A 70,381-nucleotide genomic window follows, 5' to 3' on the forward strand; every position below is an offset into this window, starting at 1 on the left:
TACCCTTTGCACAGATCGATTGTGGTCAGATAACGTCCCCTGGCAATACGATCTAATAGCTCGTCTACTCGGGGCATGGGGTAGGCATCTGTCACGGTTTTGTCATTGAGGCGTCGGTAATCGACACAGAATCGGGTTGTTCCGTCCTTTTTGGGTACTAGGACAACGGGCGAGGCCCAGGGGCTGTCAGATGGTTCTATGATCCCCAGTCTTAACATTTCTTGTATTTCCTTCCTCATCTCCTCTTTTACTGCCTCCGGGATTCTGTAGGGAGTCTGTCTGAGCGGGTTTTGTCCTGGGGTCTCTACGTAGTGAGAGTGTACCCGGGCTCCTGGGAAAATGTCAGTCCTTTCTCAGTTATCAATTGTCGCATCTGTCCCTTTTCTGCGGGAGGTAACCGCTCCCCTAGCTGTATCGTATTGAGCAGAGTTTTAGGGTAAGCTGTCAGGGTCTTCAGTGGCTGGAATACATATGGCTGCTACATCCTCTGGTCTTTCCTGATACTCTTTTAATAAGTTTACATGAAAGGACTTCTGGACCCTTTCATCTTGGCTGCTGGCGATTACATATGTAGTATCGCAGACTTGCGCTACCACTTTGTAAGGGCCCTGCCATGAGGTCTGGACAGGCCTTTGACAGGCCTAAGCACCAGCACCTTCTGGCCCACTTGAAACGTTCTCTGACGGGCGCCCCGGTCGTACCAGTGTTTCTGTCGTCCCTGGGCCGTTTGGAGATGGTCCCGTGCCATCCGAGCTAACTGTTCCATGCGGTCCCGCATTTCCAGCACATATGGCACAATGGGGACACCTTCATGTTCTGTCTCGCCCTCCCAGTGCTCCCGGATGGGGTCGAGGGGGCCTCGCACTCTCCGTCCATAGAGCAGCTCGAAGGGGGAGAACCCTGTGGATTCCTGCGGGACCTCTCGATAGGCAAACAAGAGGTGCGTCAAAAATCGCTCCCAGTCTCTGTATTCCGCCGTAAAGGTCCGCAGCAATTGCTTGAGGGTACCATTAAAGCGTTCACAGAGACCGTTGGTCTGAGGGTGGTACGGTGAACTAAGCAGGGTCTTAATACCGCAGACCTTCCATAACTGTTGGGTTAGGTCTGCAGTAAACTGGGTCCCTCGGTCGGACAGGATTTCCTGAGGGAACCCGACTCGGGTGAATATCCCGACGAGCGCACTGGCAACAGTGTCCGCCTGAATATTCGTCAGAGCGACGGCCTCCGGGTAGCGGGTAGCATAGTCTACTACGATAAGAATGTATTTCTTACCTGAGGGACTGGGGTTAGGTAGAGGTCCCACTAGGTCGACTGCTACCCTGCTAAACGGTTCCTCGATCACGGGCATAGGTGACAGTCGAGCCTTAGGGTGGTCCCCTCTTTTTCCTACCCGTTGGCATACGTCACAGGTGCTGCAGTAACGTCGCACATCCTTCGAGATCCCCGGCCAAAAGAAAGTCTGGGTGATCCTGTAGGTGGTGCGGTTACCCCCTAGGTGCCCTGCCAACGGAATGTCGTGGCCGATTCGGAGAAGTTCCAACCGGTACTTTCTGGGTACCACTAGTTGGCGCTTTTGCGAAGGGACACCGCCTCTCTTTCTGCCTTCAGTCAATCTGTATAACCTGTCACCATCCCATATAAAACGTTCCCGCTCATCCCCTCTACTGTCTGCTAATTCTCGATACTTTTGAAGGGTGGAGTCCTCCCTAGTTTCCCTCCCAAATTCCTCTGGGGTGTCCCAAGCTATGGGTCTCTCTACCATAGTGGGGTTACATGTCGGTTCTTGGCTTACCTGGGTCTCCTGGCCTGTTGTAGGATCATCTGTGATACGGGTCTGTGAGCGGGTGGTCACGGGGCAAGCTGCATCAGGTGTAGGTAGATACGCCGAAGTCAGAGGGCCAATGTCATTGCCCAGCACAACCTCGGCCGGTAGGTTGTCCATGATACCAACGGTGGTCTTTCCTGACCCGACTCCCCAGTCTAAGTGCACCCGGGCGGTGGGTAAGCGGAATACAGCGCCCCCTGCGACCCGGACGGCAACTGTACGAGTGGAGACGTTCTCTGGCTTTACCAGATGTTTTTGAACCAGAGTGATAGTGGCCCCGGTATCTCTTAAGCCTTGTGCTACTTGTCCATTCACCCGTACCTCCTGACGGTGATGCTGACGGTTATCTGGAGAGGCAGCTTGTATTGGGTCTGCCTCATACAAAATTCCCAGACATTCCTCCGGGCCCCCCTCGGTCTCCAGGCAGTGGGCCGCAGAGGGACGTGATGGAGTGACTTCTGTGTTGGGTGTTGTACGTCTCCAGTTGTTATTTGTAGCTCTTAGAGGGCAATAACGAGCAATATGTCCCGTGTTGCTGCAGTGATGGCACGTCACCCTAGACGAATCCCGGGGGTAGTTGTTAGGCCCCTGAGGACGTGGTGGTCCTGGTGGGACTGGAGCCCGAAACTCTGGGCGTGGGGTGACGGTTGGAGTATGTGGTTCCACCTTATGAGCCAGCCGTGTAGTACTCTGGCTTACTTTCCTTGTCTCCGCGTACTCATCTGCTAGCCGAGCCGCCTCGTTTAAGTTAGCGGGACGGCGATCTCGTACCCAGTCTTGTATGTCTGCGGCCAGGTCTTGGAGAAATGTTCCATTAGGAACAGCTGCAATACTTCCTCCCCGGTGTTGGCCTTGCACCCTTGGACCCAATGGGATGCCACCCTTTGTAACTGGTTTGCCCATTCCATGTGGGAGTCCACAGCCTTCTTCTTGGACTCCCGGAAGCGACGGCGGTAGGCTTCTGGAGTTACGGCGTATCGGGTTAGCAGCGCCTTTTTAACTTGCTGGTATTGTAAAATATCCTCTGGAGCGAGAGCCCGAAAGGCTTCATTGGCTTTGCCCGACAATTTCCCCGACAAAATAGTGACCCATTGGTCTGGTGGTACCTGGTGTAGTGAGCACTGCCTCTCAAAGTCCGCCAAATATCCATCTATTTCCTCCTCACTTTCTACAAAAGCTTTAAATGCAGTGAACGGTATTTTCTTTCCTGTAGCAGCAGGTGGGGGGGTAGGAACTGCAGGTGTAATGGGCTGTCTCGCTCTTACCAGTTCCAGTTCTTGTCCCCTCTTCGTTTGTATCTCTTCCCTTGCTTCCCGGAACAGCTGGTTGATTAGTTCCACGGACGTTTCTGGATACAAGGATAATCTCCGCTGTACAATCCCAGTAATTACATCTTCCTCGCTGACCGGTGCAAGGGGCTCTGTTCCTTCCATGGATCCATCCATTTCGTCCAGCTCCAGCAGTTCAGCTATCAGCTCCCTCCGTGGTCTGTTGCTGGCGCTCCTACCACGAATCTCCAATAGATCTTTTAGTGTGGATCTTTTCAGCCTGGCGTACTGCGACTCCATTCAGAACTTGTTCTTTGGATAAAAGGACCATCCCACCGCTGCCAACCAATGTAACGGCTACCCCCTGGTAGTGAGGGGTATCGGCCGTTGGAGACGTCCTTTTTGCTGACAAGTTATGATATGCAGGTACCGCCGGTATATCCCATCGAACGCCCTTCCAAGAAACGAGACGAGCTACGTTTGAAGGGTCAAGCAGACTGACTTTATTTGGCATATTTCACCTGCTTATATCTGCTTACAACTGTTACAAGAACAATGACAGTTTCCGCCCCCCCCCCCTTCACCCAGTAGGGGGCTTCAACACAGACCCCCTGAAACAATGACATCTCCTTGAATTAATCACTTGACCAGTCTCTAGACGCTTCGGCACCGCAAACCACTTAACATTTTCTGGCCAGGCACATTCCTTTCTCAATAGAATTCAATTAACCTTTAAAACAATTATCACTCACACATAATCCCCATCAGCATACACCTCACAGGGGGCTGTTACCTACACAAGAGAGAGTTCATTAGCTATGCGAAGAGAACATTAGCATTCAGCAATGAAAGAGACTTGTCCAATTAACCCTTTGAGCTCAGAATACAATGTGGTACATCCAATTGTGACAAGCCATGCAGTTCCTTGTAGTCCTCCCTGCACGAAGATTATAACTGTCCCGGCAGCATGCATATGTCCGTTACACTCCACAATCCCACTTGTAGCTCGGGCCCGGGCTGTACCGCATGGATGATATGCCAAAACTCTGGAAACATTCCGAATAGATGCCAGCAGGAACAAACGTGATGTAGGTCCATGAGGACAAAAAAGGAACAGTCTCTGCCGGTGAGCTCAAACTTATAGGATAGGAGGTCCTATAGCATTGGAGAGGAGGCGGTGTTAACCCACACGTAGGCTGCCATGGAGTCTATCAGGAAAGTCCACTTGTCAACTTTTTTTTTTGTTTACAGTCGCCATTTTAGAAATTAAATAGAAGGGGAAGGGATCATGTGAGCGCAGAGTTAGAGGTTTTGGTCTAAGCGTGTTCGTCCAACACAAGTATACACTGTCCAACAAGTATTGTCCTATCTTTGTGGCTGTGTGTGGTGAATATGAACTGTTATTTGGATAAATACGGTATCTCCTCTTTGGCCCCTAACAAATCCCAGAGCCCCACTCAGGGTAAGGATGGGCTCAGTTTTTACAAATTATTAATTTTCTCTGGCTTTTCTCACTCGGGGCAAGGATGAGCTTTTCTCACTCAGGGCAAGGATGAACTTTTCTCACTCAGGGCAAGGATGAGCTTTTCTCACTCAGGGCAAGGATGAGCTTTTCTCACTCAGGGCAAGGATGAGCTTTTCTCACTCAGGGCAAGGGTGAGCTTTTCTTAGGGCAAGGATGAGCTTTTCTTAGGGCAAGGATGAGCTTTTTTCACGGCAAGGATGAGCTTTTTTCACGGCAAGGATGGGCTTTTCTCATTCTCAGGGCAAAGATGAGCTTTTCTCACAGCAAGGATGAGCTTTTCTCACTCAGGGCAAGGATGAGCTTTTCTCACTCAGGGCAAGGATGAGCTTTTCTCACTCAGGGCAAGGGTGAGCTTTTCTCACTCAGGGCAAGGGTGAGCTTTTCTCACTCAGGACAAGGGTGAGCTTTTCTCACTCAGGGCAAGGGTGAGCTTTTCTCAGAGCAAGGATGAGCTTTTCTCACGGCAAGGATGAGCTTTTCTCACGGCAAGGTTGAGCTTTTCTCACTCAGGGCAAGGATGAGCTTTTCTCACTCAGGGCAAGGATGAGCTTTTCTCACTCAAGGCAAGGGTGAGCTTTTCTCACTCAGGGCAAGGGTGAGCTTTTCTTAGGGCAAGGATGAGCTTTTCTCACTCAGGGCAAGGATGAGCTTTTTTCACGGCAAGGATGAGCTTTTTTCACGGCAAGGATGGGCTTTTCTCATTCTCAGGGCAAAGATGAGCTTTTCTCACAGCAAGGATGAGCTTTTCTCACTCAGGGCAAGGATGAGCTTTTCTCACTCAGGGCAAGGGTGAGCTTTTCTCACTCAGGGCAAGGGTGAGCTTTTCTCACTCAGGGCAAGGGTGAGTTTTTCTCACTCAGGGCAAGGGTGAGCTTTTCTCAGGGCAAGGGTGAGCTTTTCTCACTCAGGGCAAGGATGAGCTTTTCTCACTCAGGGCAAGGATGAGCTTTTCTCACTCAGGGCAAGGATGAGCTTTTCTCACTCAGGGCAAGGATGAGCTTTTCTCAGGGCAAGGATGAGCTTTTCTCACGGCAAGGATGAGCTTTTCTCACGGCAAGGATGAGCTTTTCTCACGGCAAGGATGAGCTTTTCTCACTCAGGGCAAGGATGAGCTTTTTCACTCAGGGCAAGGATGAGCTTTTCTCACGGCAAGGATGAGCTTTTCTCACGGCAAGGATAAGCTTTTCTCACGGCAAGGATGAGCTTTTCTCACAGCAAGGATGAGCTTTTCTCATGGCAAGGATGAGCTTTTCTCACTCAGGGCAAGGATGAGCTTTTCTCACGGCAAGGATGAGCTTTTCTCACGACAAGGATGAGCTTTTTTTTATATATATTCTTTCTGGCCCCCAGGCTCAAGGATGGGCTATTTTTCTTTTTTTATATATATATATATATATATATATATATATATATATATTGTAGATTTTGGCCCCCACTTGTAATCTGACCCCACTGTAATCAGATCAAGATGTGTTTGCTATATTATTTCCGTGTATTCTGTTACTTATCGTTATCCCTGAGTGCCTCTCACTGCAGGGATCAATACATGCACGAGCCCGCGCTGGGATGCTGACGGCGCACAGCGACGCAGCCAATCACCACCACCAATGACAGGCACAGAGAGCTCTGCAGCTGCCGCTATTGGCGCCGCGTGCTGTCAGCTTCCTGGAGGGTTTTGGAACACGCCCCACTGTTTACAGAACAGGCAGCCAATCACCGCTAACAATGATAAAATCCTCCTGGAAGATGACAGCAGGTGGCGCCAATAGCAGGCACTGAGCCATTTCCCTGCGGCAGCTACGGAGCTCTCAGTGCCTGCTATTGGCGCTGCCTGCTGTCATCTTCCTGGAGGATTTTGGAACACGCCGCAGCTTGGGGATACAGTACATATTGTATACATTTTTAAATGCGGTCTCGTCCTAGCAATGTGCGGAGCCAGGGGGGCCACAAAGGTGACAAAAGCTGGGGGCCGTATAAAACTTGGCCGCGGGCCGGCCTTTGGAAATGCCTGCCATAGGGGATAAAATGGTGGTCTTTGCAACTTTTTACATTACACAGTATTTGCGCAGTAATTTTTTAAATGCATTTCTTTTGGAAAGAAATTGTTTCATGAATAAGAATGAAAATACCCACTAAAGTTAGTTTTACAAGCACTTTAAGGCTGGGAAAACACGCAGTTGATGACAATCACTCTGGTCCTTCTACATTGCTACAGCCTCAATGCTGTGCAGTGCTGTAATTTAGGATACAGGTTAAATAGGTTCAGATTATCTATTAAACTTGAATTGTCTTTGTGCAGCTACATGGCATGCTTTCTGCATTTCTATGGGCAAATAAAACAGCCAGGCTTTCCCAGACTTTTATTACTTGGCTACACAGTAAGTGACGGTGGGGAGATGGCTGAACCCTGATGGATTTGACTCTGCCACAATGTTGGAAGCAGCGGTGGTCCAATCGGTGGAGGCACTTCAGGGATTGCTCTATAGGGGGTTAAAATCTAGACAACATAACAGTAAAAATTTGGAGAACTGCCATAGTAAAAGAGGGATATTTGAAAATGAATTTATCCCCAAATACTCCATTATGGAGAAATCCCGAGTTGCCACATTTAGACTCTATTCAATATCCAGGGGCATGGACTAAATTTGAAGAAACTTGAATTGTCATGTTTGGCAGGTAATGCCATTGAAGAGAATGGGATTGTCATGTTATTTCAATGTAAAATCCCCCTTGGGATCAGAAAACAAGCTTTTAGGAGGTAGCAGTGTTGCCTCCTCAACACCTGCAAAGAACTTCTGAAAAGCATTCCACTGCTGATCGCTTTTCAATGGGGTAGCAAAGTCTGCTACAAGTGTGAATGAGGCCAAATGGGTATCTATTTTAAAATTTAGGTATTCACATTATCAGTATCATACTTTCTGCCTTATGCACTCACCAGTCCTGCATTCTGTACATTAGGAACTCCAGAGACATACACTCTCTATGTCCTACTGTTGACCCCTGCACCCTCTGTGTTACGCACTTATAAGCCCTGTACTCTCTACATTATGCATTTCTGAGTCTTGCATTCTATGCGTTATGCACTCTTGAACCCTGCACTCTCTGTGTCATGGGCCTTACACTCCATTGATTATGCACTCCTGAGCCCTGTACTGTGTGCGTTACCCACTCCTGAGCCCTGTATTCTGTGCGTTACCCACTCCTGAGCCCTGTATTCTTTGTGTTACACAATCCTGAGCCCTACACTTTCTGCACAAGCACACCTAAGCTCTGCACTCTCTTTATAAAAAAAACTTGCAGTCTCTGCATATCCTCTTTTGGCCACTTCACTCTCTGCCTTATGCCACCCAGAGCCCTGCACTATAGACACTGTTAGCTAGATTCAGAGAGACTTAGGCTGGCTTATCAGTAGATACGCCAGTCTAAGTCAGAATTTGTGTTGGCGCTAATTTAAGCGTATTCTGGTAACCAGATACGCTTAAATTAGGCTCAGATACGAGCGGCGTAAGTGTCTTACACCCTCGTATCCTAAAGTGTAATTTTTAGGCTGACCGCTAGGTGGAGCTTCCATTGCGGTCGGCGTAGAATATGTAAATCAGTAGATATGCCTATTCACGAACGTACGCCCGGCCGACACAGTACAGATACGCCGTTTACGTAACGCATTAGCAGGCCTACAGTTATTCCATCAAATAGATGGAATAGTAATGTTAAGTATGGCCGCCGTTCCCACGTCGAAATTCGAAAATGTTACGTCGTTTGCGTAAGTCGTCCGTGAATAGGGATTTACGTCGTTTACGTCCACGTCGAAATCAATAGGCCCGTGCGGCGGACTTAGCCGCAATGCACACTGGGAAATGTAGGCACACGGCGCATGCGCAGTTCCAAAAAAACGTCAATCACGTCGGGTCAAGCCTAATTATCATAAAACACGCCCCCTCAGCCTAATTTGAATTAGGCGCACTTACGCCCGCCCGCTTTAGGCTACGCCGCCGTAACTTAGCAGGCAAGTACATTGTGAATCATGTACTTGACTCGCTAACTTACGGCGGCGTAGCCTAAATGCCATAAGCTACGCCGCCGCAAGTATGCGCTCGCCATCCTGAATCTAGCGAAGTGTTGTATATTTACCACTGCTGAACTCTGTATGCTGGGTTGTTAGGCTCGATTCACACTTGCAAATGGCGCCATTTGCAAATTACCTGCAGGAGACAAGGCAGGGATCTATGCTAATAGTTGTGACCAGAAGCCCCATTGAAAGCAGTGGGATCCTGTCAGCGCCCCTGTTCAGCGCCAATCGCATGTCATTGTTCATGCAGCAATGGTGGGTCCTGGACACAGTCTGCATGAGTCATTAATCACCACAAGGTCACTTTGACACGTGTTGTGCTCCTCATAGAGCACTTGACACAAGCACTCCCATTCAATTTACAGCTGGTATCATTCCTTCCATGGCCGCAAAGCAAAGGATCACAGCCACAGTATGTGTACACCGCTGAGTGCTGCATCTGCAGCTATAAGAGGTAGCGGCTGGGGGTTGTTAAAATCACAAGATGAAAAAACCTCACATGTGAACAAGCCCTAATAGTAAAACTAATCACCAGTCTCCAATCACCACTACACCAGTTATAGTGTTACCAGGCCATTGTAGCTAGCAACAGTGTTCGTGATTGCTGCCACACCAGACCATACAGCGATCAACAGTTTTTCTGATCATCCCAACACGAGTTCTGGTGACCCGCGACCAGTGTATGCCAGCAACAGTGTTCCTTATCATTGCCACACCTGTCACAGTGTCACCAAACCAGTGATCCCGATTGCTGTCACACTAGTCCCCAGTGTCACCAAACCAGTGTAAACTACCAACAGTGTTACTAAGCCTCTTCCTGGCCAGTGAACATGGTATTCCTGGGAGCAGCCAACACCAGTAGGCAGCGGTGTTACTATGGGGGTGCCACCTGCCAGAGGACGACACCAGGTTTAGACTGGCACCAGCGCCGCATTTAAAGGAGTGCAGCGGCTCCCTCATTCCCTTTCAGGATCTCCTCTGCTCCCCACGATGTGCGGGGAGAAGGGAGTGAGGCAGAGGCAGACTGGGTGCCCGGGTCGGACCATCCCACACACCGCGGCCACAATCACGTCTCAGTTCCCACCGGCTGCACTCACTGCAGACCGTACTATAGCCGCCTCCTCCTTGGCTCTGACAATCAAAGACACAGGATGAGAGAAAGAAACGAGGAGGAAGAGGGACACCGCGCTACAGCAACTGCCCAGAGCTATGGAATAAGAGAAAAATTAGCATTGCAGAGGAGGGGGTCAGGGGAGCATGGTGATTGGTGGGGTGAGAGCATTGTCAGGTAACAATTAGGCTGCCTGGAGTGATTTTTTCTGAGGGGGGGGGGGTAGAGAATAGGTGCTAGGGGGTGCTTTGTTTTGGGTTAGGAGGGGGGCAGATTTGAAGCTTGACCCCTTCCCCCGACACAATTTCCTCTCCCTTTCCAAAGCACCCCTCTAGCACATATCAAAGATCCCATCCTGGCTCAATTCACCCCCGATCCCATCCCGGCTCCACCCCCCCTCAATCCCATCCAGGCTCCATCCCCCCCCCCCCCCGCTCCCATCCACCCCCTCCCTGATCCTATTTTGGGTCCAGCCACCCCCCGATCCCAGCCTGGCTCCATCCACCACCCTGATCCCCTCCCGGCTCCATTCACCCCCCTCATCCCATCTCGACTCCATCTCCCCCAATCCCATCCTGGCTCCATCTATCACCCCGATCCCATCCCAACTCCATCTGCCACCCCAATACCATCCTGGCTCCATCCATTTCCCCAATCCCATCCCGACTCCATTCATCACCGTAAACTCATCCCGACTCCATCTACCACCCCAATTCCCTCCCGGCTCTATCCATCCCCTGATCCTATCCTAGCTCCATCCATCTCCACGATCTCATTCCAGCTCTATCTATTCCCCCAATCCTATCCAGGCTTCATCCACCCCGCCATCCCATTCCGGCTCCATTTATTGCCCCAATCCCATTCCGGCTCCATTCATTCCTCCAATCCCATCCCAGCTCCATCCATCCCCCCAATCCGATTAAGGATCCACCTATTCCCCCGATCCCATTCTGGCTTTATCCACCACCCTGATCCCATCCCAGCTCCATCCATTGTTCCAGGTTAAGGGGGAGATCCACACCGACGCATTAGCTTTCTTAGTCCCGGGGGGGACCATGTTTTACTGCACCAGGTGACACCAGCACTAGTGAATTCACTGCCAGTAGGCTAGGCTTGCTTGGCTTCTAGGAACAGGAACTAATACAGGTGATGCTACATTAAGCTATATTCCATGACCACAGAGGTGACCATTATGATTTTTGTGATACACAAGTTACAATGTCCCGTACACAATCAGTTTGTACTTTTAAAAAGTGTCACATGTGGTATCCCTATACGTGGGAGGAGTAGCATAATATGTTTTGGGATCTAATTCTAAGTATGCCCATACTGTTTGTGAAAAAAAAAAAATCATATTAAATTGGCAACTTCGAAAGATTCACAATGCCTCTAATGTGGTCGTTTCCACTGTCCTGGTGCTCCAGGACCTCCAAAAATGTTATAGGTAGTCAGGAGATTAGATGCCTAAGAGCCCTTTCACAATGGAGCGCGGGCTGCGTTAGCGGTAAAGCACCGCTAGTTTTAGCGGCGCTTTTTGGCCACTAGCAGAGCGCTTTTATCTCCACTTGCGGCAGAGGAAAGGGTTAAAACCGCCCACAGCAGCAATGGCATGGTCGGTTTAGGAGCGGTGTATACACCTCTACCACACTGCCCCAAAGACACTGCTTGTAAGACTTTTTTTATCAGTCCTGCACTCGGGCTTTCACACTGGGGAGGCTTGAAAGGTGCTTTTCAAGCACTATTTTTAGCGCTAAAATGTCTGAAAAGCACCTTCAGTGTGAAAAGGGTCTTAAGGTACATTTAACAGTTAAACACTAGATGGCAATAGACTCCTTTGGCAGACATCTGTGTAATACATGGAGTTTGATGTGTTATTTGTATTCACAGTTCATAGGAAAATGCTAACTTTGTAACATCATAACAGTAGTCCAACAATCCTCAAGGTCCTCCTTACATTCATAGCTGCATATTAAACCTTATAATGAATGTATCATATACAATAGTCAGTGTAGGAGTTGCTGGTATAGTAGAAACTACAATCTCCTCAAAAAATAAATCTGGCTATGACTGCTGAACCCCTCTCAATATGTGACAAAAAACCCATGGTGATTAAACACATATATAAAAATCTATTTTTATATTTATAAACTCCTATTAATGTGTGCGCAGCCTATTGCATTAGGGTGTGCACCACAAAGCTCAAACACGTGTGTGTAATATATATACATACACACACACTGTAGATACAGTAGATAGATATACATTGCTCTTCCCACAGGCGCAGTGAAAAAGAAGTACAGAAGCACTTCTCTTGTGGCAGAGCCAGTCAGTGGGAGATCTTTTCCACCTCCTCGCTGGCACACAGATTGATAATGCTAATGCACACTGGGTGATTGAAATGAAAAGCAAACAAAAGAAAATATTAGAATTCTTGGCAAAGAATGGTAAATCAAGGAAACACTGCTACAATTGGTAAGTAGATAAGCCCCTAATGTAATATAGTGTATATCATAAATATTGCAACAAAAATCAAAGTTCCAAAAATTAAAAAAACCTGACAGTCCACAAGATCAATAATATTAACCACTTGCCTACTGGGCACTTAAACCCCCTTCCTGCCCAGGCCAATTTTCTGATTTAATCGCTGTCGCACTTTGAATGACAATTGCGGTGTCATGCTACACTGTACCCAAATAAAATTTTTATCATTTTTTTTCACACAAAGAGATTTCTTTTAGTGGTATTTAATCACTGCAGGGTTTTTTCTCCTTCATTGATGTTCGCTGATGGGCACTGATGAGGTGGCACTGATAGTTGGCACTGGTAGGTGACACTAATAGGCAGCACTTATGGGCATTGATAGGTGGCACTGGTGGGCAAAGGTAGTGGCATTGTGGGCACTGGTAGGTGGCAAGGACTGATGTCCCCCTGACAAAAGACGGTGATCGGCTTTTTTTCCCCTCACGCTATTAGCATGAGTGGAAAATAAAAAAAGGATTACCGACCCTCCGTTTACATCATGTGATCTGCTGTCATTGGCTGACAGCTGATGACGTGGTAAGGACTCAGACTCAGTGATTACAAAGCACTCCGCGTGCACCCCGCAGGGACGTGCTGACAGCGCATGCTTGGGAGGGGGTCTATTGACACTCCCCCGGCAATTAAGGCCCACGCTGTAGCCGTCAATCAGCTATAGCACAGGCGCAAAGTGGTTGAGCAGTAAGTAAATAGTAAGCAATATTTTTCACAGTGAGTAGGAAAAGAAAATCCAGTTTTCTCTTACGTTCATTGAAGAACACCGACCGGCATCATTCTTGACCATAGGGACATTCCGAAACAGTGAATAATCAAGAGGTTGGTAACCTGAAGAAAAACAAGCAGCCCACAAAAGAAGCCCCAGATATAGGCAAGGTGGAATCATCCTCACTATCTGATGAATCAGGGAGCGTAGCTGCAAGCCCCGCAGGGTCCGCCACCCAAAGACCAACAGGACCACAGTCAGTGCATCAATGGAGGGCTGGGACCTCGAGGGACCTGCATGCTCTGAGAGGGGGGGGGGGTCCGGTGGGCAAACATGCTCCTGAGACTCCATAAGGAAAAAAGAGGGACCCACCACAAAACAAAGTCTACTGGCACTGCTATGGGACAGCCCCACCGTGCCAGTAGCACCACCGGGTTACCAGCAAGCAGAACACCCCACAACCTGCAGCAGAGAGAGGGAGGGACCCCACCAGAGTAGCACCGGTCTGCACCAGAGACAGCACTGCTCCACATGTGGTGCCCCAGGGAAAGGAAAACCCAAGAGTCAACACCAGGGAAAAAAGAGGGCTCCCACAGCCAAAATTGCTACCCAGAGGCTCCCCTGTCATGGCTGCCGCTCTATCAGCACGCCGGCCATTAAAAACACATCAGCTCCAAAGAAATGGTGCTGGCTATGGCAAAATGGGCACCGCACACAGCTCAACGAGGCTCCCAGGAGGGATGCCTGGAGCCCTGACACCATTCAGCATGGAGAGGGGGGAACCAGGCATAGGATCACCAGTAGCAGCCAGCGCCCCCACCCCCCAGTACAGTGCAGGACACCAGACCGTCACTATCTCAACTCACCACGCTATCCAAGATGGGGGGAGGGGCGGATTACCCAAGATGACCCACAGTGACCACCAAACCAAGGGGGGGGGGGTCCGAGGGGAACCTGCAGGTCTGACCGTCCCATGGAGGGGCCTGTGTCCACCCCAAACCCATCCAGGGGGAGAGGGAGTACAGCTTCTGACCATATCAGGAACCAGGCTGGCACAACTCCAGACAGAACCTCATCATCAAAATGGGGGGGCTGTCGGCCAGGAAGAACGCTGCGACTCAGGCCGAGACTCAGTCATATGCGACCTCACAAGGCATTTAACTTGTAGGCCAGACCCCATCCAGTGGGACTATGTGGCGGCTGACCTAGCGCGGAGCTGTGGTCTGCGTGCATTTGCTGGCCAGATTGGGGGGACCACTGGATCTAGATATCCAGCCTGTTGTCCAATCCAGCAGTTGATTGTAGATCACGCAGAAAAAAAAAACAGGAGGAACAAAAGCAGTTAAAAAAATTGCTAGGACCAGAGATCCTGGCAGGGAACTAGGTCCTCACTCCTGACTAGGCAGAATAGCAGAGGGGGATGTATACAACCTAGGACTGCCCTTAGGAGTAGCCAAATCTTTTTTTCCCTTCACTGCCAGGCAGAGATCTAATAGATGAAATGGCGAAAGACTGAGCTTGGATAGAAAAAATTTGTCTGCTGGATAGGAAAGAAACTATTTTTTTAGCCCAATGATATCAGTTTGCAAACCTGGTTGTCGGAGGCATGAGAAATCCATGGATCAGTGGACCAAAGACAATGACCTCACCTAACCAGGTGTGAACAGGTGGGGCAAACCTTCATGCCGTGTAAGACTTTTCTTCAGGCTTTTTGGTCTTGTGCTGCCAGGTACACTTTGGACCACCAGAGGGAGCCTTGAAGGGCTTGGAACCCTTGTCCAAGGTGCCTGGGGAGCAAAAACACCACTAATGCAAAGAGGACTGTCCTTGTTTGTGCTGACTTGCCTTTCCTAGATTGCACAAGAAAATAGCTTTTTCATCCGTAAGGTTCTTGATAATATTGTCCAGAGTGGCACCTTGGAAAGGCAACTCTTCTTAGAAGCCTGGACTGCCAACTAACATGCAAGCCATAGGACTAGAAGCAGAACCACTGCTGAGTTTTTAAATAAATGGGGCCACATCATACACACTTGAGGTCTGGACAAGTTAGTCCGCTAGCTCAACATAGACCAGGTAAACTTGCTCAATATCCAGGCCCTGGGGCAAGAACTTAGCCCATTCGGTGAGAATTTGGGATAAGAGTGCTTTTACCAGAATCGGGCAAAGGGCCGGAATAACAACCATGAGCATAGCATGTGCGACCATTTCTGTTTTATGGTAAGGATACCTGAAAGAAGCAGATTCCTTTGCTGAGATCATAGTTGCCTTATTCAGCCTAGAGATTGGCTGATCCACAACTTGGGGAGAGGTCCAATTTTTTAAAGGCACCTGTCAGGTCACCTGAGGCCAGATGCCCACCATTGGGGTCAGCAGTGCACTGCTAAGGGTAGTGAAGCCTATGACTGACTGCTGTGGATGGAGCTCTGGGTGGTTCAGGAAAACAGGTCCTCTGGAGCACCAACACGAGTCACACTGGGAGCTAGAGCATAAAATTCCCAAAGGCACGGAGTCAATTGTGCAAAATCTAAAATTCAGCTCGAGATGAAATTCAAGCATAAATATCAGTGCAGTAAATAAAAAAAGGTGTAGATCTCTGCAAATAATCATATGGGACTAAAGTCCATGTGTAAATTCCATTGCAACCGTGTTGAAATGATGATCAAACACCCAGTTGTGTGACATCCATCACCAAAGTAAACAATGGAAGCTTTCCAGAAAGCCTGAGACGTTTGGATTTATGTATCTATCTGCCTGAATTTTACTAATTGGGTATAAAAAGAGTATCTTACAGAATCAGAGTGTCTCAGAAGTATAGATGGGCTGAGGCGCCCCAATCTGTGAAAAGCTGCACCTACAAACTATTGAACAATTTCAAAAGAATGTTTCTTAACATAAAAAAAGCAAAGACCTTAACCACTTGACCTCTGGAAGATTTACCCCCCTTCTTGACCAGGCCATTTTTTTGCAATGTGGCACTGCATTAATTTAAATTGTCCTGCGACACTGTACCCAAATAAAAATGTTTCCCTTTCTTTCGGCAGTATTTGATCACCTCTGCAGTTTTTATTTTAAAAGACCGAAATTTTGAAAAAATAAACAATATTTTCAACTTTCTGCTATAAAACATACCCAACAGTTACAAAATGTCCCCAAATTGGTACTCATGACCTCTGCAACAGTGGAGCAGCAAGTGTAAACCACTATCAGCATGCCCTCAGAGATGTTGCCTGGTCAGCATCTAAATTCTGACGAGAAAGATGCAGGGCACACAAAGGCAGTAACCTCTTAGGAACAAGGTGGAGCATGCACAGAAAATGCTTCAGACCATACCCGCACAGTACAGTTACACAGTGAGCATGCCCCCCGCAGGGATGATTAGACACCAAAGCTCTGAACGTCTAAAGCCCCCTGTAGCTAACTCCATTCATTGCAGAATAAGCCAAGGGGAGCACTCAATGCAAAGCATCGCCACTGTCTTTTCTGGGAGAAAGATCATTTAAAATGGTCTGTTGCAAAGTGGAAACTGTTCTGTAGTCAGATTAATCAAAATGTGACATTTTAGCAACCATGGCACTGCATTCTCTGGACTAAGGAGCAGAGGGACCTGATGGTGAGGTGGAAGTTACATTTACAGCCACAGCAGCTGGTGATGAATGAATAGTCTTGGATAAAAATCATCAAGAGAGCAAAAAACCTCTATAGTAAAAGATGGGCTTCTCTGAGCAGAGAGTCCATCACCCAAAGACACTTGCAAAAAACTGAGGCTAGTTGGGAGTAGGAGGATGTTCCGTCAGCCTTCCTTTTTTGCCAATGTCCAGGCACCTGAAAGCAGCTGCATGACACACTTGCTCTTCTCTACACACAGAACCAGGCCTGGGAGTTGTGATAGTTCCCTTCACAGGACATCTACATGCCGACGGACTGATGTTAACCTCTCCTCATCTGGATTCAGCAGTGGTATTGTTGTACACATTTTTATACCAGTATCATACTTAGCTACATGTTTTTATGACTGCTTTTGCTAAAAGTAGTTGGATCTGTATGTGCGTTATTAATCGAAATTAGTCGATTACATTTTTTTTTAATCAGTAACAGCCCTATTTTTAATGCCTCACTTACCCCCCTACTGCTTCCATCCACTAACTTAGTTACTGCCCAGAAGATTGACAGTCATTTAAAAAAAAGAAGATCAACACAATCTGTGCCAATATCTCCAGTGTCCAGCTTTCCCCCGAACAACATACCAGGCCCAACACCACACACAATACTTTCCTCCTTCGGCCCTGCTGATGAAGCTGCCAAACTACTTTCCAAGGCCCACCTCACCACCTGTCCCCTTATAATTACTACGGCAACCCTCCTACTCTATAACTCACATCTTCAACCTTTCCCTCCCTGCTCAAATATGCACTGGTTATCCCCATACTTTGAAAACCCTCACCTGTTTGAATAACGTAAGACCCATATCCCTGCACCCATTTGCCTCCAAGCTTCTTGAATGCCTTTTTAACAACCATATGAGATGCTTCCTCACTGACTACAACCTTCTCGATCCCCTATAGTCTGGCTCCCACCCATAAAAATTCCACTAAAAAAAGCCCTATTAAAACTAACTGACCTACTAACTGCTAAAGCCGACAGCTATTACTCCATACTCCTACTTTTAGACCTTTCCACGGCCTTTGAAACAGTTGAGCACCCGCTCCACCCCTGCAAATTCCACTCCTTTGGCCTCCACAACCTTGCTTTTTCCTGGTTCTCCCCTTACCTATCTCAGCCCACTTTCAGAATCCCATACAATGCCATCGCCACCACTCCTCTTCCTGTTGGGGTACCTACCCCCATGGCTCCATACTTTATCCCCCCCCAGCTACATCACCAACAGATTGCCCAAATATTCCATTCCGTTCCTCCCAGGACATCTTGCTCTCTATCTTATCTCCCTTGTTACTTCATCCCATGCCCATCTCCAGGACTTCTCTAGAATCTCTACCATTCCCTGGAACTCCTTACCCCAGTATGTCCTGCAGACTTTAGGCGATCCCTGAAAAATCATTTATTCAGGGAAGATCACCCCACCTCCACCAAAAAGATTGCACTGGAGTCCCATCAGATCATCGTCTGCAGCACCTCCACCCCCTCCTTTATATTATAAGCTCCATAAGCAGGGCCCTCCTATTCCTTCTGTATTGAACTGTATTGTAATTTTACTGTCCCCTCTATAGTGTAAAACGCTGCGAAAACTGTTGGCACTGTATAAAGCCTGCATAACATAACTTTGCACAATATTTTTGGAGGTCCCATCAATTTAGACCTCAAAAGGAAATTCAAACCCAAGGTAATATAATGCAAGGTAGTACATGCATGTCCTTTGAGGATATGAAGGGGCATTTGATTGACCAAATTTCTACTGGTTTCAATATCTTCAGCTTTACCATGCCTTTTTGGCTCAGTTTGGTTTGCTCTACTGGGAGACTCAGCCATCTAAACTTGAACAGCTACCAAACAGATATGTCTATTTTGAAGCTTCTGTACAGAATTTCTAGAGCTTGTTACCAAGTTTACCACCGCCTGTGGAGAGGTATAAGGAGAAATGGAGAGATTGTTGCCTGGCACGCATGATACAAGAGCTCCTCACCCCATTGAAACAGCTGAGGAGCATGTCACATTGTTTGTATTACACGCTAGTGACGGATGGGCCTCTGCCTTCCCTCAAGCTGCGCTGAAACTCTGCTGTACCTGTTAGAAGCCTTGTAAGTGATTTTATGGATTAAAAAGACTGCATCACACCATCTCTGCCTCCTTGTGGCTCATTGTGCTGGAGCCAAACACAGCAGATTGAATGAAAAAAGGGGTCACATATGTCTAAGCCTATGCTGAGTAAAAAGTAAATACCATGTAAATAGATTGAAATGAAGTCCTGCTAATATCTGGGAACAGTGCTTATAGCCTGTGAGAGGCTTGAAGGAGGAAAGATTAAGAAAAAAATTCTCCTATATGCCTGGTGGTCATTTATGGCCTTGAATATCTGGTGAGCATAATTGTATGACACTTCGGGTACAGCACTTTGATTAATGCACGTTGCACTTTATAGGAAGCATGGTGTTGGAGCATTAGAAGACCCGAACTAATTATTGTTTTACATCTATACATTTATTGTCTAAATATCCCCATTTTCTATGGAGATTTGATTATTTGTTGACACTAATGCACTTTATTAAGTTGTAATTCACATTTCTTGTTGCACCCTTTCACTCTTGCATCAATTGTTTATTAGGAACACCAATTTTGGAGCTGCGCTTGATTATATAGACATTTGTTATAGATTGGCGCCGGTTCCTATTTATATATATTTTTTCATCATAAGGAGAAATGGGTTAGAGATGTCCCAGATTTCCAGGGTGAGGACTGAAGTGTTACCCATTTAGTCTCCAAGCAAGGATCACCTTATTCATTCTAGGAGCAACTACACAGAAATCGCCTTACTCCTGCAAAGCTTGTGGGTAGCTACCTATCAGTTACCCACAAATGTTGGCACTGCACCATCACCTGCTGACTTGTCTTTTAGAGGCACCCTGTGGTACAACGGTTCTCCAAATTCTAAGTGAAATTGCTGCATTGCCAGTCACTGTGTCCATCAGGGTTGTCCCAATACCACTTTTTTTAAGACCGAGTACAAGTACCGATACTTTTTTTCCAAGTACTCGCCGATACCTATTACCGATACTTTTTTTTAATCTCATGTGACAGTGGCATATGTTTTTTTTAAGGGGGGTGCACCGTGTCAGGGTGTTTTTTCCTTTAATTTTTTTTATTCTTTGGTGAGATATCAGGGGTCTTAACAGACCTCCGACATCTCCCCTTTGAGACAGAGAAAGGACTAGGGACACATGTTCCCAAGTCCCTTTCTCAGCAGCCTCAGCTGCGCTGAAAATGAAGAGAGATAAGACAGCGTCTTCTCTTCATTTATAAACTGAAACATTGTAAATTATGTGAATGGATAGAGTCAGTAATCACTGACTCTGTCCATTCGGAGCAGTAAGGAGCCAGATTTACTGGCTCCTACCGTCGCTCTCCATCCTGACAGTTCCAGGGGGTGGAGGAGGAGGAGCACAGAGGGAGGGAGGGAGAGGGAGAGGGAGAGGGAGAGGGAGAGGGAGAGAGAGAGAGAGAGAGAGAGAGAGAGAGAGAGAGAGAGAGAGAGAGAGAGAGAGAGAGAGAGAGAGAGAGAGAGAGAGAGAGAGAGAGAGAGAGAGAGAGAGAGAGAGAGAGAGAGAGAGAGAGAGAGAGAGCGCGAGAGAGAGAAAACACGGCGGGGGACAGAGAGGGAGAGAGAAGAGAAGAGAGAAACACGGCGGGGAACACGGAGGGAGGGAGACTGCAGCAAAAACGGAGGGGGGCTGGAGGACGACACGGGACAGTCAGCGGTGATCGTGTGTGGGGGAGTTACAAGCACCGATCACTGCTGATTTTAAAGCAGCTGAAAGCCACGTGGGGGGGGGGGGGGGGGGGGGGAGAGAGATAAGCAGAGAAATTACTTTTAAATCTATACAGCGGTGATTGGTGCTTTTAACTTCCCCACGCACTGATCACCGCTGACAGTACAAGAATCGGGTGAAGCATCGGGAGCATTTGCCCAAGTACAAGTACTCGGGCAAATGCTTAGTATCGGTACTGAAAATAGTATCGGGACAACCCTAGTGTCCATCCCTATTTGCCTACTGGGACCAGAAGTGGGAATAGCTCCAACAATGACCCTCAGGATTTCTATTTATTGTCCATAAGGCCATTATATACTGCACTAGGAGACATCCATTGCACCCATTTTTATTGTGCAGCATTACAACCTTGGGCACCACCTGGGTCAGCTGCTGGCATCCCAACAATCAGTGAGGTCATTGGTTGATAAGGAAAATATCTGGCGCTTGAATAATATCCTTATTTGCTCCTCTCCATTAGGACTGGGTTCACGTTAGCTGAGCTTGAGTGAAGGAGGAAAAACTGAGGGAGAAGAGAAATATTGGAATACTACTCAGTACGGTTGTATAAAGATCAATCCTTTACATTTTTGTACTTAAATTTATAGATAAAAAGGGGAATAATGGTTAAAAAACATTGTAATTGCATAGGGAGCTGGGTGGGAGTAGAGCTATGCGTTAGTTGTATGGTTGGTTCGTTTTTTTATCACTATAGGCCCTACACAGCCTAATTTTCTATCATTTTGTATTTCTGATAATTAGCTGAATTACTCTGTGTCCTGTCAAGTATGATTAGGAAACCATTTTCTCTTACAATGCAAGTACACAGCGATCTGGATGAGGGGGTGGAGATTTAAGTTTTGGGGTTTGTTAGTTTTGATTAATATAGGGCCCTGCACAGCTATATTTTTTGGAATTTTACTTTACAAGAGAAAAAAAAAAACACACAAACACTTTGACAGACCAGCGGCAGGAGTAGCTGTATTTGGTAAAGGTTAACTGTAATGCAAGTTACATATAGACTTCTTGCTGCAAAGTCTCAAACAATTACCTTAGTTGCTAGCTATAACTTTGCATTTCTGAGCTAGAATGTTGATTACTTAACCCAGGTAGTATAGATATTATTCACATAAGCACTGCCGACAAAAAAATAAAATCAATTCAAGACAACAGAAAAAGTTTATTCTTCTCGATCCCTTTTGCAAACCAAAAAAAAAAAACGTTGGAATCATGGAACAGCTTTTAATATATTTAGAATTTATCGCACATTAAATATGCAAGAAACGGATCCCAAAGTGGTGTTCTCAAATAACCAAAAAATAAAACACTGAAGCTAGGCAACTGACTGTCCACTGTGCTTCTTACCAGCATCCATATAACAACTAAAAATGGGATCATTGCACAATGTATAAACTACTGTATAAATCTAATATTTTATTTTTCACCAGCTTCTTTTCGCTGGTTTGAATTTTCAATATTCCAGCAGGAAGCCTCAAGTTGAAAGTCACATTCTCTGCATGAACTTAGGCACTTTAATGCAACAACAAAAAGGCTGGTTTGCAAAAGTTCAACCAACGTGCCAGGAATGGCGTTTTCCATCTTCAACAACATTAACTATTTTGTAGTACATGGAATAAATTTCCTGCTGAACTAGTAGTACCACTTATTTATTGTTTTACGCAGGTTACCACCTATGTATGCCTTTAGAAGGATTCCAGGCTGATAAAAATCAAGTCAGATGGGACGTGGAGAAATCATTCTTTGCTCTGCAAGAAAAAATAAATACTTAACATTAATATTCTTTCCATTACATCACAAGAGGGAAATGATCTATACAGCTGCAAGTGTGCAGTTCTGCAAAAGTCCAATCAGAAATTCTCAATATAAACCAAAATAACAGATCACTTTGCACTACTAATCCCAGGTCAAACTACATATATTAGTGCCTTGAAAAAGTATTTACACCCCTGGAATTAACATTTTCCAAATTTTGTCATGTTGCAACCAAAGACAAATATATTTTAGTGCCATTTTCTGTGGTAGACCAACACAAAGTGGCACATAATTGTGAAGTAGAAGGAAAAATTACGTTTTTTTAAAAAAAAAATTTTTTTTGAAAAGTGTGGCGTGCATTTGTATTCAGCCCCCTTTACTCTGATACCCCAACTAAAATCCAGTGAAACCAATTGCCTTCAGAAGTTACCCAATTCGTAAATAGAGTCCACCTGTGTGTAATTTAATCTCTGTATAAATACAGCCGTTCTGTGAAGTCCTCACGAGGTTTGTTAGAGAACCTTAAATAGAAGCAAAAAAAGGTATGGACAGCCGCACTCCTATAAATGTAAAAAACAATAAAAGCCTTTAATCCAGTAAAAAAAAAAAATGCACAAACAGAGAAACAGCAAATGGTGGGATAATATAGCTGACGCGTTTCACATTGTTATACAATGCTTAGTCATAGCTAGTGACAACATAAAAAGCAATCTCATTTATAGTACTCCAAAGAAAAAAAGTCAAAAAGTCATGTGGTAAGTCCAGTCTATGATTGGTCCGAACTGGGATTACTGCAATCAGTTCGGACCAATCATAGACTGGACTTACCACATGACTTTTTGACTTTTTTTCTTTGGATTACTATAAATTAGATTTTTTTTTTATGTTGTCACTAGCTATGACTAAGCATTGTATAACAATGTGAAACGCGTCAGCTATATTATCCCACCGTTTGCTGTTTCTCTGTTTGTGCAGTGTTTTTTTACTGGATTAAAGGCTTTTATTGTTTTTTACATTTATCGCAGTGCGGCTGTCCATACCTTTTTGCTTCCATTTATGCTTTCTGCATTGCCTGCACCCATTGGATCTCTGAGTTCAGACTCACCACCGAAGTGCACTCATCTGGAGCGGCGGTTTCTTTCCCCTATTGTTAGAGAACCTTAGTGAACAAACAACATCATGAAGACCAAGGAACACACCAGACAGGTAATGGATAAAGTTGAGAAGTTTAAAGTAGGATTAGGTTATTAAAAAAATATCCCAATCTTTGAACATCTCACGGAGCACTGTTCAATTCATCATCCCAAAATCGAAAGAGTATGGTACAACTGCAAAATAGGGTTGCGCCAATACTAGTATCAGTATCGATACAGAGTATTTGCCTAAGTACTTGTACTCTGGCAAATGTTCCCAATGCCAAATCTGATACCTTTGCATGAAGAGGCAGCCACGCTTAGTCCTGGAAGTCAGTGGGCAGAAAGGGCTAAGCAGAGAGCGAGTCCTGGCATCAGCGGAAGGAAAGCTGACCGGGGCAGGGGTGTGGGCCGCAGCCACATGTGCCGTCAAAATTGGTGACTCGGGCAGTCACATTCGTTAACAGAAGTGACAGCTGAGTCTCCGTCAAAGATTGAACACCGACGCCCATCTTGGTACATCCTGCACTCAGCCACAGTAAGCCTGCAGTCACAAAGCGGCAGCAGACATCTTGTTACACCCAGCCCATATAGTGCACCAACTATATTGGGCTGGGTGTAACAATGTCCGCTGCTTCTTTCTGACTGTAGGCTTTCTGCGGCCGAGTGCAGGGTGTACCGAGATGAGCATCTCAGCACTTGCATACTTGAGTTGCAAAATCCTCCAAGTTTGAACCGTTATTGTCTCTCATCATTCATTGAGTGAGTGAGAAACTTATATAGCGCAACACCTGCGAACTGAATCGCCTCTGGGCGCTTAAATTCATTTATCATGCTAGCAATTGCCAATGCAATCAGTGATGTATATCAGTACAAGCCATCGGTGCTGCAAATCAGTGTGCCTGTTAGGTGGCACTGATCAGTGCCACTGTCACAAGACATAAAAAAAAGTATGGGTAATCGGTATCAGCGAGTACTTGGGGGGGGGGGGGGGGAATAATGTATCGGACCTGTACTCGGTCTTAAAAAAGTGGTATCGGTGCAACCCTACTGCAAACCTACCAAGACACGACCGTCCACCTAAACCGACAGGCCGGGCAAGGAGAGCATTAATCAGAGAAGAAGCCAAGAGGCCCATGGTAATCCTGGAGGAGCAGCAGAGATCCACAGCTCAGGTGGGAGAATCTGTCTACAGGACAACTATTAGCAAAGCACTCCACAAATCTGGCCTTTATGGAGGAGTGGCAAGAAGAAAGCCATGGTTGAAAGGAAGCCATAATAAGTCCCAATTTCAGTTTGCGAGAAGCAATGTGGGGGACACAGCAAACATGTGGAAGAAGGTGATCTTGGTCAGAGAAGACCAAACTTTTACTTTTTGTCCTAAAAAGCAAAAAACACTATGTGAAGCAGAAAACTAACACGGCACATCACCCTGAACACACCATCCCCACTGTGAAACATGGTGATGGCAGCATCATGTTGTGGGGATGCTTTTCTTCAGCAGGGACAGGGAAGCTGGCCAGAGTTTATAGGAAGATGGCTGGTGCCAAGTACAGGGCAATCTTAAAAAATAACTTGTTAAGAGCCTGCAAAAGACTTGAGACTGGGGCAGAGGATCACTTTTCAGCAGGACAATGACCCTAAACATACAGCCAGAGCAACAATGGAATGGTTTAGATCAAAGCGCATCCATGCATTAGAATGGATTAGTCAAAGTCCAGGCCTTAAGCCAACTGAGAATCTGCGGCAACACTTTATCCAAACTGACAGAGCTTTGAGCCATTTTGAAAAGAAGAATGGGCAAAAATGTCACTGTAGTTGTGCAAAGCTGGTAGAGACATCCCCAAAAAGACTTGCAGCTGTTAATTGCAGAGAAAGGTGGTTATACAAAGTATTGACTCGGGGGGGCTGAATACAAATGCACGCCACACTTTTATATTTGTAAAAAAATGAAAACCATTTATCATTTTCCTTCCACTTCACAATTACAGTAGTACCTTGGATTACAAGCATAATTTGTTCCAGAAGCATGCTTGTAATCCAAAGCACTTGTATAACAAAACAAGTTTCCCCATAGGAGTCAATGGAAACTCAGATAATTTGTTCCAAAGTGACTGCTATTGTATGCAATACCGCATGTGGCCAGAGGTGGGGGGCACCGGAGATGCTCAGAAACACTTGGAGACCACTTGGATGCACTCGGGAACAGGGTGTTTGAGTGTCTCCGATCGACTGAGTGTCACCTAAGCCCCGGCACCTCTGGCCAAATGCGGTACTGCACAACTCAGAAGCTTGAATCCAGCTAATTTTGCAAGACAATGCTCGAGTCAGGATTTTAAATAATAGCTCGTATTGTGAAACGCTCGTAAACCACGTTACTCGCAATCCGAGGTATTACAGTATGTGCTACTTTGTCATGTTAAAAACAAAAAAACGATTTTATGTGATAGACCAACACAAAGTGTGGAAAATTTCAAGGGGTATGAATACCATTTCAAGTAGGGTTGTCCAGATACCGATACTGAGCATTTGCGCGAGTACTTGTACTCATTTAAATGAAAGCAGTGTTAAAAACATTTTTTTTTTCATTGTAGCTTACCAATTCTTAGATGCATTAGAAAGAAAGCCTAAAAAATAAAACTATTTTAGAAGCGGTCTATATTGTACAATACATCCGGCCTCTCAACGTCGACGTGCTAATGTCACGCTGATGCTACATTTTGTTAGCTAGACTTGCTTTAAGGAAGTTAGCAAGTCTAGCCAACGAAACACAGCGTCAGCACGTCGACGTTGAGAGGCCGGGTGTAATGTGCAATAGAGACAGCTTCTAATGGTGATGGTATTGAGAGCCTCTGAGAACTTTACATCACTTTTGGGCGTGGAGACACAATGCTTTGCCTGGACAGAGTCATTAAGCTCAAATGCAAACTGGATAACACCTGCACCCTGAAACAGGATATGGGAGCCGTCTGGTTTATCAGACAGTGAAAACGGCTGAGGTGGCGAGAATAGTTTTCCTGTATCATATAGAATGTCACATGAGGCTTACTAGCCGTTAATCAGAACGGCCTGATTCTCACCCCCAGTGCACACGTGTCTCCACCACTCCAACACTTTTCCCTCTCTCCTCCCATCTGATGAACTGAAATTCTGGAACCAATTACAATATTTCTATTTACCATGCAATGCCAATTTAGGAAGTCACAAGACTAAGGAGATAGATAGATAGATAGATAGATAGATCTCTCCATCTATCTATCTATCTTCTCCCTCTCCATCTATAGCCTGTCCTGGACTATTCCAACCTGAAGCTACTCTTGAACATCCACGCCAGTGAATATACACACGTTCGTACCATTTAGAAATTGTATTGAACTACTGAGCTATTTTGCAATTATTTCAACACCTAGATTAACTAGTGTGATTGCTGGAGTGGATGGATGGATTCGGTCCTAAGAAAACGGCTTTAAATTTGTGTGGAAAATTGTTTATTAACTTGGACTTCAATAATATTTATTTTGGAATAATGATGGTGCATTTTCTATAATAAATTTATCTTATTCAACCATGGTGTTCTGCTAGGTGACCTTTTTTGTAGGATTGCTTTCCTTCCTTTTGCATAGTCTGTTCTGGTCATGTGGACTATGCCATCTGAGGGCTCATATATAGATTGGTTGAAACCGTATATGTATGGCCTTTCAAAAGTCTGTTTAAGCAGTCGATCCAAGCAAAACCAACTTTGAAATTTCTTTCTATTTTCACCTGGTGATCTAGCCATCTCTTCCCCAAATGTATCAGTTACAGGAGTTGAGACAAGCTATTTAATGCCAACAGGAGTGCTTACAATGATCAGTTTTCATTTAAATAAAACCTTTATCACAAAAAGGGAAAACACTGCTTGCTGTAACTGCTCAGAAAATGTTTGCAGGGGTTTGACTTCAATTTGCTAGTGTATCTTAATCTGCTAGTACATTTAACACACTCTCCTTTGCACAGACTGACAATGCTGCTGTCCAAAGGTGCCCCCTGTGCTCTTTAAAAAAAAGAAAGAAAACAAATGATTGATGAGCTGCAATATATAAAATGTTTTGGTTTTGGGTTTAATACAGATTTGATATGAGAGAGCACTCTAGATATTTGGTGTCCACAGGTTCCACAATTTGTGGGACCCTCCTGGGCTTCCAAATGCTATAAAGAAACTTTTAAGACATTTACAGGCGAACAGGTAAATGGGGACGGGGACGACAGCCTCCATCATTCCATTAAGGAAGATGAGCGAGCTCTTACTCCTGCGAGTCCTGGAGTTTGTTGCTTAGCAAAAAAATACCCAAGCTATCGCACCACACAACCATCTCTGAATGAGACGGTTTAGGGATCCAAAGCCAAACATGGCGATGAAAATGGATTCTGCACGGGATGGTCCTCCACAACCACTAAGGCACAGCAAGTTAACATTATCGGAATGAAAGGAATGCCTGTGAGCTGTAAACGAGGGTCCAGGCTCCAAGACATTTTAAACTGGGAAAGAAGGGTACTCTTGATTCCGGTAAGGTTTTTGAGGGGATCTCCCAAAGTTTCTCCAAAAGGGTGCTTACAAAAAAAAAAAAATGAATCAGTCAAGGCTTTTGTTTTAGAAGTTTGATCGACAGACCGACACTTGAGCTGCAGCTTTCTGAGCGGAACCACTGCAGAAGCAAACACAAAGGAACTGGGGTCCAAAGAGCCTTCAAATACATATGTTAGGGCCTGAACCAATTGGTCTATCGACACCAGCAATGTACAGGAATCCTGTTCTGATGCAACGACCTTGCACAAAATTGTGCCCCACCTGTCAGAGAGAACAGGACTGGTGGCTAGAACAGGCCTCAGTGTTCCAGGAATGGTATAAATGGAACAAGCAACCAATTCCATGATCTGGAAACACCTTAGCATCTCGCTTCTGCATAATAAATAAAAAACAACAAAGAGTTCTGTGAAAACTTCTCGATTTTGAAATCATATAAAATAAACCCCTTTTCATCCTTGGATATACAAAAATGAGAATCGTCATCTGAATGCCAAGACATAGTATGAATTGAAAATGAGAATCTGGAGGGCATTTCTGTGACACTTTATCAGGAGCAGATATGGCCTGAATAATCAGACACAAACCCATCCATAACTGAAGTCAGGGATCCCAGGGTAAAGAGAACAGAAGCAGGAAGTGAATCTACCTGGTAAGTTTCCATGGTAGCATGACAAACACACACACAGAAATACCCTGAGAGCAGGGGAGGGGGTGTCAAATTGCAGTGGATGTCTCTTCTTGCCGTCAGACATGTTACCCAGTAAAGGCACAAGTTGACAAAGTACACTGTACAAAAAAAGAAAATCCACACCAGGAGAGTGCTATACATACCCCTGACAGCCAACCAAGAGAGGAAAAAGGCCGACATCAGTAAAAAGAAAAAATAACCCACTGGTTCTAACAGGGCTTCACCTCTGCAATGTAAAGAGAAAGCACAGCTACATCAAAGGTTGAAAGCCATGAGGACCAGGGAGCACAAATGTGCTGCATCTCAGTGATCCAACAGAGCCAAGATCGGGCAGATAGAATTGACAGAGCTGCACGTTCACATTACAACCTGTTGGCTCCAGCTACACAGACACCCAGGCAGCTGAGACTAAATCAGAATCTGTCAGCCATAGCTGCTCAAAGACACGCAGCCAGCGGTGCTTGGGGAAAAAAAAAAAAAAAAAAAACACCCATGGCACACAGCCATAAGAGAAAACAGCGAGAATGGAGCCAAAACTACAGATGGGGTAGAAAGCAATAATAGCATTGCAGACAGCCACCAGGATCGTTTAACTGAGGGTTTAAATCCCCCGCCTAGCCCAACTGCTGGCAGCCTGTAAAACTAGTCCAACAGCTGCTGCAGGTAGACGGTGTACCTGGCTGTACGTATGTTTAGGATGCGCTCACAGACGAATGGTCTGAAGGCTTTTTGCATGCAGGCATTTGTCCCTGAGCGCATACAGTACTAAACTTTCATAATGCTCTGTGCATAACCCAGATGCAGTCAGACTCCCAGTTTTACAGGCTGCCCACAGTAGGGCTGGATAGGACACCTGTGCCCTTCACCTGAATGCCAAAACCACGTGTACTAGGGTTAAACACCCAGCACGCATTGTGCCTTTCCTAAGAAACAGCAAACCAACGCTATCTGTTGTGTGTTTCGGTGCATAGAATCACAAAAGGCTAGCCACTGTCCGCATGAAAAGATGGTCTCTGTGAATCTTTATCAGAAACTATAGACAGACACGCAAATGGCTAGACTTGGGAGACTACAAGAAAAAAACTGTCTACCAGTCAGCATCTTGATAAAAGAAACAGTCTAAGAAGGCGACTCTGGGACCTAAAAAACAAAAAAAAAAAACACCCAAGGTAGCCATCTCCCTAGTTACCTGTTATTTTACCAGTTTCTGATTGTTCTTCTATCATAAGCTTTGTATTTAAAAGAATGGAAGAGGAAAAAATAAATAAAATTGTGAGACAGTTGTCCTAAGTGAAACTTGCCTTTTTTTATGCGTCAATAACATCACTAAGAACATGGACTTCATTTAGCATCTGGTGACGAATTCAGAAAAAGTTCTAAATATCCTTGTTCTAGAAAGAGAAAAAATACATTTATTACAGCTAAAGAAAACATATATTGAATATTACTATGGCTTTGTTAAAACTATGTACTGCACTTGGTAAAAAGTATTAAAAAAGTGGACCTAAACCCTCCTTGCTACACCAGGCACAATTTACTAGGCAAAGCTTTCTAAGGCAAGCCATACACGGTGCAAATTCCTTTCTTGCAACCATGGGTGATTATAGCTAGAGGCTATAGCAGCTGCTTGTGATAATTTGAAGCAAATCTGGCAGGGTGCTTGTCCCCAAGTTGATCGATCAATGTCATTTGACATAAGTTTGAAACACCTCTGAAATCATTCAAAATACACTGACAGAAGCAGTTGACAACCTACTTCACGTGCAAATCCCTTGTGGGAATGTGAAACTTAAAGCAAACAAAGAAGCCGGTCAACACAGGTCTATATACATTTTTGAATTCGCTCCAATTGGAAGGCTCAAACAGCCAGTCCCTTAGTCGACCTGCCTGAACAGAATTCCCAAAAAAAAAAAAAAAAAAAAAAAAAAAATGATAAAAAAAAAAAAATTGCAGACTGCACTTAAATATAGACTGTCTGAAGCCATTGACTATCCTGCATTTGGGTTTCAGCCAGCCAGTATTCTAGTCATCGGTTGATTTGTTAAAGTTCTTCATAATTTTAGCATCACCTAAATCACTGGATAATCCTCCGTGGGCTTGTTTACACTAGAAATATTACATTTCAATAGAACCTGCAATGCTTTGGGTTCAGTGTAATGTGAAAAAAATCCTGTATGCTACATTGCATTCAAGCCAAATGAATGAAACTTGCAACGCCATGTTAACGCATTCATTATTGGTGTTAGCACAGCCTGTATGTTGTGGGCTCCTACATTGTGATATCAACCAGTCCAAATAGTGTTTTTCTTTATTTATTTTTTAACAAAAAGGTTATGCTATTGCATATATTAAAAGGATTTTAAATTATTTTACTACTGCTACAAACAGAATGTATGTTATGTCCGAGAATGTATTATGTACACATTGCAAACAGTGACTACTTTACCCTATACAGTATATGCGAGTTATCATGCACAACTAACCTTACAAATACATAGAAAAGCATGAAAATGATTGTTGCTCTTTAAATGATAGAGCCATGTGGGTAGCTATAACCAACCTTTCCCTCTGAAAATGCTGGTGTTGTGCTCATTGGGCCATTTTTTGGCTTCAATACTTAAGAGTTACTGACCCAAAACAACAAGAAAAAGGAGAAAAATGGACATTTCTCAGATTTATTTATTGCACGATTATTCTTGATCGTGGTTTAGAAATATTAATGCTAGAAACAGTCAGGAAACTAGCATTTTCAGAAGCAGGTCAGCACATTTTCACGTCAAATCTACTTTGATACAACCGATCTGTAAAATGATCATAGTCCATCAGCTGTAATGACTGGTAAAAATGTGCGTCTACAGATCCCAACCTTTCTATTATGACCACAGATATTATCAGTTTAAAGAAGGGCATAGAAAATCCAATCACTGTAAGGTAGGACATATATACACGGTCTACTAAACCTAAAAAAAAATGTTTATATATAAATAAATAACAAAAGAAAAAGTGCATGTACAGTATATCAAAAATATATTAGTGGACTAAATCAATTGGTTGATGTGAAAATATATAATAGAACAACCACTCAATAAGCAGTCTAGAAATAATTTTTGAAGATGGCAGATCGACTTACGCATATGACATCTGTTTTTGGCCATTGCAGCTATGGCATCTTCATGAGTCAGAAATCTTACAACAGCTTCACCAGAAGTACCACCCGCATCCGCACTGAACTCAATGTTAATCTTCATGGGCATGACAGGATTGAAAAACTAAAAAAAAAAAAAAAAAAAAAAGAAGAGAAAAATGCTCTTTGTATACTGTACAAAGATATACCAGAAACAAATCTGAAAAAACTTTACCTAGCAAGGTCTTTGTATGCAAGAACAGGCAAATATATGGCTGAAATAAATGTAAATCTATTTACATTCTTAACAATTTAGATCATGTTTAGCTAGTCAACTTTACAGTTAAAGTGGTTGTAAACCCACATTTTTGACTTTTGCCTACAGGTAAGCCTATAATAAGGCTTACCTGTAGGTATAAAGAATATCTCCTAAACCATGTACGGTTTAGGAGATATTCCCCTCGCAATGCGCCGCTGATTGCAGCGGCACATGCACAGGGGGGATCCTCGGCTGAAGGGCTGGCATGCTGGAATGAAATCTTCCGTGCGCATGCGCGGGAGTGACGTCATCGCCGCTCCAGCCAATCACAGCGCTGGAGCGGCGATATCCGGAAGACACGCTCGGCTCGGCGTGGACCAGGCAAGTTCCCTACACCTCGTTCCGAGGTAAGTATTTCATAATGAGCCAATATGCGGTGCATACTAGCTCATTATGGCTTTTGCCTTGCAGGTGTAAAAAATAAAAAAATGTATATGCAGGTTTACAACCGCTTTAAAGTGGATAAAAAAGAAGCTCTACACACTTCTGTTAAAATGTCAGGTTTCTGTGATGTAAAAAAATTTGATAAATCATTTCAGAACTTTATTCACCTTTAATGTGACCTATAAACTGTACAACAATATTTGCCTACTTCTTTGCAAAAACACTCCAAATCTGTCAGATTGCAAGGGCATCTCCTGTGCACAGCTCTCTTCAGATCACCCAACAGATTTCCAATCGAATTCAGGTCTGGGCTCTGGCTGGGCCATTCCAAAATGTTAATCTTCTTCTGGTAAAGCCATTCCTTTGTTGATTTGGATGTTTGCTTTGGGTCGTGTTCAGCTTTCTAGCAGAAGCCTGAAGGTTTTGTGCCAATATTAACTGGTATTTAGAACTGGTCATAATTCCCTCTACCTTGACTAAGGCCCATGTTCCAGCTGAAGAAAAACAGCCCCAAAGCATGATGCTGCCACCACCATGCTTCACAGTGAGTATGGTGTTCTATTGGTGACGTGCAGCGTTTTTGTGCCAAACAAATCTTTTGGAATTCTGGACAATCACAGAAACTTGAGATTTTAAACAGGGGTGTGTAGACTTTTTATATCCACACCCAATTCGCATTACATGTGAATTAAACTGGCTTTCTATGGAGTCGGTTCACATATATGCAGTGGCAGTGCAAATTCACTGCAAATTAAAAAAATAAAAGTCTTGTGCATTTTCTGAGCATTGCGATGCAGTTCAGATGCAAATTCCAGGCTCATGGCCTTCTATGGGAAAGCATCAATTGCACATCTGATCAGTTTTGAACACAAATAGAAAGAAAACACAGCATGCCCCCCCACCCCAATCCGAGCATGCAGTCTGGCACCCCCCATAGCCCCCTCCTAAACAATACCAAGCCACATGACCTCAATGTTGGTGGGGTTGATGGCGTGACTGACAACGATCTACACCGGGGGACATTGTTTTTATTTCTTTTGACACATTTGTTAATGAGTGGGGTACAATGATAATAATTCACATGGGGGGGGTATCTGGGCCCTCCACAACCACTGGCCAGGGTTCTGGGGAAGAGGACCTTTGCATCTAAATTGCAGCTGAACAGCTGCTTTGAAATTTGCTGTGTAAACCAAGGGGAAATTTGCATCGGACATGTGTGAACCTAGCCTTACAGGTTTCTCTGTCACCTGCTTTGTCAATGGACCATTAATCAGCATTGTGATGAAGCAGATTTATTGTTCAATGAATAGGCAGGTGACACATTAATCTGCAAGCTTGAACTGTGTGATTACAAATCTGTTTTAACTTGCAAACTATTTGCAGGCAATCACATGCATTTCAAAAGAATATTAAGCCATTTTCCTGGAAGTTTATACTCTAATATTATTCTACTTTAACTTACATTGGCAATATCCTGCCCAGATACATGGAATGGGAGTCCCCTGATGTGGATATCATGTACAGGTAATCCCACTGTAAAGTCCTGAGAATCCAAACACTTTCCAGACATCTCCTTTACATATTCTGGAAAAACAAAACAGATCGACATAGAAAAAGGAGTTGCTGCTTATTTCAAATGAATAGATTCACGTGACTGTTCAAAAGGTGTGAAAAAAAATAATAATATTAGCCACAGTAGCCAATACATTTTCTATTTTTTTTCTGCAGTTTTTATAAAGCACTTTTCTAAAAAAAAATAAAAAAGTTAATTAGCTGCTACAAAAAGGAAATATATGGCAGTACCATAAGTTGCTATATTAATGCCATAATTTTCCATCTGTAGGACGACTCCTAAAATCCATCAACAACTATGAAAAATTACATAGGTCACATTACCACCACTGAACCTCGGCTTCAAGGTGTACTCAGTTCCCAGTAGGGGTGCTCCGCCATCATTCTAGCCTTTAGGCTGGCTGTATAGTATTCCTGCTGGTATGATGGGGGTCCTGAAGGATTTTCCTTGTGGGAAGGAATTCGAATTGAGCCTCCACCAGGCAAGGTGGGAGTCAGCAGCACTTTCCTAGTTTGGAGGATTCCAGGAGGCCCAGTGCCTCCTAATTAGAACAGTGCTGCTTTGTCTGGCCAGGAGTCAGAAAGGCAGAGCGCCTACTGTGATAAGCGCTCCCTGAAAGTGGTGCAGTATCACCATGGTTTTGGGACCCCACTGTGGGAAAGGGCACCTACAGCACTTGCTTTTTTTCTGCTTAACTCCTCCTTTGGGGCAGAGACCGGGAATTTTTTGCCGCAAAGACTTGCCATTGCACCTGCACTGGCAGCTTTATTTTCTTGTATTTATTTTTTGTTCACATGTATGCCACTTTGCACTTATATGTGTGTTTCTGTTGGGTGTGGGTCTTCAAATCTATCCTGAAGTCCAAGGGGGGAGTATTGTGTAGCCCTAAGCTTCCTTCCTCCCGTGCCTTGGGGGGGGGGGGGTCGCCTCTTCGGGAGAGCCCCTCACTTAGTACTTGGTGGGCTTTGGCTGATCATGAGGATTAGGTTTTACTGGGCCTTTTGGCTAGGTGGACACAAGTATGCCTTGCCCCCTGTCAGGAGTCTTGCACCCCAGGGAGTCAGGGAAGGGCCCTTCCTCTTTAGGAGGGCACCATATGACACCTTGAATCCAACAAGTACACGTTTGAGAAAAATGTAAATACTTATTTTTCCTGATACTCATGCCCTCAGAATGCCACCCATTTATGAAAAATAAAGTCAGCTAGGAAACTGTCACTTCTGAAAGTGTCACTCTTTGGTCCCTTGCACTGCTCACTGGTTTCTTTTTTCAACCTTCACATTATTATATAAGATGACGCGACGCTCAACAGGAGGAACCACTAAGCACTCTGGGGGGGGGGGGGGGGGGCAAGGAAATCAACACTGGATACAATGCAAGAGTTCCTTAAATTATCTGCCATTTTACATACAATTAATTTTTAATGATATCCATATACTGCATTTACCATAAGAGCACTCCTGAACATATGCCTAGGGGGCAGAAGGGTTAGAGGGGGCAGCATTGAACCTTAAAATGTACAAATTGTAAAAATATTTAGTTAGATTTAGCTATAGAAATGTAGGGAGAAGGGAGTGCAGGGGATGTTGAGGTGTCAGATGGCTCTTTACAGTTAAGAAAAAGCCATCTCTGCCATACCAGGTTTAGAAAGGTCAGCACCAAACCTTAAAATCGCTAAATAATTTTTTGTTTGCACATCCTTGCCACATCTGGAGATTTGTAGCTTAATTCAGCTAGAAAAAAAGTGTAGGTGGGATGCAAGGAATGCTATAAGGTGTCAGCCAGCCCTTTACATTTTAAGAAAATATGAAGCCTGTTACACCTCTTGTCTGGTGGTCTATACAGCTTAATAGTTATGCATAGCTTACTAAAATAATCAAAAATAACACAAGAGGCAGAACTTGGTCAAAAAGCACGATTATTATTAAAGTGTGCCCAAGGCAGCATGAAGACCTAATATGGTCTCCATTATGAACACATAACTAGATGAGTGTTTCATTTTTATTTGACTGCTTTGAGTACTGCTTCCATAACTGATGCATCATATAAGGAAGGATGCATGACCAGAATCAGTAGTCCACATGTTACAGAAAGCAGATTATTAGGCAGTATGCCATGTTACCTATATCTGGGCAACCCAAGGTGAGGAAACAAGATAAGAGAAAGAAATATACAGCATCTTACCATCTATGTCATTATTTTCAGTGGCTACATCAGCATGCATATCTTTACTGCCATGGTTAATATCTGGTTCATAAAAGTCTTTCATGGAAGGGGCAAATGTAACAGCTTTCTTTCTTCTAAAATTTAGACGAGCATTCTGAATTTCACTTCTTCTGCTTGGAAATATCTCAATATACCTAAAAATGGAAACGATGTTTAAAAAAAAGTAGTATGTGGGCAAGTATGATCAAAAAAAAAAGTGCATATTTAGTATTATATTACTATACTTGCACCCTAAATGCAATTAATGAGGCCAAGACCTCTGACCGAGTTTAGCTACCAGCAGATCATTAACATTACCTGCTGCCAATTTCTTGCTTGTGTTTCTCAAGTGCCTGTTCAGCATTTTCCTGCGAGACAAACTGTACAAATGCTTCCCCAGATTTACGTCCTCTCTGGTCCAAAACAAAAGTTATGCCTTCATCTGTAATGCTCAGTCCTGTAAACATAGCATAACATGGTCAAATTAAACTAGAAAAAACTAAAAACAAAACAAAAACAAAAAACAAGGATTTATTTGCCTAATGTGAAAGGCAGAAAAAACACTCATGCCAAGCAAAGCCAATTGTTGGGGGGACTTGCAGTTCAAAATGTCTCTGAATACTGCCTAAGTTTTAGAAACAAAAAGTGACAGCATAAAAAAAAAAAAAAAAAAAAGACCAAATGGTTTATTGAGTCTGCCCATTACATTTTTTGTCTGTTTGAATCCACTTACTGATGAACAGTTCCCTATCTCTGCTGGAAGTCTATTCCAAGCATCAACTACTTTTTCAGTAAAAAAAATACAAATATTTGTTTGGATATTTGTTTGTTTTTAAAAGCCAAAATGTCTCATTTATTTGCAAATAGTGGAGACAGCGAGTATCCCTGCATAGTATTTGGTGAATGGATGGCCACCAATTAATACAGATGGCGCTTAAAGAAGTAGTAATGTCTTCTTGCTAAAAGCAGAACATTCACCCCCCTGCAGGTTTAAAGGGGTTGTAAAGGTTTTTATTTTTTCTATAAGGTTTCTTTAACCACTTAAGGACCGGACCAATATGCTGCTAAATGACCCAAGGGGTTTTTACAATTCGGCACTGCGTCGCTTTAACAGACAATTGCGCGGTCGTGCGACGTGGCTCCCAAACAAAATTGGCGTCCTTTTTTCCCACAAATAGAGCTTTCTTTTGGTGGTATTTGATCACCTCTGTGGTTTTTATTTTTTGCGCTATAAACAAAAATAGAGCGACAATTTTGAAAAAAATTTTTTTGCTGTAATAAATATCCCCCAAAAATATATAAAAAAAAAAAATTTCCTCAGTTAAGGCCGATACGTATTCTTCTACCTATTTTTGGTAAAAAAAAAAAAAAAAAAAAGAAATGGCAATAATCGTTTATCGGTTGGTTTGCGCAAAATTTATAGTGTTTACAAAATAGGGGATAGTTTTATTGCATTTTTGTAATTTTTTTTTTTTTTTTTTACTACTTGTGGCGGCGATCAGCGATTTTTTGTGTGACTGCGACATTATGGTGGACACTTCGGACAATTTTGACACATTTTTGGGACCATTGCCATTTTCACAGTAAAAAATGCATTTAAATCGCATTCTTTATTGTGAAAATGACAGTTGCAGTTTGGGAGTTAACCACAGGGGGCGCTGAAGGAGTTTTGTTTCACCTAGTGTGTGTTTACAACTGTAGGGGGGTGTGGCTGTAGGTCTGACGTCATCGATCGTGTCTCCCTATAAAAGGGATCACACGATCGATGCAGCCGCCACAGTGAAGAACGGGGAAGCCGTGATTACATATGGCTCTCCCCATTCTTCAGCTCCGGGGAGCGATCGCCGCACTCCAGCGGCGATCGGGTCCGCGGGACCCGTGGTCCCGTTCACGGAGCTTCGGACCGGGTCGCGGGAGCGCGCCTCACGGCTGGGTACTAGTACAGGACGTACCTGTACGTACATGTGCCCAGCCGTGCCATTCTGCCGACGTATATGTGCAGGAGGCGGTCCTTAAGTGGTTAAGCTAGTGCATTGTTGGTTCACTTACCTTTTCCTTCTATTTCCCTTCTAAATTAAGTTCTCCCCGTAGGGATGAAGTCCCAAGGGAGGGGGCGAGCACGCTGACTAACCCCCAGCCAGAACAGCTCGGATGATGGGGGCAAGCTTACTGAGGAGGAACAGGAAGTGTGAAATTCAGACAAAGAAAAAAAACATTTAGAAGGGAAACCGAAGGAAAAAAGTAAGTGACCCAACAATGCACTAGCTTAAAGGAACCTATTTAGAAAAAAAAATAAAATAAAATAAAAATAAACCTTTACAACCCCTTTATGCCATAATGTATTCATATGTACTGCATATTAGTACATTATGACAGACTTGCACACAAACTGAACCCTCCAGCGCTGCGCTGACACGGCTCTCCCTGGCAAATTCCATTTTTACCCAGTCTTCTGGTCAGGTTTTGTATTCTCAGCCACTTGAATGGCCTTGACTGCTGTGATGCGACTCCTGTGCATGCGCACAGGAGTCACATCAACGCGACACACAGGGCTGTAAATGTGGTTCGAGCTGCACGTGTGTCTCAGATCACATTACCTGCTGACAGGTAGGGGGGACATTTATGACAGAAGAGACCTCTAGGATCTCTTCTGTTATAAAAAATAAAAATAAAATTGGCATACTTACCTGTAAAATTATTTTCTTTGAGTACATCACAGACACAGAGTGAGGCTTTTATTCCTTACTTACTGGGATGTCCCAGAGCAATTGCCTTGAGGGGAGGGAGACACCCTGCCAAAACAAAAGCCCTCAGACCCTATTCGGCAGCCCGCAGTACACTGCACCTGAAAGCGGAACATCCACTTGATAAAATGTTGTAAACATGTGCACGGAAGACCAGGTAGCAGCCTTACACATATGAGCCACAGATACCCCACTGCAAAAAGCCCAGGAGGTTCCTACACATCTGGTACAATGAGCTCTCACCCTGAAGGGTAGGAGCCTTACGTTTCAGACCATAGGCCTGAACGACCAATTGACGGACACAATGGGCAATAGAAGCTGCCTGCCCCATCTTGGGACCTTCTGCTAAAACAAAAAAGGAGTCGGATCCTTGGCTCTCCGCAGATCTAGACAAAAACTTTGGCTGCTCGCACTACATCCAAGGGCTCTTTCACACGGAGCGGACCGTTTCTGGTTCCGCTCCGTGTGTCTCCGTCGGCTCAGCGGGGATCCCCGCTCAGCTGTCGGCGGATAGGGCGGTCCCTGCACAATAGATTAGCAGAGAGCAGCTCCTATTACAAAACAGCTGTGAGAGTCTCTACTTATGATGAGAGGGGGTGTGTGCGCCTTTCCTCCAATCAGCAATGTTAGCTATCTAGACTGTATGCCCAGACAAATCATACTCTGTTAACCAGGAAGAGAAAATATAACATGATCTGAACATTCTAAACAGTATATAAAATGTGAAGACAGCAGATATACATATAAAACCTATGTAGGGAGATTTGGTTAATCTCTGTCTATCATCTGAGGCTGTTCACTTCACTGGATGTATGGATGGTTTACATCCACTTTAACCACCTTCCCTGTCAGTGTCATTTATACAGTGATCAGTAGATATTTTTAGCTCTGATCACTGTAATAATGTCACTGGTAAAAAAAAAAAAAAAATTGTCAAAAGTGTCCGACCTGTATTGTTTTTTTCAAAATTGACACGTTTTTTTTTTTTTTTTCAGGGCAAATAAAAACCGCAGAGGTGATCAAATACCACTAAAATAAAGATCTATTTGTGGGGAAAAAATACACCAATTTTGTTTGGGTAAAGCCTGGCGTAATTGTCAATTAAAGTAATGCAGTGCCGTATCGCAAAAAAAATGGCCTGATCATTAAGGGGTAAATTCTTCCAGGGCTGAAGTGGTTATGTGGTAATGAGAGATTTAAGGCCTTTGGTTTTAGCAATATTGAGCTTAAAATTACTGAATAAACCAAACTTTTGTATTTCAGCTAATATGGAGGGGATGCCAATGTGTGGTTGGTGACATACTAAATTGCAGCTTACCAGTCTACTTTTGTAACAGCTTGCACAATACGTATGCTCATGAGGCTCCCTAAAACTACTAGCAGCTCACTCAGGGATTTAACTAGGTAAAAGATACCACTGTCATTTATATTTCCTCCAAGTGTGGGCTGTATACCTTTATGTAGAAATAATAAGCGTCTTAAAAGGAGAAGTCAGCCTGAGCTTGTTTGGCTGGACTTCTCCTGTGACCCGTTTTAAGCAGATAACGGTCTGAAGTCCACTCTTTGCTGACGTCCCAGAAATCAATCCAGGCACCACGGCAAAGTCTGGATCCACCAGGTGCCTGGACTGATGCCGTCTCAGCCTCTCATTGAGCCGCTGAGAGCCTGAGACGGCCGCTCCCCGCCCCTCCACAGCTCAGCGTTCCAGTGAGCGTGGAGGAACAGAGAGGAGAGCTGCTGATTTACAGTCAGCAGCTCTGAGGAGTATGCGCTGCCGGGGAGGAGGTTGCAAGAGCAAAAGCAAGGGTTTACTTCAAAAGACATCTAGACATGCTAGACAAAGTGACTGTTTCTCTGCATGAGGCACTCCCCAACCCCCTTATACTTGCCTTACCCTGCTCTCCACTGCAGATCCATTTTAGATGCTAAGAATATCCTGAACTTCCAGGTAAGGGGAAGCATGTGACCCGCTAGCCTGTGACAGCGCTCCAAACAGTCAAGGCCCAAGCACTGTTACATGACCTGGGGAATGACATAACCATTCCACTGGGTTGCGGTTTTCATCAGTGGCTACAGAGGAGAAAGGAGCTGCAAGGCAGGTATAAGGGGGCCCCAGGTGATGTCTGTTGCAGACAAACTGTATAATCAAGGCAACAATGACACGGTTTCGGCACATTTGCTTTGGCATTGGTATCGTCTCTTTCAAAGACATGAGCCATCTCCAAAGAATCTTCACCAGATATAGTAACAGAATTTTTTTTTTAAATATACTCAAAGCGGAGTTCCACCCACTTTTGAGAGGTGGTCTTAAATGAAAGACCACCCCTCGTTTTAGGAGATTGAAAAAAAAAAATGAGTTTTTTTTCCCTTTAGTACCTTTTTTTGAAGTACAGGTGTACTTCCGATTCAGCCAGGCCGTGGCCCAGGACATCATGTCCTCTTCTTCGGCGAGCACCCCCGTTGTCTTCTGGGACCTGTGCCTGCCGCAAAGCTCCACTGCCGGTTTCCCTTAGTTGGAATGGCGGTGACTGCACCCGATCTGATGGACAGGTAACGCTGCGTACACACGATCAGTCCATCCGATGAGAACGGACCGATGAACCGTTTTAATCGGTTAACCTATGAAGCTGACTGATGGTCCGTCACGCCTACACACCATCGGTTAAAAAAACGATCGTGTCAGGACGCGGTGACGTAAAACACGACGTGCTGAAAAAAACGAAGTTCAATGCTTCCAAGCATGCGTCAACTTGATTCTAAGTATGCATGGATTTTTAACCGATGGTTGTGCCTACTAACAATCGTTTTTTTCCCATCGGTTAGGAATCCATCGCTTAAATTTAAAGCATGGTTAAATAACCTATGGGGCCCACACACGATCGGTTTTGACCGATGAAAACGGTCCATCAGACCGCTGTCCTCTGTTTAACCCATCGTGTGTACGAGGCCTAAGTGTCCGTATTAAAAGTCAGCAGCTACAGTGTTTGTAGTTGCTGACTTTAAAAAATAAATAAAATTGTAGCTGGAACACCGCTTTGGCAAATTAATATCAGCATAGTCACCTGAAAAAAAATTGATGATGTCCTGTTCAGTACAGCTGTAGGGCAAACCACGAAGCCTCACGGTGGTATCATTTGGGCTAGAAGGCAATGCCTGTGCAGACTGGGGCATTGATGACATTCTAGTCGGTGACGTTGAAGCCTGGATTCTTTGCAATAGTAACTCTGCATCCTTGTGGCTCATTTCAAACACTGCAATAGACCAAAGGGGATTGCTTGAAGTAAGCCAACATTTCTTGTGTTTAAACATAATACTGAAAACTACAACACACAAATGAAATGAGGTAATGAAAGACAAAAGTGATGGACACAGGAAAAAAACTATTTAGGGACTGGAGGTCTTAAGCCTTTTGCTGGCCAAACAACAATTTTTTTTTTTTTTTCAATGGAAAAACCAAAAGATACAATATGAGACCCACAATTCTGTCATTTTTCAAGCAACCAATTTTTCTATGAACATTGATCAAAAAACACCATTATTTATAACAAAAGGGATTTTAAATTAATTTCCAACAGAGTTTAGATCACTTGAAATAGATAAACAAAAAGGCATGTGTAGCTGTGCACTGTTATGTCACTGTAATGTGAACAATCCACATTAGAAAGAAAAAAAATGCTAAGAAGCCCTCCCTCTCTTTTTTTCTTTGCACCAGAATCTTAGAAAATTACCCTCACAAAATAGTGTTTGACTGATAGAAACTGTTAGAAATGTAATCTGCTCACCTTCCACATAGCGTTGCCCCATGAACTTTTTGTGCTGTTCTAAAGCTTTCGTCAAGTCATCTGCTGTTTCAAATTCAATGATGGCATCTCCTCGTGGTTTGCCATCTCTGTTGAAGATGAAGTGAACTCCATCTATACCATTAGATACATTGCATTCTGGAGGAAAATAAATAAGTAAAGCTGGCTGAAAGACTATTAATTATATTATAAACGATAGGTCAAGGTCAAAAGCAAAAAGACAAAAAAATAAGTTCACCTTTGCAGTAATCACCGACTACATTTTCCATAAAAAACTTGTGTAATAAAACATCAAAGTGCGGAGGAAGTCTCCCTATGGCTGCACATCCATGACATCCCTGGGGTGTGGGTGGTAACCTCAGCCTGGACTCCGGCCAAGCCACACCCCCAACACATTTCACTCTGCCCCTCAGAGCTTAGTCATGGAGATCCCAGGCATTTGGGGGGGGGGGGGGTTTATGCATCACTGGCTGTCACTTTAAATGTGGAAGACAAGGGGAGGGGTGCCTCTGAATAAAAAGTAAACACTTTAATTAAAAAAAAAAAAAAACACAATATCAACTCACATGAGAGATAGCAATGTTGCACATAGATGAACTGGATACAGTCCAAAAGCAGGGTCAGGATGGATGAAACGAGATCCGCTTATCACTGGTGTAGTGTAGATCCTGCTGGATACATCAGGTATCCAGGGAGGGGTTGAGGTAGTGAGCTGCCAGGGCGCTCTGCGCTGCTATTCCTTATTTATCTTCGCTGTTCACTGGTGGGAGACGGCCATGCGGTTTCTGGACTCATCCAGAGCGAGGCTTGGAAGGCACTAGTGACGCAACATTGCTCTCTCTCATGTGAATTGATATTGCTTTTTTATTTATTTTTTAAGCGTTTACTATACTATTTATTCATAGGTGCCCCCCTCCTTGTCTTTCTCAGCTCTACTGCATTTCTGGTTTCTGGTCTATTTTGGTGGCAGCCCTGACTCGCAGACCCATTACTCATCACATACCTATTGTTGGACTTATGGATTGTATTACATTGTCACCTCTGAAGTACTAGTGTATTGCGCCTTTTACTGGTATGTTGGTACTTTGAATGTGCAAAGGGCTGTATTTAGACACTATAGAAAACCAAAACAGGTTTGTAGTCAGAGTGGTTAGACCGCAAAGAGCGTTGAAAAATAATAGTACCTGACAGAAAATAAAAATACAAAAAAATAAATAAAAACTAAGTGCAAAAATGAACCCCCGCCCTTCTTCTGAAACCCCCCCAAAAATATTTTTTTATTATTGTATAAATTTAAAAGCATTACGGAAAAAAAAGAAAAATGCATGAAAAAAATATGTAAGAAAAACGGTACTTTTAAAAAAAAAATTGATATATTTGTATGTCTAGATCCACGAGGGATCAGAAAAAAATAAAATGTAGTTTATATTGAATATGATAATTGCGCTAATATCAACTAATGTATACAGTGTACAGCGTGTGTATAAAAGTGTATTACCAGATATACACACTGGTAGACAAGTGCCAAAAGACAACCAGTGCCAGTGAAAAATAACAGTGTGTGATAAGCTAGGAAATCCTGTAATGAGCTGAATGATCCGCAGCGCTTCCTCTCACCAGTTCAGACAGACACGAGTCGAGTGACGCAACCCGTGAGGGAGGAGCCTAAGTGACGGGGATCAACGGATGCACATCCGAATGAGATCATCACACTGAGCGGCAACTACTAGACTGTTTATGTCCAAGGATTCGTGAGTGCATACACAGATGGTGTAGTCCCTGTCCCCCTCCCATATTATACGTTACTGTACCATGAGGTTTTTCTTCTCTCTCTTTTTTCATATGATCTGTGGTATGTCTGGAGCCTTTCAAGTGTGTCTGAACTGGTGAGAGGAAGCGCTGCGGATCATTCAGCTCATTACAGGACTTTCTAGCTTATCACACACTGTGTTATTTTTCACTAGCACTGGTTGTCTTTCGGCACTTGTCTACCAGTGTGTATATCTGTTAATGCACTTTTATACACACGTTGTACACAACATTAGTTTATATTAGCGCAATTATCATATTCAATATCACTTTTTTTGGTTTAGTTCACCGTTTATATTGCAGCTTTTATCATTCAGTTATTTTTGTTGTTTTTTTCCTTTATTTATATTTAGTAGCGCTGTAGTACCTTGTTCACAAAATGTAGTTTATATCACTGTAGATAGGAAACTGAACTAAATGACATTGACTAAATATGGGCATGTGCCCATACAAGAGCACTTACATAACCAGCATTCTGGCCCTTTGTTTTGTGTGCTGAGGTGTGGGAAATTACCCAGACTCCAGTTTACTGGAGTAAAAAAAAAAAAAGCACGATATTGATGTCTGGATAGCAGTTCAGAGGACATCAAAGCTCATCTCTAGTGCATCATCATCCAACAGAAGAATATACTAGAAAACATACCAGAAAAAAAAGTAAGCACATCCTCTGGAGTGCAAGACCAAGGTAGCCCTCTAGCACGCACAATGAACATCTTCTTTGGGTCTCCAGTTACAGCATGTGGATCATAGTCTGGTAAAGGAGGATAATCATCAACTGCACTTGACTCGCCAAAATTCTAGCAAAGGAAAAAGTCAGATTGATTAGAAAGAATATTTTCTCTAAAAAAAATTAATGATGTGAGGAAGATTTCCTAATCTTAGTTTCTAAAAGGATTCAAAACACATACATATTAAAAAAACTGTGTGGAGAAGCACATTTAGCCTGGATGAGTAAATGCCCAATACTGCCAAACAACCTGTTCGCAAAGTCTCGAAACAAAAGTTTCATTCTAATTGTGTTATTGTCACTTATAAATGACCACTACACTGATCCAAAAAGATATGCGCTATTTTGACTGTTTGACAGAAGGTTAATGTAAACCTCAGTAACCAATATCTGGACTGCAACACGGGCGCTATGTGCAGAAGGGTTCAGAGATATGGCCAGGATATTTGGAGTAAGTGTAGGGTCGGGGAAAAAATCTATTTGAATCCTGAATCAAGTTGCAAGGTCAAATCGATTCAGGTTTAAAAAAAAAAAAAAAAAAAAAAGGATTCTTTTTTCCACCAGGACCAGCGCCGACACCGCGCCGGTCCTGAGGAGCTGCGGGCAGGAGTTTTTAGGCGAGGCCGCGGCTTCGGCCTAGTCCACGATGCCAGGAGGTGTAACTTTAACCAAGAGAAAAACATCTGGCAAACCGGCAGGATTTCTAATGCAGAAGAGAGACAATGGAGGTATTTACGAAAGCCAAATCCACTTTGCATTACAAGTGCAAACTACAAATGCAAATTGCACTGAAAGTAAACTTGGAAGTGCAGTCGCTGTAGATCCGAGGGGGATATGCAAGGAAAATAAAAAAACAGCATTTTAGCTTGCACATGATTGGATGATAAAATCAGCAGAGCTTCCCCTCAGATTTACAGTGACTGCACTTCCTAGAGCAATTTGCACTTGCCTGTGTGTCCTGTAGTGCAAGCACAGCTCAATGTACACATTTTAGCAAGGCCAAAATGAATGAACTCCCATACATATGTCATCTCGGTGGGGCCAATGAAAATAACCAAAAATTGGTACCCGAAAGCCGATCTGGCTGAAGATCACATTGGCCAGCGGGAGATCTGGAACACAGCAGAGCTGAAGAGAAGGAGAGTATAGCCCTGATTTAGGAGAAACTTCAGCCCCCCAAATATGGCCCAGAGCCCCCCCCCTTTTTTTAAATACTGTATTTATCGGCGTATAACACGCACCCTAATTTTAAGAGGGAAGTTTGAGAAAAAAAAAAACAGCGCACGGACCCCCTGCACAGCACAAGTACACACAGCACCCTTTCATTATAAAGTCCCCTCCTCCTCTGCACTCCCAGGAGACCCCCAGACTCCTGGGACAGCATTGCCAGCGTACTCTAAAGTATAGAAAACCTCACTGTCGGCCCTTCTCATACACCACCCATTCTGTGTCACTGTCATGGCAAATCAAAGCTTCTATATACCTCAATAAATGCCGTTCTCTCGTGGACACGGTCATGTGACTCATCTGCTGTTTCATTGATGGTCACATAACTGCTCTCCTCCTCCAATCAAAAGCTACACTCGAGGAGGAGGCGGCGCAAGAGGAGGATATCCCGCCCATCCCTTTAGTTTACCCTCCATTTTCAAGGTAAAAAAAGCGTGTGTTACACGCCGATAAATACGGTATATATATTTTTTATATACAATTGTATTATAGTAGACAGTAATTAAAGGTGCCATTATCGGCATCCTTAGCGCAAGAAAAGCTCAATAAAAATGTATCCCTTTAATTCTATTTATATCTTCACACGGGTCTGTTGTGTTTCTGCTGTGGCGTTAAAAATCTTGCTTCCTGCATTTTTGGTCAGTTAAAAAAAAAAACACCTCTCCATTGAAAACGCAACAAGAACGCATTACGTTTTGGATGCAGTTTCTGAGTCATACGACCTATGACCGTGATGGCAAACCTTGGCACCCCAGATGTTTTGGAACTACATTTCCCATGATGCTCAACTACACTACAGAAGGCATGGGCATCATGGAAAATGTAGTTCCAAAACATCTGGGGTGCCAAGGTTTGCCATCACTGACCTATGAAAACCACACCCTAAGCAGAGTAAAATTGTGGTAAAATGGTGGTGAAATTGTGTGCGTTTTGGGGGCAGATATCAGCACCTTTTTCTCTTAAAGCGGATGTGCCACTAAACAAATATATTAAAAGCCAGCAGCTACAAATACTGCAGCTGCTGACTTTTAATATAAGGACACTTACCTGTCCTGGAGTCCAGCGGTGATCGCAGCAGATGACGAGCCGATCGCTCGTCACCCTGCTGCTCCCCCCTCCATCCACGGTGAGGGAACCAGGAAGTGAAGCGCTCCGGCTTCACTGCCCGGTTCCCTACGGCGCATGCGCGAGTCGCGCTGCGCCCGCCGATTGGCTCCCGCTGTGTGCTGGGAGCCGAGTGTTCCCAGCATACAACGGGGGACGGACGGGAAGCGGAGAAAAAACCCGTCCTTTGCCCGTATCGTAGGGCCGGAAGTGGGTGCAGATACCTGTCTGTAGACAGGTATCTGCACCCCCCTCCCCCCTGAAAGGTGTCAAATGTGACACCGGAGGGGGGGGGGGGGGGTGCCGATCAGCGGGACTCCACTTTAGAGTGGAGATCCGCTTTAATCGGCAAAACGTCCATAATACCATTTTCGCCGGCTATGTTTCGGTACATGTCAACTTTAACCACTTCATGCAAAATCACATACCTGTACATGATTTTGCTTTAGTGGTTGTACTGGAGTGACGCCTATTATAAGCAGCGAGAGGGGACGCCCTCCTTGCCTTCCGCCGCGGGTCACAGGGAGACCCGAGCCACCAGCTAGCAAGTCTGCCCGGAGTCCCGAACAAAGTCGGATTCGGCTTAGATCGGGTCTTCGATGTAAAAACCTGGAAGTGATATCAAGACATCACTACAGGTTTACTCGACCGCCAACGGCGCAAATTTAAACAAAAAAATTACACAGTTGTTAAAAACGCCAATTTTGCCGTGTTGAATACTTTCAAGTGCAGAGAAGGGGTTTGGGGTCTTTAAGATCCAAGATCTCTTCATAAAGAGTACCTGTCATCGCCTATTACTGTCAACAAAAAAAGTGATCAGAATTTTTTTTTTTTTCAAAGAAACTGCGTAAAAATTTAAAAAAAGAAATAAAAATGTTTAAAGCCCGTACGCCAAAGAAAACGCATACACAAGTCGTGCCCGCAACTCTAAACAGTGTTCAAATCACACATGTGAGGTATCGCCACGATCATTGGAGTGAGAGCAATAATTCTAGCGCAAGTAACTCTAAACAGGTAACCGTTAAAAAAATTTAAGTGGCTCACATATTTTTTTACTGGGGCAGAATGGCACCCATGCGTGAAATTCCATATATAAATGTATTTATTTATATATGGGGTTCTTTTTAAGAGCCGCCAGAGTGCGATCGCGTGTACGAGAGCCAGCACGAGTATTTGTGTGTGTAAATCCCTGTCCTGTCAGGGGAGAGGAAACATATTGTTGTTTCTAGTAAGGACAACCATATGTCTCCTCACCTAGTTAGTCCTATTCCCATACAGTTAGAACACACCCCCTACCAGTGACATTTACACAGTAATCAGTGCATATTTATAAATGTATAAAATGTCAATGGTCCCAAAAACGTGTCCAATCTGTTCCTTCGCAGAGCCGCAGTACTGTTTAAAATCGCAAATCACCGCCATTACTAGTAAAAATAATAATAATGCCATAAATCTTTCCCATAGTTGCAGACGCTATAACTTTTGCGCAAACCGATCAATATACGCTTATTGCGATTTATTTTTAACCAGAATATGTAGAAGAATATATATTGGCCTAAACCGATGAAGAAATTCTTTTTTTAACCACTTCCATACAGGGCACTTATACACCTTCCCGCCCAGACCAATTTTTAGCTTTCAGCGCTGTTGCACTTTGAATGACAATTGCGCGGTCGTGCTACACTGCACCCAAACTAAATTTTTATCATTTTGTACCCACAAATAGAGCTTTCTTTTGGTGGTATTTGATCACCTCGTTTTTTTATTTTCTGCAAAAAAAATAAAAAATTACCGAAATTTTTTTATTTTTTTTTGTTTCTGTTATAAAACATTGTAAATAAGTACGTTTTCTCCTTCACTGATGGGCATTGATAAGGCGGCACTGATGAGGTGGCACTGATGGGCACGGAAAGGCGGCACGGATGGGCATCGATAGGTGGCACTATTGTATGTGTTCTACTAATGGATGCCAATCAGTGCCAAACAATGCCTGCCAATCAGTGATGCCCATTGTGGACGCGAGTGAGGAAAAGCAGATTACCGGCTTTTTCTGTTTACATTGTGATCAGCCGTGATTGGACACGGCTGATCACGTGGTAAAGAGTCTCCGTGAGAGACTCTTTACCTAGATCGGTGTTGCGGGGTGTCAGACTGACACCCTGCAACAACGATTGCTGCGATGTCATATGACGTCCACTCAGGATATTGAAACCACTTTGCCTCCGTCAATCTATCATTGGTGGGTGGCAAGTGGTTAAAACATTTTTGTGGAAATTATAGCAAAAAAAAAATTCTCAAAGTTTTGGCTTTTTTTTGTTTATAGCGCAAAAAATAAAAACCACAGAGGTGATCAAATACCACCAAAAGAAAGCTCTATTTGTGGTGAAAAAAAGGACGTAAATTTCGTTGGGGTACAAAATTGCATGACCGCGCAATTACCAGTTAAAGCAGCGCCAAATTGTAAAAAGTGCTCTGGTCAGGAAGGGGGTAAAACCTTTTGGGGCTGAAGTGATTAAAGCATTGCCTATGGAGATTTTTAAGTACCGTAGTTTGTCGCCATTCCACGACCGTGCGTAATTTTAGAAGCGCGACGTGTTAGGTATTTTTTTACTTGGTGCAACATATATATATATATATATATATATATATAATCACATACAAAAAAATGATTGTGCCAACTTTATGGTGTCGGTTTTTTTTACTATGTATACCGTGTGACATAAAATATCGCAATGACCCCCATTTTGTTCTCTAGGGTTTCTGTTAAATATACGTACAGTAGTATGAGCAGAATTCATTCCAGAAGTATGCTTGTAATCCAAAGCACTCATATCAAAGGGAGTTTCCCCATAGGAAACTCAGATGAATCGTTTGTGCCACTGCTGGTGCACGCAGTACCGCATGTGGGCAGAGGTGCGGGGCTCTGGAGACACACTCGGGAACCGAGTGTCTCAGAGTGGTCTTCGGCGCCCCCGTACCTCTGGTCACATGCGGTACTGCACACCCCAGAGGCTTGAATCCTGCTTGTCGCAAATTGAGTCAAGAGGATTTAAAAAAATAATAATAATTAGCTTGTATTGTGAAACGCTCATAAACCGCGGTACTCGCAATTCTTCAAGGTATTGCTGTATATAAATGTTTGGAGGTTCCAAGTAATTTTCTATTAAAAAAATACTGATTTGAACTTGTAAACAACAAAAGTCAAAAATAGGCCTGGAACCTAAAAGGATAGTTCACCTTTACAAAAAACCTGCCTATGCAGGTAGGGGAAGTTTGTAGATTAAAACAAACTGTGCAGTTCTGACTAAAGATGAATAATACCCTTGCTATAGGTGTAGGCCATTTACATACTGTATGATGCCTGACTGGAATATTCCCAGGACATGGTCTTTACTGCTCACCTCCACCATCACAGGAGGGGGCTCTTTCTCAGATTCAAACCCCCTCACATGCTCTCTCTTCCCAATGATGCAGTAGCTCTGACGGTGGAGGTGAGCAGTGATGACTAGGCCTAACTTAGCAACGTCCCGCGGAGCACCTAGCAACGTCCCGCGGAGCACCTAGCAACGTCCCGCGGAGCACCTAGCAACGTCCCGCGGAGCACCTAGCAACGTCCAGCGGAGCACCTAGCAACGTCCAGCGGAGCACCTAGCAACGTCCAGCGGAGCACCTAGCAACGTCCCGCGGAGCACCTAGCAACGTCCCGCGGAGCACCTAGCAACGTCCAGCGGAGCACCTAGCAACGTCCAGCGGAGCACCTAGCAACGTCCAGCGGAGCACCTAGCAACGTCCAGCGGAGCACCTAGCAACGTCCAGCGGAGCACCTAGCAACGTCCCGCGGAGCACCTAGCAACGTCCCGCGGAGCACCTAGCAACGTCCAGCGGAGCACCTAGCAACGTCCAGCGGAGCACCTAGCAACGTCCAGCGGAGCACCTAGCAACGTCCCGCGGAGCACCTAGCAACGTCCAGCGGAGCACCTAGCAACGTCCAGCGGAGCACCTAGCAACGTCCAGCGGAGCACCTAACAACATCCAGCGGAGCACCTAGCAACATCCCGCGGAGCACCTAGCAACGTCCAGCGGAGCACGCCAGTCAGGCTTCATAAGGTATGTAAATAGCCTACACCTATCGCAAGGGCATAATTCAACTCTAGTCAGAGCTCCACAGTTTGTTTTTTTATCTTCAGATGCCCCTTATCTGCATAGGCAGTTTTGTGGTAAAAATCAACTTTCCCTTTAACCACTTCAGCCTTCCTAACAAAGCCCTTTTTTGCGATACAGCACTGAGTCGCTTTAACTGACGATTGTCGTGCGACGTTGTACCCAAAGAAAAACGTCCTTTTTATTCCCCACAAATAGAGCTCTTTTGGTGGTATTTGAATACCTCTGCGGTTTTTATTTTTTGTGCTATAAACAAAAAAAAAAAAAGAGATATTTTGGAAAAAAAAAAAGCGATATTTTTTACATTAATAAATATCCCCAAAAAACAAATAAAAGTCTTCCTCAGTTTAGGCCAATATATATTCTTCTACATATTTTTGGAAAAAAAACAAAAAAAAAACGCAATAAGCGTATATTGATTGGTTTGTGCAAAAATCATTGCATCTACAAAGTAGGGGGATAGATGTATGGCATTTTTTATAAACCGTATTTATCAGGGTATACCGCGCACTATTTGGCCCTGAAAATCAGGGCAAAATCGTGGGTGCGCGATATACGCCGATACCCGCCACGAGTTTGAATACTGCGCCGGCATATACCGAGCGCAGTACACTCGTGTATCTTCGGACAGTCTCGGCGCCTCTCGCACTGACGTCCTGAGCGTACAGGACGTCAGTTGCCGAGCCTGCCCGACGATACACGAGTGTACTGCGCTCGGTATATGCCGGCGCAGTATTCAAACTCGTGGCGGGAAAGCGGGTATCGGCGTATATCGCGCACCCACGATTTTGCCCTGATTTTCAGGGCAAAATAGTGCGCGGTATACCCCGATAAATACGGTATATAAAACATGCCATAAATCTATGCCCCTACTTTGTAGATGCAATGATTTTTGCACAAACCAATCAAGCGTATTCAAACTTGGCACGGGAAACGAGCGGGGAGGACGCCGCAGAAGGACGCCGGACCCGCCGAAGAGGTATATATATTTTTTTTAGTAATGGCAGGGATCTGCGGTGGACAGATCGGAGACTCTTGTGATACTATTTTAGTACCATTGACATTTATACAGCGAACCGTGCTATAAAAAGGCAGATTACTGTGTAAATGTCAATGGCAGGGATTAAAACACTATGGGGCAAATCAAGGGGTTAAGTGTATTCCCTTGTGTGTGTTCTAACTGTGGGGGGTGGGCTCACTACAACATGACAGATCACGGTTCCCAATCACAAGGAGCAGTAGATCCCTGTCATGTTGCTAGGTAAAACAGGGAAATGCCTTGTTTACATAGGCATCTCCCCGTTCTGCCTCTCCTCACTGTACCACGATCACGGGGACCACTTGCGGACATTAAGTCCACGTTACCCATGCTCGCACGCTAGCCGACGATGACGGATTGACGTACGGCTATGTCGTTCTGCGCCCCCGTGCCATTCTGCCAGCATGAGACGGTCGGCAAGTGGTTAAGCGTTTTGTCTCATCTATGAAAATGCATTCTGCTGGAGAGCTTGTTCTTTTGATAAAAGACAGACTTACTGGCTGGATCACGGTATAAAAATGAAAGAAAAAAAAAAGGGGGAAAGCCTAAGTCTCCAGTCACACCTGAGCATACCGGAATGGCAGAAAACAGGGGACATCTAATGATTTATCATCACAAACAATGACTGGTAAGCAGCAATATAATAGATTTGGGGGTTGAAGGAAGAGGTGAGTGGATTCTGAAGTGAGGAGGACATGTGGAGATGCATGAGGGCTGACAGAAGAGGGCTGAAGGCCATGTGCTGGCCCGTGTATGAGGGGAGGTGGGCGGTGGCCCTGTGTATGAGGGGAGGCGGCCCCGTATATAACCGACCTACCTGTATGCTGGTGTAGAAGGCAGCGCTGTGCAGCCTGTCCAGCCCCGGGGCCCGCACTCTCCCCGGCAGCCCTCCCAGCAAACACCTCTGTACTCCGGGCACTCCTCTCCTCAGTAGCGCGGCTCCCCGGCCCCTCAGCACTAGCTGAGCTATTGAGGCACTGATGACCCTACAGCTCCCGGCCATGCAGAGGACCAGAACACCCACCAAAGCCGGAATCGCAGCAACAACACCCGCCGCTAGAGCCGGCCCCAAACCACTCTACACGCTACATGGCCCATCAGCCACCGCTCACAGGCCGACCAATCACCAAGCGACCGTGCCTACGAAAACTACATGTCCCGGCAAGCCTGCTCTGCCTCCGACCAATCACAGGCGGCAGTAGCCGAACGTCAGTACGCACTACATTGCCCTGCGCGAATCGCGCTGCGCTCGACCAATGAGGAATGGTATGAACCTGCACCAGGACTGCATTTCCCATCATGCCCTGGCATCACGTGGGGGGAACAGGTCATGGTGACATTGTGCCAATCAGCTGACCTTGTCATATAGATCCTTCAGTATACTTCATGCACCTGGCTTTGTACTAGACAAGTGCATGGAGCATAAATCCCAACTGTCCCTGATTTGGAGCAATGTCCCTTATGTGTCCCTTATTTTGGCCTTATCTATAGAGTTGTATATAAAATGCACTTTTTATCTTTCAAAAAGTGTTTCCCAGCGCTAAACCTTTCATCCGATATCTAAATTGCTGCATTTGTAAATTTTAAAAACGAATATAAAGGAATAGTAGTGGGAAAAAAATCCCTTGTGGACTTAATTACCCTTTTTTTTTTAGTTAATTCTCCTTTTAAGGGGGGGACGCGTCCTATGCCTACATAGGTTTTCTAGTAGGTGTCCCTCATTCCCATCTTAAAATGTTGGGAGGTGTGCACGGAGCAGGGTTGCCAACCGCCAGTAAATTTACTGACCGTTTGTAAAAATCTGTGATTTTAGTTTTTTACAACTGCCAGTAAATATCAGGGGCTGATCATTTCATGCTGTGTTGGCTTTTTAAGTGTAAATTTAGAAAATGACGTTGTTTTAGGTATTGTCAGTGTTTACATATAATGTTTATACTGTTTAAATATTCACAGTGTAAGTTTTTAATAGGAGTTCTGTAATTTCTCAGGTTGCCAGTAAAAAATGTGCTCTGCCAGATAATTTTCTACGTTTTGTCAGTAAAAAATGCTGCAAGAGGTTGGCAACCCTGGCATGGAGCCATAGTTCAAGTCACCCTCAAGGCTGGCAAGGGTCTTTCCTGCTGGTGGAAGTGCTACTGCCAGAAGTGGATTTCCAGGCTACACCTAACTAGTCTTAAAAATCTCCCCGCTTCCCGCCTAACACCTATGTTGACTAATCTGTGTAAGAAAAATGTATATACTTACCTATTTTCAGCCCGCTTTGGTCATATGATTTCCTCTGTGTCAGCCAGTCACAGCTGCAGGGGAGAGGAGAGAGCACCAGCAGATAGGTTTTTGAAGGCTGTGGGTGATGTCTATATTACTAAGCATTCCTGTCATTGTCAGAGTGTGCCATCTTCTCCCCTGCAGCTGCGACTGGCTGACAAACAGGAGATCACATGACTGAACCATAGCAGGCTGAAAATAGGTAAGTGTATACATCTTTCTTACACAGGGTAGTCAGCACATGTGTTAGGGGTATTTTCAAGACTAGTTAGGCTTAGCCTAGAATTCCGTTTTAAATGGAAATTAGCTTGGATTTGTTCAGAACCAGATTCAGGTCTGAACCCAGAAGTCAGCTGTCATTCTTGGGTAGGTTCAGACTGGTGGCGGCTGGTGGACTTTTCTTTTGGGAAGGGGGCAACAATGACAGCAGCACCCCCCCCCCCCCTTGGGAAGACTGTGGTGTGACACGCACCACAAAATTAAATTTCAGCAGCTACAAATTCTGTAGCTGCTGATTTTTAATATTAGAACACTTAACTGTCCAGGGTTCTCCCGATGTTGGCACCCCAGCCGATTTTCGGATCGGCTCTCGGGTGCTGCCGCTGCCGCCACTCATAGTATGGGAAACCGTCTCCCTTCTGCACATGCAGAAAGCACGATGCCCTTTTTTACTGGCCCAGTGATGGTGGAAGGAGGAGGGGGCCGATCTTTCGAGGGATGGCGCCACGGCGGAGACTCCTGGAAATGAGAAAGGGTACCTGTCAAAAGCAGGTCCCTGTTCCCCCCACCCCCTCCCCCCGAGAGGTGCCAAATGTGGTACCAGAGGGGAGGAGGAAGCAGATAAGCAGAGGTTCCACTTTTGGGTGGAACTCCACTTTAAGTGTGGAAAGCTGATGTTTTTGCTTTGTGAAATTAGCCTATTGGATTGCAGTTCTACCCTGGCATGTCTCCGTATTTGTCCCATGCTATTCTAGGGAGGGGGTGGGGGTGGTCACACAATTGACAGACCTACATATGCTTAAAAAAAAAAAGGAAAACAGAATCCCAGCTAAAGATTATTTTAAAAAAGTGAGTAAATCTATTGGGCCCCTTTCACACTGGGGCGGGAGGTGCGGCGCTATACCGTCGGAATTGCGGCGGTATTCGGCCGCTAGAAAAAGAGTTATTACCACCGGCAATGCGCCTCTGCAGAGGCGCATTGCCGGCGGTGTTACCGCGGTTTCCCATTGCTTTCAATGGGAAGGAGCGGTAAACACACCGTTCCTTCACCGCTCCAAAGATTCTGCTAGCAGGACTTTTGGAACAGTCCTGCTAGCGCACCGCTCCAGTGTGAAAGCCCTCGGGCTTTCACACTGAGACTGCAGGGCAGGAGTTTTTCAGGCGGTACTTGGGCGCTAATGCCTGAAAACCTCTTCAGTATGAAAGGGGCCTGAGTGAAAGCAGAAAAATGTGTCAATGAGCAGCTTGAATAACAGGACTGAATAGCACAGACCCGTGAAGTTATCAGCTTACTACACTGTTCCCCTGTTGTTGGTCAGGGAGAGAGTTTCATCTTAGAAATGCTAAATTAGCACTTTGCTTACTGATAAACACTCTTACATTTTGCAAAAGAACAGGGATATTCGGTTCATATACTTTATATTACAATATATGTTCAAGCTGGCTCCCTCTCTGGCCAGTCAATACTCTATTGGGGGCAGACAGATACAGTTGGAGGAGAGCTATAAGCTTAAAGTGATTGTAAAACCTCGCTTTTTCAAACAACCCGTTCAGTTTAAAATACAAATGAAAGGAAAAAAATTTTGTATAGTTATAAAAAAAGCATTTTAAATAGCTGTTTTTCCCCCATTTTCACATAATCTCTGTTTTTCAACTGTATAAGAACTGGAGGAGGAGAAGCAGCAGCACACTGATCTTCCCAGTAAATGGCTGTTATGCAGGTGGGGGGGGGCAAGTCTGATCATTGGAGGGGGGCAGGCTGAGTTTCCAGCATAGGTAGAGAACTGACCACGTAGTGCTCTTATATCTAGTGTGGTCAACCACTTGCTGAGTTACACTGCGGCAGGTTGGCTCGGCTGGGCGAATCGCCGTAGGGGTACGTCGGGCTCGTATACGGCTTATTGTGGTTAATGCACACCGATTGGCCAGCAGGGGAGCCAATCAGTGGGTCTGGTAGACTCAATGTCCGCCGGCTGCCCGTGATTGTTCCCTGCCCTCGGCAGAACGGGGATCTGCCAAAGTAAACCAGGGAGATCTTCGTTCTGACAGGGGATGACACAGAGATCTTGTCTTTCTGCTATGCAAGCAGCCCATCCCCCATACAGTTAGTAAACACACTGAGGGAACACAGTTACCCCTTTGATCCCCCCTGATGTTAACCTCTTCCCAGCCAGTGTCAATGCATATTTTTAGCACTGGTCACTGTAATAATGTCACTGGTTCCCCAAAAATGTGTTAACAATTTCAGGTGTTCAATTTGTCCCCGGCAATGTCGCAATTCCGCTAAAAATTACTAATCCCCACCATTACTAGTAAAAAAAAAATTATAATAAAAATGGCATAAATCTATCCCCTCTTTTGTAGACACGATAACTTTTGCGCAAACCAATATATATATACGCTTATTGGTATTTTTTCCCCAAAAAATTTGTAGCAGAATACTGTACATACGGAAATTAGATTTGTTACTTTTTTATTGGGTATGTTTTAAAAGCAGAAAATAAAATATATTGTTTTTTAAAAAAAAAATGTCAGTCTTCTTTTGTTTATAGTGCACAAAATAATAACCGCAGAGGTGATCAAATACCAACTAAAGAAATCTCCATTGGTGGGGAAAAAAAGGACATCAATTTTATTTGGGTACAGCGTCGCGGAATTGTCAGCTACAGTAACGCAGTGCCGTATCGCAAAAAATGGCCAGGTCAGGAAGGGGGTAAATCCTTCTGGTCCTTAAGTGGTTAACAGGAAAGCAGGGTGACTGGCAGGATCACCAGAGATTTCACACAAAGGAAGCAATACGAAAAGAACAGGATAAGTACATGGTACAGCAGGCACCAGAAGAGTGAATTCAAAATTTTTAGCCACACACATATTTAGCACCTAATGCGTTATACCGTATGTGTGTGTGTGTGTGTGTATGTATGTATATATAGTGTGTGTATGTATATATATATATATATATATATGTATGTACAGGGAGTGCATAATTATTAGGCAAGTTGTATTTTTGAGGATTAATTTTATTATTGAACAACAACCATGTTCTCAATGAACCCCAAAAACTCATTAATATCAAAGCTGAATATTTTTGGAAGTAGTTTTTAGTTTGTTTTTAGTTTTAGCTATTTTAGGGGGATATCTGTGTGTGCAGGTGACTATTACTGTGCATAATTATTAGGCAACTTAACAAAAAAAAAATATATACCCATTTCAATTATTTATTTTTACCAGTGAAACCAATATAACATCTCAACATTCACAAATATACATTTCTGACATTCAAAAACAAAACAAAAACAAATCAGTGACCAATATAGCCACCTTTCTTTGCAAGGACACTCAAAAGCCTGCCATCCATGGATTCTGTCAGTGTTTTGATCTGTTCACCATCAACATTGCGTGCAGCAGCAACCACAGCCTCCCAGACACTGTTCAGAGAGGTGTACTGTTTTCCCTCCTTGTAAATCTCACATTTGATGATGGACCACAGGTTCTCAATGGGGTTCAGATCAGGTGAACATGGAGGCCATGTCATTAGTTTTTCTTCTTTTATACCCTTTCTTGCCAGCCACGCTGTGGAGTACTTGGACGCGTGTGATGGAGCATTGTCCTGCATGAAAATCATGTTTTTCTTGAAGGATGGTGACTTCTTCCTGTACCACTGCTTGAAGAAGGTCTCTTCCATAATCTGGCAGTAGGACTGGGAGTTGAGCTTGACTCCATCCTCAACCCGAAAAGGCCCCACAAGCTCATCTTTGATGATACCAGCCCAAACCAGTACTCCACCTCCACCTTGCTGGTGTCTGAGTCGGACTGGAGCTCTCTGCCCTTTACCAATCCAGCCACGGGCCCATCCATCTGGCCCATCAAGACTCACTCTCATTTCATCAGTCCATAAAACCTTAGAAAAATCAGTCTTGAGATATTTCTTGGCCCAGTCTTGACATAGTTACATAGTTACATAGTTACATAGTTAGTCAGGTTGAAAAAAGACACAAGTCCATCCAGTTCAACCTCAAAAAAAATAAACAAACAAAATAAAAAACACAATACAATCCCATACACCCAACTCCATACCCACAGTTGATCCAGAGGAAGGCAAAAAACCCCAGCAGAGCATGATCCAATTTGCTACAGCAGGGGAAAAAAATTCCTTCCTGATCCCCGAGAGGCAATCGGATTTACCCTGGATCAACTTTACCTACAAATCTTAGTACTCAGTTATTTTATGTACATTTAGGAAAGAATCCAGGCCTTTCTTAAAGCAATCTACTGAGCTGGCCAGAACCACCTCTGGAGGGAGTCTGTTCCACATTTTCACAGCTCTTACTGTGAAAAAACCTTTCCGTATTTGGAGGTGAAATCTCTTTTCCTCTAGACGTAAAGAGTGCCCCCTTGTCCTCAGTGTTGACCGTAAAGTGAATAACTCAACACCAAGTACACTGTATGGACCTCTTATATATTTGTACATGTTGATCATATCCCCCCTAATTCTCCTCTTCTCAAGAGTGAATAGATTTAGTTCTTCTAATCTTTCCTCATAGCTGAGCTCCTCCATGCCTCTTATCAGTTTGGTTGCTCTTCTCTGCACTTTCTCCAGTTCTCCGATATCCTTTTTGAGAACTGGTGCCCAAAACTGAACTGCATATTCCAGATGAGGTCTTACTAATGATTTGTACAGGGGCAAAATTATATCTCTGTCTCTGGAGTCCATACCTCTCTTAATACAAGAAAGGACTTTGCTCGCTTTGGAAACCGCAGCTTGGCATTGCATGCCATTATTGAGCTTATGATCAACTAAAACCCCCAGATCCTTCTCCACTACAGATCCCCCCAGTTGTACTCCCCCTAGTATGTATGATGCATGCATATTCTTAGCCCCCAAGTGCATAACTTTACATTTATCAACATTAAACCTCATCTGCCACTCAGTCGCCCAATTAGACAGAGCATTGAGGTCGGCTTGTAAATTGGAGACATCCTGCAAGGACGTTATTCCACTGCATAGCTTGGTGTCATCTGCAAAGACAGAAATGTTACTTTTGATCCCAGATCCAATATCATTTATAAATATATTGAAAAGTAAGGGTCCCAGCACTGAACCTTGGGGTACACCACTGATAACATTGGACCATTCAGAGTAAGAATCATTAACCACGACTCTCTGAATTCTGTCTTTCAGCCAGTTTTCTATCCATTTACAAACTGATATATCCAATCCTGTAGACCTTACCTTACACATGAGCCGTGTGTGCGGAACTGTATCGAACGCTTTTGCAAAATCCAAATATATCACGTCCACAGCCACGCCTCTGTCCAGGGTTTTACTTACCTCTTCATAAAAGGAAATCAGGTTTGTCTGACAACTTCTGTCTTTCATGAATCCATGTTGTCTGCTGCTTAAATAGTTTTTTACCTGCAAGAACTCATCCATGTGGTCTTTTATTAAACGTTCCAGTATCTTCCCAACTATAGAAGTTAGACTAACAGGTCTATAGTTACTTGGTAAAGACTTTGTTCCCTTTTTAAATATAGGCACCACATTGGCTCTACGCCAATCCAGTGGTACTATTCCTGTCATTAATGAGTCCCTAAATATTAGATACAGTGGCTTTGAAATGACAGAGCTCAACTCACCTAGGATCCGTGGGTGGATGCCATCTGGTCCAGGTGCTTTATCCACCTTTATTCTGTCTAAATATTTCTGGACCATATCACTTTTGAGCCATTGTGGATTTGGGGCTGTGTCACTCCCACCCCCATTTTGGACATGAGCTCCCCCATGCTCCATTGTATACACAGAGCTGAAGAAAGCATTTAATAAATTTGCCTTCTCTTTGTCCCCAGTCACCCACTCTAGATTATTTTGTAAGGGGCCTACATGCTCAGACTTCACCTTTTTACTATTAATATATTTAAAGAATTTTTTGGGGTTTGTCCTACTATCTTTTGCAATCTGTCGTTCATTTTGAATTTTTGCATCCTTGATTTCCTTTTTACATATCCTGTTATATTCTTTGTAACATTTAAACAACACTAGTGTTCCTTCATTTTTATATTTTTTAAAAGCTACTTTCTTATTGTTTATAGCTTTTTTAACTTTGTCCGTGAGCCACATAGGTTTTATTTTTAGCCTTTTAAACTTATTGCCCATGGGAACATACTTTGCAGTGAGGTTCCACACAGTCTTTTTGAAAAATTCCCATTTCTGTTCTGTGTTCATCTGTGTCAATAGTCCCTCCCAGTCCAAGTCCTGGAGAGCAGCCCTCATCCTTGGAAAATTTGCTCTCTTAAAATTTAGTGTTTTAATATTTCCTGTATGTATTTCCTGCTTATAGTTAACATTAAATGAAATCATGTTATGATCACTGCTACCCAGGTGTTCCTTTATCTGAACATTAGTAATAAGCTCTGCATGGTTTGAGATTATCAGGTCCAACAGAGCATCATTCCTAGTTGGGGCCTCAATAAACTGCACCATAAAATTGTCCTGCAATAGGTTTTTAAATTTTTGTCCTTTAACTGTCCCAGAAGTGCCATTAATCCAGTCAATTTCTGGGTAGTTAAAATCCCCCATTATTATCACCGTCCCAGCCCTTGCAGCCCTTTCCATCTGTGCAAGGAGCTGAGTCTCCACCTCCTCATTAACATTGGGTGGTTTATAACAAACTCCAATGATTAATTTTGAACTACGCACATCTGTATGCAGTTCCACCCATAATGCTTCAGCCTCACCACACTCTCCATCAACCAGGTTCTCTTTCACGCTTGCTTTGAGGTCACTTCTCACATAGAGACAGACCCCTCCACCTTTCCTTTTTACCCTGTCTTTCCGAAAGAGAGCATAGCCAGGAATATTAATAGCCCAGTCATGTGAGGATTGAAGCCAAGTTTCAGCAATACCGATTACATCATAGCTCTCCTCATGCACCAGAGCTTCCAACTCACCTGTTTTGCTTGGCAGACTTCTGGCATTGGTGAACAAACACTTAAATGTATTGTTACATTTTTCTCTAGTGTTTTTCATATAATTTATAGTAGTACAAATGGCACTATTATTTCTAATGGCTGTTTGCAACATGGGAACTTTCTTGTCACCTGCCATGACCCTCCCCCCATCTATCCCCATTCCACTCTCCATTAATGTCTGACCCCTAGCTGACCTGTGTACCCGATGTAATTCTAGTTCACCCTCCCCCCTCAATCCTAGTTTAAATACTCCTCCAACATTCCCATAAACCTCTCCCCCAGCACAGCAGACCCCCTTCCATTCAAGTGCAAACCGTCCTTAGCATATAGGTTGCACCCCAATGAAAAGTCATCCCAGTGCTCTAGAAACCCAAATCCCTCCTTCCTACACCAGGTCTTTAGCCATGCATTCAGCTCTCTAATCTCCCCCTGCCTTTCCTGTGTTGCGCATGGCACAGGCAATATTTCAGAGAATATCACCTTGGAGGTCCTTCCCTTCATCTTGCAGCCTAGTTCTTTAAATTGATTCTTAAGGAGCCTCCACCTTCCATGTATACTGTCATTGGTTCCAACGTGGACCAAGACAGCTGGGTCATGCCCAGCCCCTCCCAGTAATTTATCCACCCGGTCCACCACATGCCGAACCCTGGCACCAGGGAGACAGCAAACCATTCGGTTGAAGCGATCCTGGCGACAAATTATTCTATCAGTCCTTCTGATTATAGAATCCCCTATTACCACCAACTGTCTAGGCCTACCTGCACTCCCCTCCCCACCTCTACTAGATGGGTTGCTCTCCCGGCTGTTAGGGGTAGCAGTAACATCTAGGGCTGCCACCTCTGTGTTTGCCACCTCCACATCATCACCCAACTTGGCAAATTTGTTTTGATGCACAAATACAGGACTGGCCTTCCCTTTCTTCACGCCCCTTCCACTCCCTCTAACTGTATTAACCCATCTCCCTATCTGATAATCCTGACTTTCCCCTCCACCCTCCACATCAACCTTACTGACCACTTGCTCAGCGAGCAGAGGACCCCTTTCAAGGTTGTCATTTCTACCCAGTGTTGCAACTTGCTCCTCCAGATCTCTAATACGAGCTTCCAGAAGGGCAACCTGCTCACATCTGTCACAGCGGTATCCATCTTGGAGCTGTTGCACCAATTTTGCATACATGTGACACACTGTGCACTGAGCAAACCCTTCAACCCTGCTAGCACTCATTTCCCAGTTACAATACAATTAATTGTAGGAAGTTTAAGAAGTTACTTACAGTTTTAGAAGACTCCTGTCTTAACTCTTGTTTTAAACTCCTGGTTTTTAACTCATCACTTGTATTCAAAAATCCCACTTCTGATCAGAAATTCCACAGATCTACTCTTAGCAAGGAGCCAGCTCTTATGGAGTTTTTACAGACACTTATATACTCACCTGTTACCAATTAAACACTCCCCTTAATTAGCAGAAAGAAAAAAAAAGAAAGCTGTTTAAAAAGTGTCAGAGAAATGAGACAAACAATTCAACACTTTCAAGCACAAACAGTTAAAAAGCAGCTAACAGCAAATCCTGGTTTTTAACTCATCACTTGTATTCAAAAATCCCACTTCTGATCAGAAATTCCACAGATCTACTCTTAGCAAGGAGCCAGCTCTTATGGAGTTTTTACAGACACTTATATACTCACCTGTTACCAATTAAACACTCCCCTTAATTAGCAGAAAGAAAAAAAAAAAAAGAAAGCTGTTTAAAAAGTGTCAGAGAAATGAGACAAACAATTCAACACTTTCAAGCACAAACAGTTAAAAGCAGCTAACAGCAAATCCTGGTTTTTAACTCATCACTTGTATTCAAAAATCCCACTTCTGATCAGAAATTCCACAGATCTACTCTTAGCAAGGAGCCAGCTCTTATGGAGTTTTTACAGACACTTATATACTCACCTGTTACCAATTAAACACTCCCCTTAATTAGCAGAAAGAAAAAAAAAGAAAGCTGTTTAAAAAGTGTCAGAGAAATGAGACAAACAATTCAACACTTTCAAGCACAAACAGTTAAAAAGCAGCTAACAGCAAATCCTGGTTTTTAACTCATCACTTGTATTCAAAAATCCCACTTCTGATCAGAAATTCCACAGATCTACTCTTAGCAAGGAGCCACGTTTCAGCTTGTGTGTCTTGTTCAGTGGTGGTCATCTTTTAGCCTTTCTTACCTTGGCCATGTCTCTGAGTATTGCACACCTTGTGCTTTTGGGCACTCCAGTGATGTTGCAGCTCTGAAATATGGCCAAACTGGTGGCAAGTGGCATCTTGGCAGCTGCACGCTTGACTTTTCTCAGTTCATGGGCAGTTATTTTGCGCCTTGGTTTTTCCACACGCTTCTTGCGACCCTGTTGACTATTTTGAATGAAACGCTTGATTGTTCGATGATCACGCTTCAGAAGCTTTGCAATTTTAAGAGTGCTGCATCCCTCTGCAAGATATCTCACTATTTTTTACTTTTCTGAGCCTGTCAAGCCCTTCTTTTGACCCATTTTGCCAAAGGAAAGGAAGTTGCCTAATAATTATGCACACCTAAAATAGGGTGTTGATGTCATTAGACCACACACCTTCTCATTACAGAGATGCACATCACCTAATATGCTTAATTGGTAGTAGGCTTTCGAGCCTATACAGCTTGGAGTAAGACAACATGCATAAAGAGGATGATGTGGTCAAAATACTAATTTGCCTAATAATTCTGCACTCCCTGTATGTATGTATGTATGTATGTATGTATGTATGTGTGTATATATATATGTAGTTAGCTGTTGGGGAGCCAGCTATTAATTGACATGATTCCATTCAGCACCAGAAGCCATGAAAAAGATCTGGTGCTCTTCTGATTATGAAGGGGTCAGTGAGTTGGACCATGTGACTGTGCTTGGCAAATAAGCAAAAGCATAGGTTCATTGTAAAGAGTATGTTACCCCAACATTTCATATTTATAATATGTGTCTGATGTACTGTTGTGTTACACTATGTGCTTTATTATTTCTCTTTAAGCTCTGTTCCCTTCTGTCCAGATGAACTCTCTCTCCACCATAGTTCTGTATATTCTCCTCTACTTCCTGTCTCTCTCTCATTAGCCCTGTATACCTACCATGCTGAAACATCTTTTCATGTGGCTTACAACTGCAACGTTTTTCTACCTATGAATATCCATCATTAAACTGAACATTCAAAGGGATTCATTGTCTGTCTCTCTATCAGTAAGTTTATTCATTGAGTTAAGCTGTCTGAATTATTGCAAGGGATAAATAGAACACCAGGTTGTGTAAGCCCTACATGAAGCTGGAGATAAAATGTATGGCCTTGTAGTTGAAACAGAACATGTACTTGTATGAGAAAATGTCCTGTTCTCTTAGTATTGCTCCCATTCTGTGAACTCCCTGGTGTTCCTGCCAGTCCCTCTGCTTTCCTATTTCAAATTGACCATATCAGGCATGGAAGTACATCAATCTCAGTATAGTCAGTTTTCTTCTCCTTGGGAGCACAGCCTGCCTGTACTCCATTGGTCGGACTTGTGCTGACACACACCTCCCATCTTTTTGAGATGGGAATAAGGGACACCTATCAGCAAAAGTATGCAGGCATAGGACACACCCCTTGCCACGCCCCTCAAAGGAGAATTGCACAAAAAAACAAGATTGGTTAAACCCACAAGTGCTTTTATTTACCACTACTATTCCTTTATATTGGCTTTTGGAATTTAGAAATCAGAGAAAAGGTTTAGCCCTGGGAAATCATTTTTGATAGATAAAAAGTGCATTTTATATACATCTATATAGATCAGACCACAATGAGGGACAAATGAGGAGAATGAGGGACAGAGGGACATTGCTCCAAATCAGGGACAGTCCCTCCAAACCAGGGACAGTTGGGAGCTATGCTGACACGCCCCTCTGCACAGCCATTTACTGGGAAGATTAGGGTACTACTGTTTCTCTGATTCCTGCTGACACACCTCCCTGCAGTCTCCACCCTCATCTCTCCAAGCCCATTATGCTGCTGAGAACAGAGGTCATGTGGTCACTTAGAGAAAAAAAAAAGTATTTTTTTTATATACAGTATATATAAATGCACACACGCTTTGCCTTGCATTTCTATTTTAAACTGAATGTGCTGTTTTACAAGTGATACATATAGGAACTTCAGTAATTTTTTTCATCATTCCATCTTGTAAATCTTCTTCCCTTGTTGTTGTTTTAACTACTTGCCGACCAGCCGCCGTCATTCTACGGCGGCAGGTCGGCTCTCCTGGGCGAGAGCCCGTAGTATAACGTCGGCTCTTAGAGCGGCCACTAGGGGCGCGTGCCCCCGACTGCCGTGCGTGTGCCCGGCGGGCGCGATCGCCGCCGGTCTCACGCGATCGCTCGTTACAGAGCGGGGAACGGGAGCTGTGTGTGTAAACACACAGCTCTCGGTCCTGTCAGCGGGGGAAATGCTGATCTTCTGTTCATACAATGTATAAACAGAGGATCAGTGTTTCCCCTAGTGAGGCCACCCCCCCCCCCCCCACAGTAAGAACACACCCAGGGACATACTTAACCCCTTCCCCGCCCCCTAGTGTTAACCCCTTCACTGCCAGTGGCATTTTTATAGTAATCCAATGCATTTTTATAGCACTGATCGCTATAAAAATGCCACTGGTCCCAAAAATGTGTCAAAAGTGTCCGAAGTGTCCGCCATAATGTCGCAGTACCGAAAAAAAATCGCTGATCGCCGCCATTACTAGTAAAAAAAATATATTAATAAAAATGACTTAAAAATACCCCCTATTTTGTAAACGCTATAACTTTTGCGCAAACCAATCAATAAACGCTTATTGCGATTTTTTTTTACGAAAAATACGTAGAAGAATACGTATCGGCCTAAACTGAGGGAAAAAAATGTTTTTTTATATATTTTTGGGGGATATTTATTACAGCAAAAAGTAAAAAATATTCATTTTTTTCAAAATTGTCGCTCTATTTTTGTTTATAGCGCAAAAAATAAAAACCGCAGAGGTGATCAAATACCACCAAAATAAAGCTCTATTTGTGGGAAAAAAAGGACGCCAATTTTGTTTGGGAGCCACGTCGCACGACCGCGCAATTGTCAGTTAAAGCGACACAGTCCCAAATCGCAAAAAGTGCTCTGGTCTTTGACCAGCAATATGGTCCGGGGGGTAAGTGGTTAACTTTGGATAGTAAAACATTTTTTTTTCTGCCAGTAAATACCTTATACAGCCCACTTCCTGTTTCTCGTCTGGTAAAAAGCCTAGGCTTATAGCATCATGCACAGCTCTCTCACTCTCAGAGTTTGCCAGGAAGGGAGGGAGGGTGAGTCATAAGAGAGCCAATGAGAGTTGCAGAGCTGGAGGTGTGCCTTTGTGTGTCTGTGTAAATCCAGGAAGTGAAGAGGCAGCAGCTTCAGCTGCCCACAGTTAAAATGGATGCAGCCAGACTTAGTGAAGGGAGATTTCTGCAGCATATTTTGGCAAGTACAGAATAACAGTATATATAAAAGAATATGCAAAGTGGTTGGAGGGAAGCTTCAGAAGGACAAAGAGGTTTTTATTACATCTTTGCCAGACTGGAGCTCCTCTTTAACTTGCTGCCCACTCACTAAGTACCTACCAAGGTTCCTGCTATTAAAGAAGAGTTTCCTCTCTTCTGCTTTACTTGAGATTTACTCCTATTCAAGGTAGGCAGGTTGCAGATCTGTGCCGGGCACCTTCATTCCAGGACAATACAGTATCCCGGAATGAAACTGACACAGCCACCCCCCGGGCCAATCTAATGCCCCCAAAAAAGGCCGCTAATCACCGCTTTACTCACTGTCAGTACTTGTCCTGGCCGGGAACGCCTGGAGAAGCACAATCCCACCCCCTGCTTGTGATTGGAGAAATCATAAATCCCGCCTCTTGTGTCCAATCACTGTGCTGTGATCTGTTACAGCACAAGCTGATTTTTGGAAGGGAGGGTGCCCCTGAATGGTAGTTTGGAAATGTGGTCACCCTAATTCAAGGTCGTGTTAGTTCTTATCAAGGCACCAGTGATAGCTACACCAAAACCTCCCAATGTTAAGACATTAGAGGAACACCTTTAAGGCCTTGTATACACGACGGGACATGTTCGATGAAAACGGTCCGCGGACCGTTTTCATCAGACATGTCCGCTGGCGGATTTTGGTCTGATGGCTGTACACACCATCAGACCAAATTTCCCGCAGACAGCGAACGCGGTTACGTGGCCGCGCTGTCGCCGCGACGATGACGCGGCGACGTGCGCGACCCTGGAAGGTCAATGCTTCCACGCATGCGTCGAATCACTTCGACGCATGCGAGGGCTTTCGGCCGAGCGGACATGTCCGGTAAGTCGTACAGACGACCGAACATGTCCGACGGACAGGCTTCCAGCGGACATGTTTCTTAGCATGCTAAGAAACATTTGTCCGCTGGAAACCTGTCCGATCCGACGCAAAATTGTCCGGTCGGCCGTACAGACGATGGAACATGTCCGCGGAAACTGGTCCACGGACCAGTTTCAGCAGACATGTTCGGTCGTGTGTACGAGGCCTTAGTATTACGTATGTAGGCAAACGATACACCTTTACCAATCTCCTCATTAACAAAATGCATTGACTAATGCCCTGTACACATGATCGGTTCGTCTGATGAAAGCGGACCAATGGACCGTTTTCAATGGACCGTTTTCATCGGACGAAACGATCGTGTGTGGGCCCCATCGTTTTTTTTCTCATCGGTGAAAAAAAATAGAACCTGTTTTAAATTTACTTATGGTTAAAAAACCTGATAGAAAAAAACGATCGTCTGTGGGAAAAAAACATCAGTCAAAAATCCATGCATTCTCAGAATCAAGTCGACGCATGCTCGGAAGCATTGAACTTCATTTTTCTCTGCACGTCGTCGTGTTTTACGTCACCGCGTTGGACACGATCGGATTTTTAACCGATGGTGTGTAGGCAAGACTGATGAAAGTCAGCTTCATCGGATATCTGATGAAAAAATCCATTGGTCCGTTTTCATCAGACGAACCAATCGTGTGTACAGGGCATAAGGCCCCATTCGCACTTGCGTGATGCATGAACGCACACGTCTTTCTGCATTTTAATGCACGTTCATGCAACAACGTGACTGTGCAATCGCTACACTCCCGGGACTCTAATAGGAGAGATGCTGCGTTTTCTCGCACAGCATCTCTGCCCACCCCTCCGCTGTTCATTGACAGAAAAATGTGTATTATGTGAGAATAAAAGGTGCTCTGTGATTGGGCAGGAAGAAGGGAGGGGTGGGCAGAATGGCTGCAAGTGACCATAAAGTCCAGTATCAGAGTGGCAGAAGTATAGCAATAGCTATGTTTCTTTGGCATTAGCAGCACCAGTATCTGCAGGCAGGCTTGCATGCATGCAGCACAGCACCCCCATACATAGCTCCCAACTGTCCCTGATTTGGAGGGGGTTTCCCTAGGGTGACCACGTGTCCCGGATTGCCCGGGACAGTCCTGCATTTTGTAGGTCTGTTCCAGGTCCCGGCACCTTCATTCCAGGACAATACAGTGTCCCGGAATGAAGCTGACACAGCCACCCCCCTCCCCTCTATCTGTTGCCCCCAAAAAAGGCCACAACATCGCCGCTTTACTCACTGACAGCACCACTTGTCCTGGCCGGGAATGTCTGGAGAGGCACAATCCCCGCCCCCGCTTGTGACTGGAGAAATTATAAATCCCACCTCTTAAGTCTAATCACAGCAGGGCAGTGTAAAGCCAGCATTGGAACAAGGTAAAACGGGTCTCGGCCAGTCAGGACAAGTGCTGTCAATGAGTAAAGTGGCGATGCGGCTGCCTTTTTTTGGGGGCGTGATCAGTTCTTCTGGGTAGAGAGCGCATCTGCTGCCCCAGCTGTGCTGTGATGCATTACAGCACAAGCTGATTTTTGGGAAGGGGTCCTTAAATTGCTGTTTGGGATTGTGGTCACCCTAGCTGTCCCTGATTTG

At 44.2% G+C, this 70,381-nt stretch overlaps 1 protein-coding gene across 2 annotated transcripts; it reads right to left on the bottom strand.

The window, feature by feature from the left end:
* Positions 1 to 21,677: 21,677 nt before the first annotated feature.
* GRSF1 (G-rich RNA sequence binding factor 1) lies at positions 21,678 to 54,032 on the bottom strand. 2 transcript variants are annotated; one of them, XM_040326013.1, is made up of 10 exons: positions 53,712 to 54,032; positions 45,280 to 45,433; positions 42,810 to 42,965; positions 42,090 to 42,278; positions 36,602 to 36,740; positions 36,263 to 36,438; positions 33,968 to 34,089; positions 31,809 to 31,947; positions 29,980 to 30,069; positions 21,678 to 22,283 (listed from the first exon to the last, which is right to left on the bottom strand). In XM_040326013.1, the coding sequence occupies exons 1-9, from the start codon at positions 53,895 to 53,897 to the stop codon at positions 30,020 to 30,022; spliced, it is 1,311 nt and encodes a 436-aa protein (XP_040181947.1). In that variant the 5' UTR covers positions 53,898 to 54,032; the 3' UTR covers positions 21,678 to 22,283; positions 29,980 to 30,019. The 2 variants fall into 2 exon arrangements, with proteins under 2 accessions (XP_040181947.1, XP_040181955.1); XM_040326021.1 differs by having other exon boundaries at positions 53,919 to 54,026.
* Positions 54,033 to 70,381: the final 16,349 nt, after the last annotated feature.

Source organism: Rana temporaria, chromosome 1, assembly GCF_905171775.1.
Source record: "Rana temporaria chromosome 1, aRanTem1.1, whole genome shotgun sequence".
NCBI lineage: Eukaryota > Metazoa > Chordata > Amphibia > Anura > Ranidae > Rana > Rana temporaria.

Bases quoted from the DNA above. Each gene is read 5' to 3' on its own strand.
- GRSF1 (XM_040326013.1), bottom strand. From the start codon at position 53,897: ATGGCCGGGAGCTGTAGGGTCATCAGTGCCTCAATAGCTCAGCTAGTG. The intron at 45,434-53,711 runs GTAGGTCGGTTA...TTCCTTTGCTAG, and splicing joins CCTTCTACACCAGCATACAG to AATTTTGGCGAGTCAAGTGC. The intron at 36,439-36,601 runs GTAATGTTAATG...TTCCATTTTTAG, and splicing joins AAGCAAGAAATTGGCAGCAG to GTATATTGAGATATTTCCAA.